The 60,948-nt window shown below is 52.3% G+C and overlaps 1 protein-coding gene and 1 long non-coding RNA gene across 2 annotated transcripts; both read right to left on the bottom strand.

Annotated features, from left to right (window-relative positions):
- Nucleotides 1–1,812: 1,812 nt before the first annotated feature.
- On the bottom strand, nucleotides 1,813–43,439 carry SEC22A (SEC22 homolog A, vesicle trafficking protein). The gene is made up of 7 exons (XM_040358295.1): nucleotides 43,325–43,439; nucleotides 33,203–33,408; nucleotides 22,049–22,212; nucleotides 16,429–16,608; nucleotides 10,107–10,225; nucleotides 5,071–5,133; nucleotides 1,813–2,606 (listed from the first exon to the last, which is right to left on the bottom strand). Exons 2-7 carry the CDS (start codon nucleotides 33,382–33,384, stop codon nucleotides 2,406–2,408), a joined length of 909 nt encoding a protein of 302 aa, XP_040214229.1. The 5' UTR covers nucleotides 33,385–33,408; nucleotides 43,325–43,439; the 3' UTR covers nucleotides 1,813–2,405.
- A 7,037-nt stretch (nucleotides 43,440–50,476) lies between these two features.
- Nucleotides 50,477–59,111, bottom strand: LOC120944280. Its single transcript, XR_005750381.1, has 3 exons — nucleotides 59,014–59,111; nucleotides 53,835–53,969; nucleotides 50,477–51,690 (listed from the first exon to the last, which is right to left on the bottom strand). It is a non-coding gene; the product is annotated as an uncharacterized LOC120944280 (long non-coding RNA).
- Nucleotides 59,112–60,948: the final 1,837 nt, after the last annotated feature.

The following is a 60,948-nucleotide window of genomic DNA, read 5'->3' as shown; positions in this document are numbered from 1 at the left end:
TGCCAAAGCGAGATAAATCCTCAGCACTTTGGGTGTCGTTCCTCAAATTGTTTGGTGGAGCAATCATTATCACACAGCAAGATTTCTCTGACACTGGATTTCTATGAACTCTATGACTTTCTGTTAGGACTTCATCTGTATTTATTTATTTACTTTGTAGCAGATTTAAGTTATGTTATAAAGATCTATATAGAGGAATCAGGACCTCCTTCCCCCTGATGAAGACCCCTCTAGTGATATAAAGATCTATATAGAAGAATCAGGACCTCCTTCCTCCTGATGAAGACCCCTCTAGTGATATAAAGATCTATATAGAGAAATCAGGACCTCCTTCCTCCTGATGAAGACCCCTCTAGTGATATAAAGATCTATATAGAGAAATCAGGACCTCCTTCCTCCTGATGAAGACCCCTCTAGTAAAATAAAGATCTATATAGAGAAATCAGGACCTCCATCCTCCTGATGAAGACCCCTCTAGTGATATAAAGATCTATATAGAGGAATCAGGACCTCCTTCCTCCTGATGAAGACCCCTCTAGTGATATAAAGATCTATATAGAGGGATCAGGACCTCCTTCCTCCTGCTGGTGACCCCTCTAGTGATATAAAGATCTATATAGAGGAATCAGGACCTCCTTCCTCCTGATGAAGACCCCTCTAGTTCTATAAAGATCTATATAGAGGAATCAGGACCTCCTTCCTCCTGCTGGTGATCCCTCTAGTGATATAAAGATCTATATAGAGGAATCAGGACCTCCTTCCTCCTGCTGGTGATCCCTCTAGTGATATAAAGATCTATATAGAGGAATCAGGACCTCCTTCCTCCCCCTGGTGATCCCTCTAGTGATATAAGGATCTATATAGAGGGATCAGGACCTCCTTCTGGTGACCCCTCTAGTGATATAAAGATCTATATAGAGGAATCAGGACCTCCTTCCTCCTGCTGGTGATCCCTCTAGTGATATAAAGATCTATATAGAGGAATCAGGACCTCCTTCCTCCCCCTGGTGATCCCTCTAGTGATATAAGGATCTATATAGAGGGATCAGGACCTCCTTCTGGTGACCCCTCTAGTGATATAAAGATCTATATAGGGGAAAATCCCAAAATGAGAGTCCACCCAATGGGGGACATTAGTTCTGGTGACTACCAAGGATGTTCCTTGCTTTGGAGTTATTTCATCTCACCTCCTGGACAGGAAGTGAAGGGAAATCTCCCCAATTTGACACAGAAGGGGGAAAAAACCCCCACAGAAGCTATACCCCTCCTATAATCTATCCAAAATAGAAACACAAAAGTTTTGCCATCAGTTCTACTTTACATGTTCCTCTAAACCCGCTGCAGAATATGTTGGTGCCATATACAGTAGAACCTCGGATTGCGGAGGATTAAGGAGCGCTGTATTTTTTAAAATCCTAATTCGGTTTGTGAGTGTTGTCTCGCAAAACGAGCAGGATTCAGGCCAAAGCGGCGTGCAGTACCGCGTTTGGCCTGAGGTGAGGGGGGGCGCCAGAGCCGGAAATGCTTGGAAAGACACGGAAATACACTGTCCCCGAGGTCAGCTGAGCTGTCCTCAGGCCTTTTTGGCTGTTTACGAGGCTCTCTGTCGCCCCCCCCCCCACCTCTGGCCACATGCAGTATTGCATGCCATTGATTTATTTTCGTTTCCATTGACTTCTATGGGGAAACTCGCATTGATATGCGAATACTTTGGATTACGAGCGTTCTCCTGGAACGGATTATCCTCGTAATCCGAGGTTCCAATGTAAATACATTTATCATTTCCCTCAAGAATTCCACAAGAAAACAAGATCTGTACAGAATGGCTTTTATTAGTTAGAAATGCAATAAAACTGCCTTACAAAGGCAATAAAATCAGGGTGCCAACAGAATATAATATACACCATCCCTGCTCCCAATATATCCCCTCTCTGCTGTGTCCAGGACTGTATCCCCTCTCTGCTGTGTCCAGGACTGTATCCCCTCTCTGCTGTGTCCAGGACTGTATCCCCTCTCTGCTGTGTCCAGGACTGTATCCCCTCTCTGCTGTGTCCAGGACTGTATCCCCTCTCTGCTGTGTCCAGGACTGTATCCCCTCTCTGCTGTGTCCAGGACTGTATCCCCTCTCTGCTGTGTCCAGGACTGTATCCCCTCTCTGCTGTGTCCAGGACTGTATCCCCTCTCTGCTGTGTCCAGGACTGTATCCCCTCTCTGCTGTGTCCAGGACTGTATCCCCTCTCTGCTGTGTCCAGGACTGTATCCCCTCTCTGCTGTGTCCAGGACTGTATCCCCTCTCTGCTGTGTCCAGGACTCGGCTGTCACCGGGAGAGGCCAAGGAGGAAAAAAAAAAAACATAAAAACAGGCAAAACGGAACCAAATCCAGGAATGGGCGTTGTTGGAAGAATCAGACGTTGTAGTCGGGGGACTTGCTCTGCGGCTGCCTCAGTCGGATCTGGAGGGTGGTGACGGCCCCGACCGTCACGTGGAAGAAAAGCTGCCACACATTGCGCAGTTCATGCAGATACAAATTACACAGACAGATCAGTCCAAACGCCAAAAAAGATTTCATGTTGCGCCAACTTGTGCCGTATACAAAGAGGTAACACTGGAAGACAGAATACAGAGAGGGAGGGGTGAGGGGGGTCCGTATCAACAAAAATACAGCGAAAATTTTGAAAAAAATTTAATATTTTTTACTTTTTGCTATAATAAATATCCCCTAAAAAAAGATATAAAATTTTTTTTTTTTCCTCAGTTTAGTCCGATACGTATTCTACATATTTTACGTAAAAAAGTAAATAAAAATAAATCGCAATAAGCGTTTACTGATTGGTTTTGCGCCAAATTTCTAGCGTCTACCAAATAGGGGATAGTTTTATTGCATTTTTATTAATATTTTTTGTTTTTCTAGTAATGGAGGTGATCTGTGATTTTTATCGTGACTGCGACATTACGGAGGACACATCGGACACCTTTGACGCTATTTTGGGACCGTTGTCATTTTTACAGCGATCAGTGCTATAAAAATGCACTGATTACTGTAAACATTACACTGGCAGTAAAGGGGCTAACCAGGAGGGGGCGCTGTAAGGGTTAAGTGTGCCCTAAGGTAGTGTTCTGACTGTGGGGGGGGGGGGGGGGCGTGGCTGGACGTGTGACATCACTGATCGTCGTCAGTAACACAGGGAACAGACGATCAGTGACAGCCACACTAGGAAGCACAGGGAGAGGTTTGTTTTCACTTGCCTCTCCCTGTTCTTCAGCTCTGTGACCCGATCGCGGGACACCGGTGGCGATCGGGTGCGCTGCTCCCTCGGGGACGGTCACTGAGAAGAGGACCGGGTCGAGAGCGCGCCGCGCTGCGTGACCCACGGCTGGGCTCTTAAAGGGGACGTGTGATTTGAATAAAGTTCCTTCCTTTTTCTGTTGGAGACTGCAGCGTCGATTGTGCACTTAACCACTTGAGGACCGCCGCACACAGATATACGTCTGCAGAATAGCACGGCTGGGCACAAGAACGTACAGGTACTGTAATAGACTCAATTCCAGGAGACATGTTCTATTCTGCCGCTGAGCCAAATTCATGATGATGTGAACATGCAAGCAGAAGCATCATGAATTCGGCTCAGCGGCAGAATAGAACATGTATCCTGGAATTGAGTCTATTACAGTACCTGCACGCCCTTGTGCTCAGCCGTACCATTCTGCAGACGTATATCTGCGTGTGGCGGTCCTCAAGTGGTTAAGTGCACAATCGATCAGTGTGTGTGTGAAAAGCCTCTTCATGCCCACGGGGGGCTTGTTCAGACTGTGGAGAGTCAGGTGCAGCTCGGCAAGGACTAGTTCTCTCTCCATCAATCAGCGTTTCCACAGTAGAGAGCGATTGGCAGGAAGCCAAACCTTCAGGTTCCTAAGATGCAGGAGAAGAAAAATCCTCTCCTCTCTTCACTACAAAATCAATGTCCTTCATTCTTTTCCTCCATAATATCCTCCGGTAACGGAGGCTCCGCCTCTGAGCCCTGGACGGGATCAGGGGGGAGAGACAATGTGTAGAGTTTCTGGCCTCTGGAAGCCGAAGGTTCTAGAAGTGCAGAATTTCTGGAAGAATTCAGACACAGGGGCCAAGGCTGTGTGGTGCATTCCTGAGAGGGGCCCGGAGTGAGATGAGAGGGTGCAGTGTCAGGACAGGACACACGGGAAGAGCAATCCCCCCGAGCGGAGTTCTGAGTCACCAGGAGGCCGCCTGTAGAACGCATGCTATCTGCGCATTATCTCCCAGGCACGTGATCCGCCAAGTGAGGGGGTCCCCAGTGGGGTACTCAGGGAAGAGAGTTCAGAATGGATGGGGGGGTTTGTGTGTCCAAATACAAGAGCCCTATAAGCAAGGCGCTGACCGTGTTCCTGGGGCAGCAATACTGTAGAACAGGGGACTCCAAACTGCAGCCTGTGGGCCGAATGTGGCCCTTTGCTTGCCTTTATCTGGCCCTTGGGGCTCTATTCCTTCCACTGACACCAACAATAAGGTACTATTCCTCCCACTGACCCCAGAGATAGGGAACTGATTCTCCCACTGACACCAATTATGGGGCACTACTCCACCCATTGACACCAGAGATGGGGCACTATTCCTCCCATTGACACGAGAGATGGGGCACTACTTCTCCCACTGACACCAATTATGGGGCACTACTCCACCCATTGACACCAAAGATGGGGCACTACTTCTCCCACTGATACCAATGATGGGACACTATTCCAACCACTGACACCAATTATGGGGCACTATTCCTCCCACTGACACCAATTATGGGGCACTACTCCACCCATTGACACCATTGGCAACATGTCAGCTCCCTCGGCGTGGGCCAGGTGAGATACCGACGCCTCGTTCTAAGGCAAGTATTTCATAATGAGCATGCATACTAGCTCATTATGCCTTTTGCCTTAAAGGTGTATAAAAAAAAAATTTTTGGGGGGGGGATGTTAAACAACCGCTTTAAGAAGTAAAAGAGTCCATCTTCATAAATACACCTCATTGTTGGACTGAGGTGGAGGCGGCAATCACTTACCTGGTAGAGGCAGGCGACAGTTCCCAGGAAGAAGGCGATAATACAACTGACATCATCATCGCTCTGGAATACATAAAATCAATGTTATTGACAGCGGTCTGTAAAACGGTTATTGATCATTGGTCGCCCGTCACCGACCAGGGGTCGCCTTTGTCGACCTGGGCTCGCCTGTCACGTCACTGACCAGGGGTCGCCCGTCACATTACCAACCTGGGGGTCGCCCGTCACATTACCAACCTGGGGGTCGCCCGTCGTGCTACCAATCAGGGGTCACATTAATGACCAGGAGTTTCCCATCACGCTACCAATCAGAGGTAACATTACCGACCTGGGGTCACCCGTCACGCTACCGATCAGGGGTCACATTACTGACCAGGAGTCGCCTGTCACGCTACCGACCGGGGTCGCCCGTCACGTTACCGACCAGGGGTCGCCCATTACGTTACCGACCAGGGGTCGCCCATTACGTTACCGACCAGGGGTCGCCCATCATCGACCAGGGCTTGCCCGTCACGTCACTGACCAGGGCTCGCCTGTCATGTCACTGACCAGGGGTCGCCCGCCATGCTACCGATCAGGGGTCACATTACCAACCAGGGGTCACCCGTCATGCTACCAATCGGGGGTCACATTGCCGACCAGGGGTCGCCCGTCACGCTACCAACCGGGGTCGCCCGTCACATTAGCGACCAGGGGTTGGCTGTCCTGTTCACATTTTAAACATGTTTCTTTTTAGCGCATCATTTCTTTATCTCGGCCCTAACACCACCTGTCTGACCTCAATCCCCAACTTACGCGTTTTCTTACTTTTCAATTTTGCGGCGCACGAAACAACAAATATAGGAAATGGAATGGGATAGATGACAGTGTCAGCGTTTGTCCAGGAGGGGGAGCTCTGGCACCGTCGCAAGATAATCTGTCTTCTTCAGACTTCCATATAAAGAGGGTGAGGCGGCGTGCGCTCCGGTGTATAATCACACATACATCAGCGTGGGACTGAGCGTGTCCTGCTGGCTAATGACCGTGTAGCGCCGCTCATTACCGCACGCAACTGCCTGCGCTTGTCACCATATTTAATTGGTTCATTAGAGGCACAATGAACTGGCAGGTGTGCGCAGCGCTCAGTGTGAGAACCGCGTGCGCTGATTTCCAGAAAACCTTGGCGTAACGTTAACCTCTGCTCAGCCAGGATGTATAATCTGTATCATGGAAGGACACGGGAGCCAATGTATGAAGACAGATCCTGCGGGATTACACAAGGACACATTTCATTGGCTGTAGGCTGCAAATTCACTGTAAAGGAGCCACATGTGGCCCCGCTGGAACCTGCAGCTCCTCAGTCTATACCTGACAGGTGTACTCAGGACTCAGGAATAATGGGGCCCCTTACACAGCTTCAGGCATGGGCCCCCTGGAGCAGAGAACCGGGGGGGGGGGGGGGGGTGCCGCCTGAAATCCTGAACTGAGAAGCGGGGGGGGCCTTAACAATAAAAAAAGAAGAAATAAAGAAAAATCTAAAAAAGGGGGGTAGCCATCCGGGGCCCTGGGGACCTCTGGGCCCTTTAATAAAAATAAATAAAAAATATATAATTTTTTTTTTTTAAAAGGGGGGTTGCCATCTGGGGCCCTGGGGACCTCTGGGCCCTTTAATATATATTTTTTTTTTTTATGAAAAGAAATTACAAAAAAAGGGGGGTTGCCATCCGGGACCTCTGGCCCCTTTAATAAAAATTAAAAAAAGAAACCTCTGGGCCCTTTAATAAAAAAAATATATATAAAAAAAAAAAAAAAAAAAAAAAAACATTTATATAAAAAAATATATAATCAAAAATAAAAAAATAAACATTTATAAAAAAAAAAGGGGGGGGGGTTGTCAACAGGGAACCTGGGGACCTCCAGACCTCTAAAAAAATAAAATAAAAATTGGCCCTTTAATAAAAATATATTTAAAAAAATATATTTTTTTTATAAAAAATAAATAAAAAAAAGGGGGGGGGGGGTTGCCATCTGGGGCCCTGTGGGCCTCCGGAACCCTAAAAAAATATATATATATATATTTTTTAAAGGAGGTTGCCATCCGGGCCCCTTACAGGTGTAACTGCCTGTACCCCCCTGATGGCGGCCCTGGGTGTACTAATCATGCTTCAAGTGAGCGACCCCTTTCATTAAATTCCCAGAATAGCGAGCTTGGCGTTTCTAGAGCCTCGGCCCCCAATGGAGTTTCCCCCAATGGTAATCAATACAGATTTACCCTCCTTTGTGGCGGGAACACCCTCCACTCTTCTGAGGCTTTCCATTCGATTTTGGAGGGTGTCTGTGGGAATTTGCGCCCATTTGTGAGGTCAGGTACTGATGTTGGATGAGAAGACCTGGCTCACGTGTTGGGCCTCACGTTGGGCACCAACAAAAAAAGACCAGGCTCACCATCAGCGTTCCAATTCACCCCAGAGGTGTTCAGTAGGGATGTGATCCGGGCTTTGTACGGGACACTCGAGTCCCTCCACACCAAACTTTTCATCCCTGTCTCTATGGAGCTGGCTTTGTACACAGGAGGGACAGTCATGGTGGAACAGAGAAAGGTCTTCACCAAACTGTTACCACCAGGTTGGAAGAGCACAATTGTCTACAATGTCTTTGTATGATGGAGGATCACCGGGACCCTTCACTGGAGACATCTGAAGTCATTGGAGGTTCATGAACCTTTGGCCATATAGTGCCAGGTGTAATGGTCAGATCTGTCCCTCCCTTATACCCTTCATAGGGTCTGTCCCTCCCTTATACCCTTCATAGTGTCTGTCCCTCCCTTATACCATTCATAGGGTCTGTCCCTCCCTTACACCCTTCATAGGGTCTGTCCCTCCCTTACACCCTTCATAGGGTCTGTAGCTCCCTTACACCCTTCATAGTGTCTGTAGCTCCCTTACACCCTTCATAGGGTCTGTAGCTCCCTTACACCCTTCATAGGGTCTGTAGCTCCCTTACACCCTTCATAGGGTCTGTAGCTCCCTTACACCCTTCATAGTGTCTATCCCTCCCTTACACCCTTCATAGTGTCTGTAGCTCCCTTATACCCTTCATAGGGTCTGTAGCTCCCTTACACCCTTCATAGTGTCTGTAGCTCCCTTATACCCTTCATAGGGTCTGTAGCTCCCTTATACCCTTCATAGTGTCTGTAGCTCCCTTACACCCTTCATAGTGTCTGTAGCTCCCTTATACCCTTCATAGTGTCTGTAGCTCCCTTATACCCTTCATAGTGTCTGTAGCTCCCTTATGCCCTTCATAGTGTCTGTAGCTCCCTTATGCCCTTCATAGTGTCTGTAGCTCCCTTATGCCCTTCATAGTGTCTGTAGCTCCCTTACACCCTTCATAGTGTCTGTCACTCCCTTATACCCTCCATAGTGTCTGTAGCTCCTTTATACCCTTCATAGTGTCTATCGATCCCTTATATCAGGGGCGTCCAAACTTTTTTCAAAGAGGGCCAGATTTGATGAAGTGAACATGCATGAGGGCCGACCATTTTGCCTGACATTCTTTAAACCATTAAAATTCTGTCTGTGTTCGTCTGAGCAACTAATACACGGCCCAACAAGAATTCTCCCGCCTTTGTGGCTGTGTGTGGTGACGATGAGCTTGGGCGTGTTATTTGGATATATATCTTTTGTGGCCCCAACGAATCCCTGAGCCCCGGTCAGGACTGAGGATGAGCTTGGGCATGTTATTTATATATCAAATTTATCAACAACCATGAATGCAGCCTAATCAGTGCCCATCTGCAGCCTCACCATTGCCATGAAAGCGGCCTCACCATTGCCATGAATTCAGCCTCTCCATTGCCATCAGTACAGCCTGATCGATGCCCATCTGCAGCCTCACCATTGCCATGAAAGCAGCCTCACCATTGCCATGAATTCAGCCTCTCCATTGCCATGAATTCAGCCTCTCCATTGCCATGAATTCAGCCTCACCATTGCCATGAATGCAGCCTCACCATTGCCATGAATTCAGCCTCACCATTGCCATCAGTACAGCCTGATCGATGCCCATCTGCAGCCTCGGAGGGGACGAACGCCAACAGATTACATACAGGAGAATCTCCTGTTTACTCGGCGGCCTCTTTAATACAAAGTCCCGCCTCCTATGATAGACAGAACAGTCCTCCAATGGCAGCCCCAAAGAAGGGACTTCCTTTTAAAGAGGCCGCCGAGTAAACAGGAGATTCTCCTGTATGTAATCTGACGGCACTCGTCCCGCCCCATCCCTGTTCCCACCGAGGCAGCGCTGGGGGTCACCAGTCATCTCTATGATCGTCGGCGGCCCGGGCGCGATGTTATGACGTCACGCCTGGGTACCGGAATGTAAACAAAGCCGCAATCGCGGCAGAAAGCATGAGATCCGTGATTTTTTTTCCACGATCTCAAGCTTTCCAGCCTGGAGGAGAGATGTGGGGGGGGGAGGGGGAGGTCTTATTGACCCCGCCTCTCTCCATAAAGAGTACCTGTCACAAACCATTCCTATTACAAGGGATGTTTACATTCCTTGTAATAGGAATAAAAGTGATCAAAAAAAAAAAATAGTGAAAAAATAAAATAAATTAAGTAAAATAAACGCCCCTATCCCCAGTAGCTCGCGCCCAGAAGCGAACACACACTTAAGTCCCGCCCACATATGTAAACGGCGTTCAAACCACACATGTGAGGTATCGCCGTGTGCGTTAGACTGCCAATTCTCGCACTAGACCTCCTCTGTAACTCTAAACTGGTAACCTGTAATAAAAAATTAAGCGACGCCTATGGAGATTTTTAAGTACTGAAGTTTGGCGCCATTCCAAAATGGTCGGCCCTCGCCATGTTCACTTCATCAAATCTGGCCCTCTTTGAAAAAAGTTTGGACACCCCTGGTTTAATGCAACGGACACTTATAAAAGTATTTTTTTTTTTGGGTGGGAGATGGTACAGCACACATCTGCCCGTGGTTGCCTTTGCTCCAGAATGATTCGAATCCCACAACACAGGACACACGAGGGACATGTACTGTACCTGCAGCAGGCTCTCCAGTGCATGGAAGCCACGGATGAGATTGAGACCGGCGCACAGCAGGCTGAGCAGGCAGGAGATGATCCCCGTCATTGTGACCGGCTCCAGGCGTTGGTGAGGAACTGGGGGGGGGGGGGGGGGAACAGAGACAAGTCAGGTGACGTGTATGACAAAAAGAAAGAAAGAGTCCTTTTTATTATAAATTAATCACATTTGTAGTAATCAAAACAAACAAGGAGGGGGCGCCAGCTAATTGTAGCAAAAATGAAAGAAAAAACAAAACAAATAGCAACTCAATGGAGATCACTCGAATGGAAGATTCCACTGCAGATAGGGGGGGGGGAAGCACTCCTGGGCTCAGGGCCACTACTATAGCGGCCAAGTCATAGAGAGGCGCTGGAGACGGGAACAGGAAGCGCTGGAAATCACCCTGGAATGCACAAGGGGCGTGGCTACATGTTTCAGAGCATCACGCTCCTTTCTCAAGCAGTGATTGGCTGGGGAGGAATGTGAGAGTCATGCTGCCAGGGACCCGTGGGACTACAAGGTCTGGCTGGGCAGCTGCCAGTGATCTATTGGGCTACAAGATCTCCACCTCCAGGGTGGTTGCCAGCACTTCCTGTTCCAGTCACCAGGAGGCGTGCCTACGCGTTTCAGAGCATCATGCTCCTTTCTCAAGCAGTGATCGGATAGGGGGGAACATGAGATTCGTGCTGCCAGGGATCTATTGGGCTACAAGATCTCCGCTGGCCAGGGTGGTTGCCAGCGCTTCCTGTTACAGTATCCAGGAGGCGTGCCTACGCGTTTCGGAGCATTGCGCTCCTTTCTCAAGCAGTGATTGGATGGGGAGGAATGCGAGATTCATGCTGCCAGGGACCCATGGGACTACAAGATCTGGCTGGGCAGCTGCCATGGATTGATGGGACTACAAGATCTCCACCAGCCAGGGTGGTTGCCAGTACTTCCTGTTCCAGCCGCCAGGAGGCATGCCTACGCATTTCAGAGCAACACGCTCCTTTCTCAAGCAGTGATCGGATGGAGAGGAACGTGAGATTCATGCAGCCAGGGACCCGTGGGACTAAATGATCTGCCAGGGATCTATTGGGCTACAAGATCTCCACCGGCCAGCGTGTTTTCGAGAGCTTCCTGTTCCAGTCTGCAGGAGGCGTGCCTACGCGTTTCAGAGCATCACGCTCCTTTCTCAAGCAGTGATCGGATGGGGAGGGACATGAGATTCATGCTACCAGGGACCTGTCAGACTACATGGTCTGGCTGGGTAGCTGCCAGGGATCTATTGGGCTACAAGGTTTCCGCTGGCCAGGGCGTTTGCCAGCACTTCCTGTTTCAGTCTCCAGGAGGCGTGCCTACGCGTTTCAGAGCATCACGCTCCTTTCTCAAGCAGTGATCGGATGGGGAGGAACGTGAGATTCATGCTGCCAGGGACCTGTGGGACTACAAGGTTGGCCAGCTGCCAGGGATCTACTGGGCTACAAGATCTCTGACCTGGCCAGGGTGGGATCCCAAGGCGGATTATCCTACATTCGAGTGATCTTATGGTTACTCCACAGTGAGTTGCTATTCGTTTGCCTTTTACTCTCTTCACTACACTTGACACGCCGGCTCCTTGTTTGTTTTTATTTCTGGTGTGGCGCCCTCGCTGAGGTTATTCTCGGAGGCGATTGGTTGTCGGGTGACACAGATCCGTTGGAGTCACAGGCGTGGAAATCAATGATAATGAAGAGAAAGGAAAAGAATGGCAGACAGCGCATGTTGTCACCGTCGCCTCCGTGAGGGCGAGGAAGCCAAGCGGAAGAAAACTCTTTGTCTAAATCACTGGGGTGGAAAGATTGGAACAATGGAGGTAATGAGGTGTAGATACAGGCCGGGGGGGGGGGGGGGGCCTGCGCAGCCAGGAGCAACAACACGAGACGGGCCCCCGCGTCACGCCAACCACTGCTCACTTCAACAGCTAGAGGACAATGTTTATAATAAGGACGATGTTTATAATAAGGACATTACTCGGGGAAAACAGTTTTGTAACAAGCAATGAGGAACAAAGAAGAAAGGGATCCCTGCAGAGCACGGGAGCTGAATGACGTCAGATCCTTAGGGGGGGGGGGGGGGACATCGCTTCCCTGGCGAACTCTGCGTAGGTTCCACAGCCGCTTCCATGTGCTGCTCTGCAATACCTTACCGCTTCCCTGGCAAACTCTGCAAAGGTTCTACAGCCGCTGCTCTGCAATACCTGGCCGCTTCCCTAGCAAACTCTGCATAGGTTCCACAGCCGCTTCCACGTGCTGCTCTGCAATACCTGGCCCAGTGGCGGAACTACCGCCATAGCGACCCACGCAGGCGCTATGGGGCCCGCAGCCGAGTGGGGCCCGCCGATGGGGAGGCAGATCGGTGCGCTGTGACAGTTACAGAACCGATGCTGTGTTTCTCTCCCTCCTGTCGGCAATATTTCTGTCACAGCGCACTGATCTGCCTCCCTGTTCTAGCCACATGTGATCCTCTATGTCCTATAGGTGCCTGGTCTCCCCCCAGCGCTGCCTGCTTTCCTCTCCCTGAAAGCTGGGGGATTCGTCAGGACACTGTGAGAGCGGGGGAGGGCTTGCCTGCCTTAATGCACAGGCACCTCTGTGAACTGCCCAGGGGTCCTAGGTGCATGGGGGGCCTTTGAAGTTTCCTCCCAGCAGGTTCGGGCAGCAGTGGTAAGCGGTCTCCTCACGTTGGCTCTCTTCTGCTACAGTGTACAGGTCAGTTCTGTTATCTGGCTGTGTCTGCAATGCTCTCTCTCCCTGGCATCTTCCTCCCCTCCTCAGACACTATCTGGCCGTCCTGCTCCCTGTCGTCCTCACACAGATCCATTCATCTTTGCCTGTCACACTGCTCCTCTCCGATGCTTGTTATCTCTCCCCCTCCCCTCCCTGACTTTTCCCTGCAGACACTTTACCTTCACAGGTGTGTGTGTGTGTCCCCCAGGATCTACAAACATTACAAATGTCTGGAACCCCCCCCCCCCCACCTTGCACACCCCCAACACTGTTTCTTTACTAGGCAATGGAGATCACTCCATCTCCCCTTCCTGCCAGACAGCCGATTTACTTTTTATACTATGGCTATTTATTACCAGCTGAGAGTATGCCCCATGCCCATCTCTGATTATCCCTCTCCAGTCTCCTTGACAGCGATCTATCTGCCCCATCTCATACCCACCCCCACTTTTACCCCCCCCTTTTTCTCCCCTACCCCATGGTTCTCATTCCCACCCCATTTTTTTTTTAGGGCTTAAGGAAGAACCCCGAGGTGGAGCATCTTACTACTGCTGCTTGTGTGGGTGAGATGTGTACTGTGTACTGCGCCAATCCCTGCTGACCCTCTTCTCCTATTCATCCCATGTGATTGGCGCAGTACACATCCCACCCGCACAAGCAGCAGTAGTAAGATGCCCCACCTCGGGATCCTTCTTTAACCCCTGCAAAGCACCAGAAGAGAGACAGAAACTCTGATGGGGAAGGAAGAGGGGAATTGTCTTTCCTGTTGTATATTTAGCCCAGTTCCCCTGTAAGTTTATACGTTTTTTTTGTGCTTGTGTATGTTAAAAATGATTTTTGTGGTGTATTGTTAGCAAAAATATTTGTTTTGATATTTTTTTAGGGGGGCCCTGTCAGGTAGGCTGTACGGGGCCCCGTGATTTCTAACAGCAGCCCTGGGCGCTGCGGCAACACAGGGGTGAAAAAATCCTCTCTACTGTCGCTTGTCAATACAGAAGCGCTGCTGTATTTACAAGTGACAGCGCTCTCCTCCCGACAGCCGTTTAGAACCCTCTCTGCTCTACAAAACACAGTGTCTATCTATCTCTATGTGAAAGCAGAGAGGGGAGGGGTGGGGGGTGTACACAGGCAGGAGCTGCTCCACTAGGGTGACCACATTTCCAAACTACCATTCAGGGACACCCCCCTCCCAAAAATCAGGCGGGATTTATGATTTCTCCAATCACAAGAAGGGGGCGGGGACTGTGCTCCTCCAGGCATCCCCGGCCAGGGCAAGTACCGTCAGTGAGTAAAGCGGTGATGTGGCGGCTTTTTTTGGGGTCATCAGATTGGCCCGAAGGACGGCTGTGTCAGTTTCATTGCGGGACACTGTATTGTCCTGGAAAGAAGGTGCCCGGGACAGACCTGCAAAATGCGGGACTGTCCCGGGCAATCCGACACATGGTCACCCTATGCCCCATGGACATGCAGTGAGTTACAGCTTCTCTTCTGCAGCCCATCTCTGATGTTAGTTGGGTGACCGGAATGCTCACTACTGAAAGGGGGAAGAAGGGGGGTTGATGCCTGAGGAATGTGTATTGATGGAGGGTGGGCTCCAAACTAATCTGGGCAGAGGAGAGCTCTGTACTTGGGAAGGAGGGTACTTGCATGTGCACAGATCACCCCTAAATCCTGCACACCGTACACAGATCACCCCTAAATTCCCCCATACACAGCTCACCCCTCAATCCTTATCCATTTTATATGTAGGTCCACCCGTATGATTTTTCCGTGCGCTTTCAGGGTTGGGGGACTTTTCGTTTTTTTTGGGTGGGGGGGGGGGGGGGGCGTCATTGAAGGACCCGGCCTTGGGGCGGCAAAGGAAGTAAATCCGGGGGGGGGGGGGGGGGGCCCCATACAACATTTTGCTATGGGGCCCTGTGATTTCTAGTTACGCCCCTGACCTGGCCGCTTCCCTAGCAAACTCTGCACAGGTTCCACAGCCGCTTCCATGTGCTGCTCTGCAATACCTTACAGGTTCCCTGGCAAACTCTGCATAGGTTCTACAGCCGCTGATCTGCAATACCTGGCCGCTTCCCTTGCAAACTCTGCATAGGTTCCACAGCCGCTTCCACGTGCTGCTCTGCAATACCTGGCCACTTCCCTGGCAAGCTCTGCATAGGTTCCACAGCCACTTCCATGCGCTGCTCTGCATTACCTTACAGGTTCCCTAGCGAACTCTGCAAAGGTTCTACAGCCGCTGCTCTGCAATATCTGGCCTCTTCCCTGGCGAACTCTGCAATACCTGTCCGCTTCCCTGGTGCACTCTGCAGATGCCCACAAAACTACCAGAGATTCCTTTTATCTATTTTAATATGTGAGTGCATGTTTAATTTCTACATGTGCTGGTAATAAAGTCTACACTTAGATGGTGGCGCCCCCTGTCTTTTGAATCTATATGCAGTGTACTAAAGTGAGAGGGCTATGCTTGCACAGGTGTACCCCTGCATCCCCAATACAGGCAGTTCCGTTCATTTCAGTTGGGACGCAGCTGGTGCTCCATATCTGACATCCATGCAAGTGCGGGTGCAGGGCCCTGAATGCAGACAATGGGGTAGATTCAGGTAGATTTGCGCAGTTTTTACGGAGGCGCAGGGCACCGTTTTTGCCCTGCGCCCCTGCAAATTATCTGCGCTACCCTTGATTCACGGAGCAGTAGCTCAGTAAATTGCGTGGGCACTCCGGCAAAATACCCGGCGTAATACCCGTAGGGGGCGTGGATCATTTAAATTACTCGCGTTCCCGCGCTGAGCGTAGTGCGCATGCTCCGTCAGGAAACTTTCCCGACGTGCATTGCGGTAAATGACGTCGCAAGGACGTCATTTGCTTCAAAGTGAACGTGAATGGCGTCCAGCGCCATTCACGATTCACTTACGCAAACGACGTAAATTTCAAATTTCGCGGCGCGGGAACGACGGGTATACGCAGCAGGGGCAGCCTTACGCTAAAACCGACGTACGCAAATGACGTAAACTGCGTACGCAGGGCTCGCGTAGTGTTGCGAATCAGCGTAAGTATGCAATTTGCATACTATACGCTGACCACTACAGGAACGCCACCTAGCGGCCTGCGTAAGAATGCAGCCTAAGATATGCGGGCATAAGGAGCCTTATGCTAGTCATAGCTTAGGCTGCAGTCGGCGTAACGAGGTTCCTGAATCAGGAGCATTCGATACGCCGGGGCAAGTAAGCAATTGCGCTGCGTAACTATGGTTACACAGGCGCAATTGCTCTATGAATCTACCCCAATGTGCGTTCGGGGCCCCGCACCCACCAAATTTTTCTGTGTAGTCACTGCGTTCCAATTGACATGAATAGGACTGCCTGCATGGGGATGCCTGGAACACCTGTAAATGCCCCTGGGGGGGGGGGGGGGGCAAACACTGCCCTCTCATGGAAGTTCGCTGTAGTACACCCATCTGAACGAGGACTGTGTATGGCTGGAGGGCCCCGGGCCCCTATGAACACCTCATCCCCCGATATGGGGCGTTACCAGTGAGTGGACGTCCTTACCCATTCCTTTATATTCCAGATCTTTCCGATGGCGGACGCCATTCTCCATGTCCAGCTCCTGCGGTGATACCTGGTAGGGTGGGCGCAGGCGGATCTCCGTCTGCATGTCGGCGAGATTCATCTTGGTGGAGAGCGAGCGCGGGTTATTGAATCGCTGCTTCGTCTTCTGTATGAAATTATCTGTCGAAGGAGATGAAACGCATTAGGAAATGTCCTCTTTCATTAAATTACGCCCACCTTTTTCCGGCTGTGCGCGTCTTATATTATCCGCGCTGCGCCCTGTCGGCGGCGTTCCGATGGGCGCGCTGTTTATCACCCGGTCATCTTCCTGCAGCACAAAGTAATTTACCTTCTTCTAAACGCCTTACTTATCAGCCAGCCGCCTCTATAATTTGCAGCCGCTTGTTACCCGGCTCGCTATTTATTGGACTCACTTCGCAGTTTGTTACCAATAAAAAGGCCGCCGGCGCTCCATCGGGGAAGAGTCATCCGTTTTATGAGGTGTCAGCGCCCGCCCGCTAAATCACGCCACAAACATTTCATCTGAGCAGCAAAATGTCACTAAATAGAGCTCTAAGAATAGAGAGCCGGCTGTGTCTGGGCACAAAGGCGCGTCCGGGACGCCGAGTACCGAAGACGGGGAGCGCCGAGCCACGCACCACCAATCCAAGACGGGGAGCGCCGAGCCACGCACCACCAATCCAAGACAGGGGGCGCCGAGCCACGCACCACCGATCCAAGACCGGGAGCGCCGAGCCACGCACCACCGATCCAAGACGGGGAGCGCCGAGCCGCACACCACCAATCCAAGACCGGGAGCGCCGAGCCGCGCACCACCAATCCAAGACGGGGAGCGCCGAGCCACGCCCCACCAATCCAAGACGGGGAGCGCCGAGCCATGCACCACCAATCCAAGACGGGGAGCGCCGAGCCACGCACCACCAATCCAAGACAGGGAGCGCCGAGCCACGCACCACCAATCCAAGACAGGGAGCGCCGAGCCACGCACCACCAATCCAAGACGGGGAGCGCCGAGCCACGCACCACCAATCAAAGACGGGGAGCGCCGAGCCACGCACCACCAATCCAAGACGGGGAGCGCCGAGCCACGCACCACCAATCCAAGACGGGGAGCGCCGAGCCACGCACCACCAATCCAAGACGGGGAGCGCCGAGCCACGCACCACCAATCCAAGACGGGGAGCGCCGAGCCACGCACCACCAATCCAAGACCGGGAGCGCCGAGCCACGCACCACCAATCCAAGACGGGGGGCGCCGAGCCACGCACCACCAATCCAAGACGGGGAGCGCCGAGCCACGCACCACCAATCCAAGACCGGGAGCGCCGAGCCACGCACCACCAATCCAAGACGGGGAGCGCCGAGCCACGCACCACCAATCCAAGACGGGGAGCGCCGAGCCAAGAACCACCAATCCAAGACGGGGAGCGCTGAGCCACGCACCACCAATCCAAGACGAGGAGTGCCGAGCCACGCACCACCAATCCAAGACGGGGAGCGCCGAGCCAAGAACCACCAATCCAAGACGGGGAGTGCCGAGCCAAGAACCACCAATCCAAGACGGGGAACACCAAGCCACGCACCACAAATCCAAGACGGGGAGCGCCGAGCCACGCACCACCAATCCAAGACGGGGAGTGCCGAGCCAAGAACCACCAATCCAAGACGGGGAGCGCCGAGCCAAGAACCACCAATCCAAGACGAGGAGTGCCGAGCCACGCACCACCAATCCAAGACGGGGAGCGCCGAGCCAAGAACCACCAATCCAAGACAGGGAGCGCAGAGCCGCACACCACCAATCCAAGACGGGGAGCGTTGAGCCACGCACCACCAATCCAAGACAGGGAGCGCAGAGCCACGCACTAATCCTACAAGTGTCACTTAGGAAGGGCACAACAAGCAAAGGGTCATTAGGATTTATTTCCTCCCTCTGGAGATACAAAGTAACATTTTTTTAATAAACATTGTTCAGACAGTAGATCAAGAGATACAAAGTAACATTGTTTATAAACATTGATCAGACAGGACATAGAGAGATCCTGTCTGATCAATGTTTATAAACAATGTTACTTTGTATCTCTCCATCTCCCGCTTGATTAATATTTGAAAAACAATGCTACTATGTATTTCTCTATCTCTGGTCTGAACAATGTTTATAAACAAAGTAACGCAGTTTATAAACATTGGTCAAACGGGAAAATGAGAGATACAAAGTAACATTGTTTATAAACATTGATCAGACCGGAGACAATGTCACTTTGTATCTCTCTATCTCCTGTCTGAACGATGTTTATAAACAATGTTACTCTGTATCTCTCAATCTCCCGAACTCCTGACCAGTGTGGCAGAAGGACGAGGTGCACCACACATGCTTTGTGTGCCTCTATTTACCTTTTTTACATTTATTCAATAAACCAAAAGAGAAGGGAAGAGAAGGGAAGGGAAGACGGGTGGGGGAGAGATGGGAAGGGGAGGGAAAGAAAGGGAAGGGAAAGGGAGGGGAAGAGAAATGGAGGGAAGGGAAAGGGAGGAAAGGGAAGAGAAGGGAAGGTGAGCATTGGGGAGGGAAGAGAAAGGGAGGGGAGGGAAAGGAAAAGAAGGGAAAGGGAGGGGAAGAGAAAGGGAGGGGAGGGAAAGGGAGGGAGGGGGAGAGATGGGGAGGGAGGGGGAGAGATGGGAAGGGGAGGGAAAGGGAGGGCAAGAGAAAGGGAGGGAAGGGAAAGGGAGGGGAAGAGAAAGGGATGGAAGGGAAGAGACAGGAAGGGGAGGGAAGAGAAAGGGAGGGAAAGGAAGGGAAGGGAAGAAAAGAGAAGGGAAGAAAAGAGAAGGGAAGAGGGGGGAGGGGAGGGAAAGGAAGGGGGGGGGAATAGAACAGGGGGGGGGAGGAGGGAAGGGGCTAAGGCTGTCAATCAGTTGGAGGTCCCTCCCCTGTCACCATTTTTCTTTTAGTTGTCAGGAAATGATAAATAGATAAAAGATCAGTGAGAAATCTTCAGGCTGCCAGTGACTGATCAGAACCCATCCCCCCCCCCAGTAGTTGGTGTGTCTGTACTATGAAGAGGAAGCGGAGGAGAGAACTCACCGAATTCGATGAAGGAGTAGGGGCGGATGGCGCTGTGTCTGTACTATGAGGAGGAGGAGAGAACTCACCGAATTCGATGAAGGAGTAGGGGCGGATGGCGCTGTGTCTGTACTATGAGGAGGAGGAGGGAACTCACCAAACTCGATGAAGGAGTAGGGGCGGATGGCGCTGTGTCTGTACTATGAGGAGGGAACTCACCAAACTCGATGAAGGAGTAGGGGCGGATGGCGCTGTGTCTGTAGGAGGAGGAGGAGGGAACTCACCGAATTTGATGAAGGAGTAGGGGCGGATGGCGCTGTGTCTGTACTATGAGGAGGAGGAGGAGGAGGGAACTCACCGAATTCGATGAAGGAGTAGGGGCGGATGGCGCTGTGTCTGTACTATGAGGAGGAGGAGGGAACTCACCGAATTCGATGAAGGAGTAGGGGCGGATGGCGCTGTGTCTGTACTATGAGGAGGAGGAGGGAACTCACCGAATTCGATGAAGGAGTAGGGGCGGATGGCGCTGTGTCTGTACTATGAGGAGGAGGAGGAGGAGAGAACTCACCGAATTCGATGAAGGAGTAGGGGCGGATGGCGCTGTGTCTGTACTATGGGGAGGAGGAGGAGGGAACTCACCAAACTCGATGAAGGAGTAGGGGCGGATGGCGCTGTGTTTGTACTATGAGGAGGAGGAGGAGGAGGGAACTCACCAAACTCGATGAAGGAGTAGGGGCGGATGGCGCTGTGTCTGTACTATGAGGAGGAGGAGGAGGGAACTCACCAAACTCGATGAAGGAGTAGGGGCGGATGGCGCTGTGTCTGTACTATGAGGAGGAGGAGGAGGAGGGAACTCACCAAACTCGATGAAGGAGTAGGGGCGGATGGCGCTGTGTCTGTACTATGAGGAGGAGGAGGGAACTCACCAAACTCGATGAAGGAGTAGGGGCGGATGGCGCTGTGTCTGTACTATGAGGAGGAGGGAACTCACCAAACTCGATGGAGTAGGGGCGGATGGCGCTGTGTCTGTACTATGAGGAGGAGGAGGAGGGAACTCACCAAACTCGATGAAGGAGTAGGGGCGGATGGCGCTGTGTCTGTACTATGAGGAGGAGGAGGGAACTCACCAAACTCGATGAAGGAGTAGGGGCGGATGGCGCTGTGTCTGTACTATGAGGAGGAGGAGGAGGGAACTCACCGAATTCGATGAAGGAGTAGGGGCGGATGGCGCTGTGTCTGTACTATGAGGAGGAGGAGGGAACTCACCAAACTCGATGAAGGAGTAGGGGCGGATGGCGCTGTGTCTGTACTATGAGGAGGAGGGAACTCACCAAACTCGATGAAGGAGTAGGGGCGGATGGCGCTGTGTCTGTACTATGAGGAGGAGGAGGAGGGAACTCACCAAACTCGATGAAGGAGTAGGGGCGGATGGCGCTGTGTCTGTACTATGAGGAGGAGGAGGGAACTCACCAAACTCGATGAAGGAGTAGGGGCGGATGGCGCTGTGTCTGTACTATGAGGAGGAGGAGGAGGAGGGAACTCACCAAACTCGATGAAGGAGTAGGGGCGGATGGCGCTGTGTCTGTACTATGAAGAGGAGGAGGGAACTCACCAAACTCGATGAAGGAGTAGGGGCGGATGGCGCTGTGTCTGTACTATGAGGAGGAGGAGGGAACTCACCAAACTCGATGAAGGAGTAGGGGCGGATGGCGCTGTGTCTGTACTATGAGGAGGAGGAGGAGGGAACTCACCAAACTCGATGAAGGAGTAGGGGCGGATGGCGCTGTGTCTGTACTATGAGGAGGAGGAGGGAACTCACCAAACTCGATGAAGGAGTAGGGGCGGATGGCGCTGTGTCTGTACTATGAGGAGGAGGAGGAGGGAACTCACCAAACTCGATGAAGGAGTAGGGGCGGATGGCGCTGTGTCTGTACTATGAGGAGGAGGAGGAGGGAACTCACCAAACTCGATGAAGGAGTAGGGGCGGATGGCGCTGTGTCTGTACTATGAGGAGGAGGAGGAGGAGGAGAGAACTCACCAAACTCGATGAAGGAGTAGGGGCGGATGGCGCTGTGTCTGTACTATGAGGAGGAGGAGGAGGAGGGAACTCACCAAACTCGATGAAGGAGTAGGGGCAGATGGCGCTGTGTCTGTACTATGAGGAGGAGGAGGAGGGAACTCACCAAACTCGATGAAGGAGTAGGGGCGGATGGCGCTGTGTCTGTACTATGAGGAGGAGGAGGAAACTCACCAAACTCGATGAAGGAGTAGGGGCGGATGGCGCTGTGTCTGTACTATGAGGAAGAGGAGGAGGAGGGAACTCACCAAACTCGATGAAGGAGTAGGGGCGGATGGCGCTGTGTCTGTACTATGAGGAGGAGGAGGAGGAGAGAACTCACCAAACTCGATGAAGGAGTAGGGGCGGATGGCGCTGTGTCTGTACTATGAGGAGGAGGAGGGAACTCACCAAACTCGATGAAGGAGTAGGGGCGGATGGCGCTGTGTCTGTACTATGAGGAGGAGGAGGAGGGAACTCACCAAACTCGATGAAGGAGTAGGGGCGGATGGCGCTGTTGATGTGAATCATCTCGTAGGTTGTGATGAATTCTTTCTGCAGCTCGTCCAGGAAGCAGAAGGCGAGGACTCCGGGGTAGGCGTCGGAGCAAAGCGTCATGTAACTCACCCCCAAAGAGGTGATGAAGCTGCAAACAGACAAGACAGAGAATCTGAATCCCGAGGCCGCCGCCCCCTACAAGACTTACCTTTATAAATGGCGTGGTAGGCACGTGTTTAACCCACTTCACCCCCCCCCCGGAAGGTTTTACCCCCCCCCTTCATGACCAGGCCATTGTTTGCTGTTCAGCACTCCACTACTTTAACCACTTAAGGACCGGCTCCTGTATATTTACGTCGGCAGAATGCCGCGGACAGGCAAATCCACGTAAATATACGTCAGTTTAAAACGCCGGTTGGCTCCCCACTGATATAAACATTCTTAGCTGGATTCAGGTAGCCAGGCGCATCTTTCCGGCGGCGTAACGTATCCTATTTACGCTACGTCGCCGTAAGCGAGGCAAGGCCAGTATTCACAAAGCACTTGCCTCCTAAGTTACGGCGGCGTAGCGTAAATGGGGCCGGCGTATGCGCGCCTAATTCAAATGAGGATGGGGGGGGCGTGTTTAATGTAAATTACTCGTGACCCGACGGGATTGACGCTTTAATTACGAACGGCGCATGCGCCGTCCGTGTACATATCCCAGTGTGCATTGCTCCAAAGTACGCCGCAACGACGTATTGGTTTTGGCGTGAATGTAAATGACGTCCAGCCCCATTCACGGACGACTTACGCAAACGACGTAAAAATTTTAAATTTCGCCGCGGAAACGACGGCCATACTTAACATTGACTAGGCCACCTAGGGGGCAGCTTTATCTTTACGCGGTGTAACTCTTACGGAAACGGCGTATCTTTACTGCGACGGGCGCACGTACGTTCGTGAATCGGCGTATGTAGTAATCACACCCTTGTGACGGTCTGGACTGATCCTCCCTATGAGGTGGAGTTCCCCTTTAAGGAATGCAGAGAGGTCATCTCTATAGGATGTGCATTAATATTGTACAATGTATCGATCGCAACTTCCAACATGAGCTTCCATTTCACTGTAAAGCACAAAAAATGCTTCGCTCAGCATCTGTGTGTGCGGCGGTACGATCGTATGACGTCTAGAGAGGAGAGTTTATTATTCCATCTAATCCGGCCAGCTTCTGACGCCATGCTGACGCGCTCACCTGACAGCCCTCAGGGACTAATGTCAAGGTACAAGTGCACAAAAAAAGAAAGATGACCCACCCTCCTTGCTGTACTGACCAAAAGGGGTATCCCAGGGGACTCACCACCCTGACAAGAAAAACTGCACAGCGCTGCGGTCCGCTCTCCTTTACACTTTGTGTGTCTGAGTCTCTCTGAGGTAAAACTGCGCTGTTTGCGCCGTTCAGAAAGTCCGTCCCCCCCAGCACTAGAGGCCAAAACCTGTAGAAAACCACAGAAAGATCTCCGCCTCAGGAAAAAGAGCGCAAGCTTCTAGAAAATGGCCGCTCGCTGTAACTGCCTGCGTCACAGTGCGGCTACAACAAAATGGCCGCCAGCCGCAATTCAATAGCCACAAGAAAATGGCGCAGTTTTAAAGAAAAAACAGCGCAGAGGACACTGAGGTGGACGAGAAGGCCGGAAAAAAATAGCTGCCCCCGAGCTGAGGGCCCCCCTTGGCAGACCACCCACACAGAGAGCAGGCCCTGAACACCCCGCAGCCCCCAGCCAGGATAGGAAAAACAACCCCTCAGGTACATCCCAGGCCAGTCACAGAAGAGGGAAGGGACGGGACGAGAGGCGAGGAAAGGGGGGAGGACACGAGACCCCCTAATCGACCCCCCCCTAGGAAAGCCCAGCTGTTCCATCCTGCCAAGACAGGAGGAAAAGAACTTACCCGTCCCTGCGAGGACTGCTGGTGTGTTCCTGACAGACCCACTTCTGAGCAGTACGGAGTAGCTGTCGGCCACGGCCCACTGTGACACAGACAGCTAGCAGCCTGGTCATATGTGAGCCCTGGAGCAAAAAGCCCACCTCTGGAGCAATGGCCGACCCAGCGCGTAGCTAAGGCTGGCCGGACTACAAGGATCTATATTATCCAGCCTGTGTCACCAAGCCGGCAGTTGATAGAAGATCTCAGGATCAAAAAAAATAAAATAAACTGAAATCTTTAAAAATTCAAAAAGTTCCTCATGACCAAGGGGAGCCAGGTCCTTCTCCTTTACTAGGCAGAAAAAAAGGTAGTGTGAGGGGTTATGGCCAGAGGGACCGCCCCCTGGGCGGGGCTGTTTCAGCTTTGCTAAAGTTTACGGGCCAGATCCACGTAGATCGGCGTAATTCTAAGCGGGCGTAGCATATTGTAGTTGCGCTACGTCGCCGCAACTTAGAGAGGCAAGTGCTGTTTTCACAAAACACTTGCGTCTAAAGTTACGGCGGCGTAGCGTAAATGTGCCGGCGTAAGCGCGCCTAAATCAAATGAGGAACAGGGGGGCGTGTTTTATGTAAACTAAGCATGACCCGACGTAAATTACGCTTTTTTCGAACGGCGCATGCGCGCGCATGCTCAGCATCACGTCGAATTTTCTAATTAAATTACGCCCGCTCAATGCCTAGACGACGTGAACGACGCAAAGCCCTATTCGCGAACGTTTTACGCAAACAACGGAAAATTCGACGCTGTCCCGACGTCCATACTTAACATTGCGTACGCCTCATGAGGCAGGGGTAACGTTACGCTGAAAAAAAGTCTTACGTAAACGACGTAAAAAAATGTGCTGGGCGGATGTACGTTCTGAGAATCGGCGTATCTAGCTAATTTGCATACTCTACGCGGAAATCACCGGAAGCGCCACCTAGCGGCCAGCGTAAATATGCACCGAAGATCCGACGGCGTACTAAGACGTACGTCAGTCGGATCTAGCTCACATTCAGGCGTATCTTGTTTTGTGGATACAAAACAAAGATACGCCGGCGCATCCTAGAAGTGACGCGGCGTATCAATAGATACGCCGACGTAACTTCTTTGTGGATCTGGGACTACATGTTTTAACCATTAACATGTCTGCCTAGTCCTCTCCTAATAGACGAAACATAACCCTACAGTCAAGAGTATAAGGAGGCTGTGTCCGTCCGCGGACCAAAGAGAAATATTACCCGTTTCCAAAATTTTATAACAAACTAGGATTTTGTTTTATTTTTCAAACGTCTTGTTCTTTTTAGGCTTGTTGAGCAAAAAATAAACCCCCCCGGTGTTGAATACCACCAAAAGAAAGTTCTATTTGTGTGAAAAAAATAATAAAAATCCATATGTGTTCAGTGTTGCATGACGGCGCCATTGTCATTCAAAGTGTGAAAGCGCTGAAAGCTTAAAATTGGCCTGGGCAGGAATGGGGTAAAATTGACCCCCGGTATTGAAGGGGTGTGTGTTTTTAGTATCACTTTAATCAGAGGTTTGAGTTGCACCAGAGGTCTCCGGACCCCCCCCCCCGCCTTAATTTTGGTCTCCTGACCCCCCCCCCCCACTTTAATACCCCGATAGATCGCGTGCCGCAGCAGAGCTCAGCGCAGACCGGATTGCGATGTCCTTGTACCCGACAAAGGACAGAAATGACGCCACTCAGCGATGAGCGATCGGAAAACTTCAACATTTTCTTTATTTTTAATTAAGCCGAATTTTATTTCATTTCCACTGCGATCATTAAATGGAGACAGAACTCGGCAATTGTTCATAATGGAGAAATATCCAATTAAAGGGATGGAAACTAATCCAATTATTTACAATCAACAATCCTCCTTCTTCTTATGAGATCAATAATAATAAAAAAAGCTTTTCCTCCAAAAATACAAACTCAGGCCAACCAGGATCCAGAGAGCGATTATCTCCGCGGAGCGCGGTGTACCGGGGGAGTCAATCAGAAGGACGCGATCTTCTAATGTGACACGGTGACAAACGTTCGCCCCGTAATAACCGTCTGCGGATTGAAGTCTCCAGCTGGTCTCTCCATAGTGACCTCAGAGGAGCGGTAATGCTGGATAATTATATTTCATAGCATTCTCTGCGTCCGATCGATGAACTTTCTCTGCGTCCGATCGATGAACTTTCTCTGCGTCCGATCGATGAACTTTCTCTGCGTCCGATCGATGAACTTTCTCTGCGTCCGATCGATGAACTTTCTCTGCGTCCGATCGATGAACTTTCTCTGCGTCCGATCGATGAACTTTCTCTGCGTCCGATCGATGAACTTTCTCTGCGTCCGATCGATGAACTTTCTCTGCGTCCGATCGATGAACTTTCTCTGCGTCCGATCGATGAACTTTCTCTGCGTCCGATCGATGAACTTTCTCTGCGTCCGATCGATGAACTTTCTCTGCGTCCGATCGATGAACTTTCTCTGCGTCCGATCGATGAACTTTCTCTGCGTCCGATCGATGAACTTTGGCCCCCATACCAACACAAGGTTCATGGGAGGCACACAATGATTGTCATATAGTAAAACAGAGAAATAGTAGAGAACATGAAGAGCCCATTCACACCAGTGCGCTGCGACAACGGGCGTTCCATGCGTTGGTACAACATACTGAATGGGTCCCTAACACACAGGGACCCATACCGTTGTAGAGGAAGGAGGTGACCCCTGGAAGCCGCACATTTATGGCGTCTTACAGAGATGAATGAATGAATGAATGAAAAACTTATAAAGCGCGGCACATGCGAACTGAATCGCTTCTGGGCGCTAGTTGTTTGTGACTCATGACCTCAAAAGAGCAGAGTTTTGATCCGTCTTCTGAAAGTCAGGTGGTTTTCCTCCAACCGAACGCTGGTTGGTAAAGCGTTCCATAGTCTCGGACCCTGAAAAGCAAACCTTCTTTCTCCTTTGGACTTGTATTTGGTTTTTGGTACCCTGACCAGATTTTGGTCGGTGGATCGCAGAACGCGATTCGAATTGTGAGGTTCTATCTTGTCGCAAAGATATTGCGGAGCCTTCCCATGGATGCACTTATGTGTCAGGCAGAGTGCTTTAAATGCAATTCTGTCTTTTACTGGCAACCAGTGAAGGGATCTCAGTGAAGGTGAGATTGATTCCCATGTTTTTTTCCCAGTCACCAGTCTGGCGGCCGTATTCTGAACGACTTGCAGACGAGAGATTTGGTACTTGGGGAGCCCGAGGTAAAGGGCATTTGCATAGTCCAGTCTGGAGTTCACAATTGTTCCCACCACGACTGCTACGTCTTCTTTGGGGATAAATGGAATAAGTCTGCGTAGTATGCGCAACAAATGGTGCGCTCCGCTGACTACTGACCCTATTTGTGCGTCCATTGTCATGAAGGTGTCGAAGATGACCCCGAGACTTTTGACTTTGGAGCTAGGGGTGATGATTTGGCCCAGAATGGGCGGCGGTGTCCAGGTAGTTGCCAGTTGACTCTTTCGGCTGGCGTGAAACATAAGAAGTTCTGTTTTTGAACTGTTGAGTTTAAGATAACTCTTTGTCATCCAGTTTTCTATTGAAGAGAGACATTTCTCTAAACTGAGATGATGGTCCTTTTTGTTGCCGATGCGAAAATACAGTTGCGTATCGTCTGCATAAGAGTGATAGAGTAGTTCTTGGCTACTGATAATATCAAAGAGAGGGCGAAGATAGATGTTGAAAAGCACCGGTGACAGGGGGGGATCCTTGGGGGACTCCACATGACACTGTGCGTTTTTCCGACGTGAAACAACCCAGTGTCACCTCCACACTAGTCCCAGTTTCACCAGACTAGCCAGTCACAGTGGCCGTGGTCACCTCCACAACAGTCCCAGTGTCACCAGACCAGTCAGTCATAGTGTCCATGGTCACCTCCTCACCAGTCCCAGTGTCAACAGACCAGCCAGGTCACCTCCACACCAGTCCCAGTGTCACCAGACAGGTCACCTCCACACCAGTCCCAGTGCCACCTGAACAGCCAGTAACAGTGTCCGTGGTCACCTTCACACCAGTCCCAGTGTCACCAGACCAGCCAGTGTCCATGGTCACTTCCACATCATTCCCAGTGTCACCAGACCAGCCAGTGTCCATGGTCACTTCCACATCATTCCCAGTGTCACCAGACCAGCCAGTGTCCATGGTCACTTCCACATCATTCCCAGTGTCACCAGACCAGCCAGTCACAGTGTCCGTGGTCACCTCCACACCAGTGCTGTGTCAGTTTCTGCTCCATTGTGGTGCATTAGGAATCCTATTCCAATGATGCGTGTCAATCCAGGCGTGTTCCTCACACCTCAGCAGCACAGGTAAGGGTGCTTGGGCTTTAACTACCCGCTGCCTGGCCACGGCATTAAAACAGCTGGGTGCCTGCTCTGTGAGGGCGTGAGGACACATTAAAACATCCTCCTGCTCTCCGCGCTCGAGTGCTCCCTCTAGGGAGCGCAGTGGCATGCACTGTAATCACTGTGTTCTTCAGACACGGCAGATCACAGATCAATGAAGTTGGCCCTGTACCAAGTGATCCCTGCAACCAATCACATTTGCTGGGTTTCCAACAATGATCGAAAACATTCAATAAATGTAAAAAAAAAAAAATGTAATCACAGTCACTGGAGCAGTACACTGTCACTATGCTGACACTGAGACTGGTTGGGCTAGTGATCAGGAACACTGGCTAGCTGCTCCGATGACACTGTATGCCAGTGCAGCCAGCCAGTGTCTCTGATCACCAGCCACGCCATTCCCAGTGTCACTTCTGCTCTCCGCGCTCGAGTCCTCCCTCTAGGGAGTGCAGTGGCACGCACTGTAATAACTGTGTTCTTCAGACATGACATAGATCACAGATCAATGAAGTTGGTCCTGTACCATGTGATCCCTGCAACCAATCACATTTGCTGGGTTTCCAACAGTGATCATTAACATTTAACAAATGGTGTCCATGGTCACCTCCACACCAGTACAGAGACAGTTATTGCTCCATTGTGGTACGTTAGAAATCCTATATAAATGATGCATATTAATGCAGGCCTGTTCATCACTCCACAGCAGCACAGGCTGGGGTGTTTGGGCTTTATCTACCTGCTGCCTGGCCGCTGCACTAAAACAGCTGGGCGGCTGCTTCCTGAAGGCGGGAAGGCATATGAAAACATAGTGGATCTTAGATTAGGGTACAGAACCAATAAAGTTGGCTCTGTACCACGTGATCACTGTGATTGGCCACCAATCACACTTGTAAACAAAGGCTGCATGATTCTCGGTACTGTAGGCAAAAAAAAAAAAAAAAAATGACAGTCGCTGGAGCAGTACACGGTCACTATGCTGACACAGACTGGTGGGGCCGGTGATCAGAAACAGTCTGACAGAGATGGAGGTGGGGGAACTGCCCCCCCACGCGAGGCTTTTTCTGTTTTTCAAAATAAAATAATTGATTTTAGGCGATCGTAAATGTATGTAGAGTGCCGCGCTGTCATTAAATGTGAAAGTCGTCTATTACAAATAAAATATTACCCAAGTCAACCGCAAACAATAACAGCGCCAATAAATCACACCAACAAAAGTAATACAGAACCCATATGATAAATTGTAACATAAACCGAATAAATGATACAAAGGCCCAGATTCACAAAGCACTTACACCGATGTATAACAAGTTACGCCGACGTAAGTGTAAATGTGCGCCGTCGTATCTGTGCGCCAGACCCACAAACCAAGATGCGCATAAAAACAGGCTACGTATCTTGCTTACGCCGGCGTAGGGTGGGCGCACATTTAGGCTGGGAGCATGGTGCCGCTCCCATTGATTAGCCATTCAAACATGCAAATGAGGGAAATACGGCAATTCACTAACCTGCGTGCACCCGACGCAGGCTACGCGAGATGTGCGTAAGTTGTACGTCCGGCGTGAAGTTATTCCCCATTATGGAGGTGTAACCCGGCAACAGACATGCAAAGGTCTGCGCCAGGGAACACAAGCCAGCGTATTTTATGTTGGACGTGTGTCTGGCTGGGCGTAGGTTACGTTTACGGCGTACACAGTGATCCGGCGTAGTTTAGGCAGTTGTTCCGACGTGGTTGTGAGCAGGGGGGATGCGTCCACGTCACGGCGCAGTTCGCGATACGTATCTGTCTGGTGCTCGGCCCATCATTTGCATGGGGTCACGCCTCATTTGCATGGGTCACGCCCACTTCCACCTACGCCGGCCTGCGCCCTCGAAACCATCACCGCATCACAATCCATTCATGTGAACCGCCGCAGATGGCAATGTTAGGTTACCGGCACCCCAAAAACAGAACAGGCTGGCTGCACTGGCATACAGTGTCATCGGAGCAGCCAGCCTGTTCTGTTTTTGGGGTGTCGGTAACCTAACATTGCCATCTGCGGTGGTTCACATGAATGGATTGTGATGCGGTGATGGTCTCCGTATCAGTACGAATCCCACGCCAGTATGGAATCAATACGAATCCCACGCTGTATCGGTGTGAACTGCATCTCAATGTGGCCTAAATCTTACACGGTGGTCTTCTTCTGGTGGGTCGGTGTGGTGCAGCGCTGGTTGTGGGATCACCTGTACCGAGATTGGATATTGGTTCAGAAGGAGCGGAGGACACAATGGGCCAGATTCAGGTAACACTTACGCCAACGTATGTGTAGATACGCCGCGTAAGTGTAAAGATGCGCCGTCGTATCTATGCGAGTCTTAATGCAAGATACGCCTGAAATCTGGCTTCATCCGACCGACGTAAGTCTCCTACGCCGTCGTATCTTGGGCGCATATTTACGCTGGTCGCAAGGGGCGCTTCCATTGATTTACGCGTCGAATATGCAAATGACCGAGATACACCGATTCACGAACGTACTTGCGCCCGTCGCATGAGTTTACGCTGTTTACGTAAGGCGTACGTCCGGCGTAAAGTTAAAACACCTATAGGGAGGCGCAACCCATGCAAAGGTATGGACGTCGAAACAGCCGTCGGATTTTACGTTGTTTACGTAGTAGTATGTGAATGGGGCTGGGCGTAGGTTACGTTCACGTCGTAGGCATTGAGCCGTCGTATCTTAGGGTGTATATGCGACGTGATTCTGAGCATGCGCGCGCATTCGCCGTTCTTTCGGCACATCATTTGCATGGGGTCACGCTTCATTTAAATGGATCATGCCCACTTCCTTCCTACTTTGAATTAGGCGAGCTTACGCCGGCCAATTTACGTTACGCTGGCGCAACGTAGGGAGCGAGTGCTTTGTGAATACTGCTCTTGCCTCTCAGAGTTACGTCGGCGTAGCGAATATGAGATGCGCTACGCTGCCACAAAGATGCGCCGCTCTACGTGAATCTGGGCCCATGTATCATTTATTCGGCTTGTGTTACAATTTATCATTTGCGTTCTGTAATACTTCTGTTGTTGTGATTTATTGGCGCTGTTATTGTTTGCGCTTGACTTGGGTAATATTTTATTTGTAATAGACGACTTTCACATGTAATGACAGCGCGGCGCGATACGTACATTTACCATCGCCTAAAATCAACTATTTTATTTTGAAAAACAGAAGAAGCCTCCCAGAGGAGGGGGGGGGGGGGCTAATTAGGCGATGCGACTCCCCCACCTCCATCTCTGTCAGACTGATCCACCAAGGAGATCAATAATATTTCTGATGTACTTCTCTTCCCGCCTGGAAACTGAACAGAGCAATGGAGAGGAGACCCCCGAGCAGAACAAGGGAGAGGGGACCCCCGAGCAGAACAAGGGAGAGGAGACCCCCGAGCAGAACAAGGGAGAGGAGACCCCCGAGCAGAACAAGGGAGAGGAGACCCCCCGAGCAGAACAATGGTGAGGAGACCCCCGAGCAGAACAAGGGAGAGGAGACCCCCGAGCAGAACAAGGGAGAGGGGACCCCCGAGCAGAACAAGGGAGAGGGGACCCCCGAGGAGAACAATGGAGAGGGGACCCCCGAGGAGAACAATGGAGAGGGGACCCCCGAGGAGAACAATGGAGAGGAGACCTTGTACTGTACTAGGGATGAGCTCAGGAGTGATCGGATCCTAGTCCAAACCTGCCCGAGGTACCACAACAAAACAATGTGACTGCACCCGGCCAATAATTCCCCACCCTACAGCCACATGTCTACAAAACCCAAGCAAAGTAATGGAGAGGAGTCCCCGATTTATGCATAAAACCCCAAAACAGAGGAATGAAGAAGAGACCCTAATGCAGCACACATACAAACCCAAGTAGAAAAATGGAGAAGAGACCTGCATTGCTCTGCTCATGGGTTCCATGTGTGGATCAAGGCCTCCTCTCCATTGTTCTGCTTGGTGGGGGTGTATTGGTGGATTTGGGGGTCTCTTCTCCATTGTTCTTCTCAGGGGATGAATGTGTGGATCAGGGTCTCTACTCCATTACTCTGCTTGGGGGGGGGGTATATGTGTGGATTGGGGTCTCCATTGTTCTTCCCAGGGGATGAATGTGTGGATTGAGGTCTCTTCTCCATTGCTGTGCTGGGGGGGGTAATGTGTGGATCAAGGTCTCTTCCCCATTGCTCTGTTCATGGGTTGTGATGTGTGGGTCGAGAAGAGACCTCTGATCTGCACATTCATCCCCCAAAACCAAGCAATGGAGAAGAGACCCCAATTCACAAATGCACCCCCCCCCCCCCCCAAGCAGAACAATGGAGAAGAGACCCTGTTCCACAAGTCTGTTCAAACCCTGAGAAGAACAATGGAAAAGAGACCCCAATCTGTATATACAACCTCAGAGCAAAACAATGGAAAAGAGACGCCAATCCATACATACAACATCTCAGAAATACAAAAGAGAGGAGAGCCCGATCCACAAATACACCCTCCAATCAGAATACATGAAGAAGAGACGAAGAGACCCTGATCAACACATAAAACACCCCAGGCAGAACAATAGAAAAGAGACCCTGATCAACAAATACCCCCCCCTTAAGCAGAACATGAAGACAAAGACCCCAACCACACATACAACCCCAAAACAGAGCAACGGAGAAGAGACCCTGATCCACAAATACAACCCCCCCCCCCCCCCCAAGCAGAACAATGAAGAAAAGACCTCAGAGCAAAACAATTGAGAAGAGACCCCCCTCCCCCCCGGCACACAGAACCCTTATGAATTGACTCACTTTATGGTGTGCGGCCCCCTTCTCATGGTGCACCGGTCCGGGAGTTGCTCCAGCTTTCTAGAGACCACCTTCAGGTACTTCTTTGTCTCCTGGACGGACATGTTTTGTTCGTGGTCTGTGGAGGCCGACAGCGGGAGCCCATCTCTGGAGCGGACCACCGAGGCGAACAGAATGACAGACATTTCCGGCAACGTTCACTCTGGAGGCTGCAAAAAGCACAAGACAAGGAGAACCATCAATAAAATATTGCACGGGAAATCGCTGGATCAAACCAATTCTGAAGAAAAAGGGGTCAGCCCACCCAAAACATGGAGGATGCTCCTCGTCACCTTCTGGCTTTATCTATCCAGAAGATCAGAAAACCTCTCTACCATAGTCCATGCTTCCAACCTGGGTGATCGGCTGGTGAAGGATGGTGCAATCAAGACAGCTGAAGACTGGCAGAAGAAGATGCCAGTGCCAGCGAGGGTCGCTGGATTGTTGGAAGGTATTTTTGCTTTTAGTTCTGCTTTAAAGGGTAAGAAAAAATATGAGGGATGAAAGGGGGGCATCTGGCTGTGAGAGTCCCTAGAATGAGCATTGTGCTAGAATAAGGTTCTCCATCCCCTCTACTCTCGGTAAGGCTTGTCATCTATTTATCATGCACTGAAGGACTGTGGGAGATCGGGCAGAGCATGGCACAGTGTTCTCCTTCATGGTGAGCAACCTCTGACTCTAGCTGGAGAACACCACCCACCACGACTCTACCTGGAGAACACCACCCACCACGACTCTACCTGGAGATCACCACCCACCACATCTCTACCTGGAGAACACCACCCACCACATCTCTACCTGGAGAACACCACCCACCACATCTCTACCTGGAGAACACCACCCACCACGACTCTACCTGGAGAACACCACCCACCACGAATCTACCTGGAGAACACCACCCACCACGACTCTACCTGGAGAACACCACCCACCACGACTCTACCTGGAGAACACCACCCACCACGACTCTACCTGGAGAACACCACCCACCACGACTCTACCTGGAGAACACCACCCACCACGACTCTACCTGGAGAACACCACCCACCACGACTCTACCTGGAGAACACCACCCACCACATCTCTACCTGAAGAGCACCACCCACCACATCTCTACCTGGAGAACACCACCCACCACAACTCTACCTGGAGAACACCACCCAACCACGACTCTACCTGGAGAACACCACCCACCACGACTCTACCTGGAGAACACCACCCACCACGACTCTACCTGGAGAACACCACCCACCACGACTCTACCTGGAGATCACCACCCACCACAACTCTACCTGGAGATCACCACCCACCACAACTCTACCTGGAGAACACCACCCACCACGACTCTACCTGGAGAACACAACCACCACGAATCTACCTGGAGAACACAACCACCACGAATCTACCTGGAGAACGCCACCCACCACGACTCTACCTGGAGATCACCACCCACCACGACTCTACCTGGAGAACACCACCCACCACGACTCTACCTGGAGAACACCACCCACCAAAGCTCTACCTGGAGAACGCCACCCACCAAAGCTCTACCTGGAGAACACCACCCACCAAAGCTCTACCTGGAGAGCACCACCCACCACATCTCTACCTGGAGATCACCACCCACCACATCTCTACCTGGAGATCACCACCCACCACATCTCTACCTGGAGATCACCACCCACCACATCTCTACCTGGAGAACGCCACCCACCAAAGCTCTACCTGGAGAACACCAAAACTCTACCTAGAGAGCATCACCAACCAAAGCTCAACCCGGAGAACACCACCCACCACCACTCTACCTGGAGAACACCACCCACCACATCTCTACCTGGAGATCACCACCCACTACGACTCTACCTGGAGAACACCACCCACCACATCTCTACCTGGAGATCACCACCCACCTCATATCTACCTGGAGAACTCCACCCACCAAAGCTCTACCTGGAGACCACCACCCACCACATCTCTACCTGGAGATCACCACCCACCTCATATCTACCTGGAGAGCACCACCCACCACATCTCTACCTGGAGATCACCACCCACCACATCTCTACCTGGAGAACGCCACCCACCAAAGCTCTACCTGGAGAACACCACCCACCAAAGCTCTACCTGGAGAGCACCACCCACCACATCTCTACCTGGAGATCACCACCCACCACATCTCTACCTGGAGATCACCACCCACCACATCTCTACCTGGAGATCACCACCCACCACATCTCTACCTGGAGAACGCCACCCACCAAAGCTCTACCTGGAGAACACCAAAACTCTACCTAGAGAGCATCACCAACCAAAGCTCAACCCGGAGAACACCACCCACCACCACTCTACCTGGAGAACACCACCCACCACATCTCTACCTGGAGATCACCACCCACTACGACTCTACCTGGAGAACACCACCCACCACATCTCTACCTGGAGATCACCACCCACCTCATATCTACCTGGAGAACTCCACCCACCAAAGCTCTACCTGGAGACCACCACCCACCACATCTCTACCTGGAGATCACCACCCACCTCATATCTACCTGGAGAGCACCACCCACCACATCTCTACCTGGAGATCACCACCCACCACATCTCTACCTGGAGAACGCCACCCACCAAAGCTCTACCTGGAGAACACCACCCACCAACGCTGTACTAGGATAACACAACCCACCAAAGCTCTACCTGGGGAATGCCACCCACCAAAGCTCTACCTGGAGAACACCACAAATCTACCTAGAGAGCATCACCCACCAAAGCTCTACCTGGAGAGCATCACCCACCACCACTCTACCTGGAGAACACCAGGTGGTGATCATGTGGTCACAGAAGCACCTAAGATGTCAATATCTGGAAGAAGGTATATAGAGGAGGTGAGACAACTATACCCCGGAGACTTCACAAAGCTGGGCTGAGAAATGCATACTAAAACCCCTGTGGAAGATCGGGAAGGCTCAACGGAGACATGGAGAAGACATATAGGAAAAAATCTGCCAGTCTGATGAGACCAAAACTGAACTTTACCAGGAGATGCCGTGTGGCCAGTTTTCTATAGCCCTGGGCTCCCTGGAGGAACTGGAGGGCCCGGGAACCGCTGAGGGCAGTGGTCAGTATTGTAAGAGCTGTAGAGCCGCCCAAATCACTTTCACTGAACAGCCGATAGCTTCCATCACAGCTGCAACCACGGGCTGTAAACACTTGAAGTCCCGGTGGTTACGGACAGTTTCAAAGCCCATAAACCAAATGGTCCCCCTTCATAAATCAAATATCCTGATCAAAACACCTATCCGAAAAGGACTAGTAAAAATCTACGCCCGGCTTACGGCCCACTTACAGATCCTCTCTATATGTCAGGAGGGATCTCAGCTGGGTTATTATTGCACAATAAAAATGAAATACGTCTCGGAATAAATGGTTCTTTTACACTCCGTGGTGTTGGCTGAGGATATAAACTCTGAGATTTTATCTGGATAAAATATACCACCGGCCTGTCGTCGCTTCCATTAACAAGCACATTAATAACTCAAACGGCTCAATATAACACAATTTAATGAACTGCTGAAACTGAGGAAAAACTAACACAGGTTTGCTGAAATCCAACATAGAATAAATGACGACATCCGAGAGGTGCGGGGGAGGCGGCTGCCGGGCGAGGGTGATTGACAGGACAAGCCGCCGGCAGATGTTCAGAGATCGCCTGAAGGGGGGAGGCAAAAGGTGAGAAGAACGCACAAGTAAACAAAGAAACGTTCTGCCGAGCTGCAATCTCTCCAAAGGAGCGCTTTCCGGAACTTTCCAACTCACTCAAACTATACACACCGGCACCGCTCAAGAATCCAATCCCACCCGAGGCGGAGAGGATTACCAAAACCTAGGAGAGCAACTTGTGGTGGTGGCCAAAGCCACAAAGTGGAAAGGAGGAATTGGCTGGATGCTTGTTTAGACCCACTGGGAGCAAGGCTGGAAATTGACTGGGAGCAAAGACGAAACTGAGCTGGGACACACTGGGAGCAAAGCCGGAAGTGAGCTGGGACACACTGGGAGCAAGGCTGGAAATGGACTGGGACACACTGGGAGCAAAGACGAAACTGAGCTGGGACACACTGGGAGCAAGGCTGGAAATGGACTGGGAGCAAAGACGAAACTGAGCTGGGACACACTGGGAGCAAGGCTGGAAATGGCACATGAACGAAAAAAACTCTGGATAGCCGCACTCCAAGATAACTTAAAATAAAGTTGGTCTTTTTATTTTCAAATGCACATGCAGACACCGCAAACAACAGGTACAGAAATGGCCGACGCGTTTCACGCTGCAATTCAGCGCTTAGTCATGGCTTGGAAATGGAAATGGACTGGGAGCAAAGACGAAACTGAGCTGGGACACACTGGGAGCAAAGACGAAACTGAGCTGGGACACACTGGGAGCAAGGCTGGAAATGGACTGGGACACACTGGGAGCAAGGCTGGAAATGGACTGGGACATACTGGGAGCAAGGCTGGAAATGGACTGGGACACACTGGGAGCAAAGACGGAACTGAGCTGGGACACACTTGGAGCAAGGCTGGAAATGGACTGGGACACACTGGGAGCAAAGACGAAACTGAGCTGGGACACACTGGGAGCAAGGCTGGAACTGAGCTGGGACACACTGGGAGCAAAGCCGGAACTGAGCTGGGACACACTGGGAGCAAGGCTGGAAATGGACTGGGACATACTGGGAGCAAGGCTGGAAATGGACTGGGACATACTGGGAGCAAGGCTGGAAATGGACTGGGACACACTGGGAGCAAGGCTGGAACTGAGCTGGGACACACCGGGAGCAAGGCTGGAACACACCGGGAGCAAAGCAGGAACTGACCTGGGATACACTGGGAGCAAGGCTGGAAATGAACTGGGAAACACCGGGCGCAAAGCTCTACCTGAAGATCACCACCCACCACATCTCTACCTGGAGAAAGCCAATAACCACATATCTACCCGGTGAACTCCACCCACCACATCTCTACCTGAATAACACCACCCACCACATTTCTACTTGGGGAACACAACTTCACCTGAAGACCACTAACCACCACAACTCCACCTTGAGATCACCACCCACCACGACTCTACCTGGAGATCACCACCCACCACATCTCTACCTGGAGAACACCACCCACCACATCTCTACCTGGAGAACACCACCCACCACATCTCTACCTGGAGAACACCACCCACCACATCTCTACCTGGAGAACACCACCCACCACATCTCTACCTGGAGAACACCACCCACCACATCTCTACCTGGAGAACACCACCTACCACATCTCTACCTGGAGAACACCACCCACCACATCTCTACCCGGAGAACACCACCCACCAAATCTCTACCTGGAGAACGCCACCCACCACATCTCTACCTGGAGAACACCACCCACCACATCTCTACCCAGAGATCACCACCCACCACATGTCTACCTGGAGAACACCACCCACCACATCTCTACCTGGAGAACACCACCCACCACATCTCTACCCGGAGATCACCACCCACCACATGTCTACCTGGAGAACACCACCCACCACATGTCTACCTGGAGAACACCACCCATCAAATCTCTACCTGGAGAACGCCACCCACCACATCTCTACCTGGAGAACACCACCCACCAAATCTCTACCTGGAGAACGCCACCCACCACATCTCTACCCGGAGATCACCACCCACCACATGTCTACCTGGAGAACACCACCCACCACATGTCTACCTGGAGAACACCACCCACCACATGTCTACCTGGAGAACACCACCCACCACATGTCTACCTGGAGAACACCACCCACCACATTTCTACCTGGGACAACTCTACCTGAAGATCACCACATCTGTACCTGGAAAACAGCACCAACCACATCTCTACCTGGAGAAAGCCAATAATCACATATCTACCCGGTGAACTCCACCCACCACATCTCTACCTGAATAACACCACCCACCACATTTCTACCTGGGGAACACAACTCCACCTGAAGACCACTAACCACCACAACTCCACCTTGAGATCACCACCCACCACAACTCTACCTGGAGAACACCACCCACCACATCTCTACCTGGAGAACACCACCCACCACATCTCTACCTGGAGAACACCACCCACCACAACTCCACCTGGAGAACGCCACATCTCTACCTGAAAAAAAAAAAAACACCCACCACAACTCCACCTGGAGAACACCGCCCACAACATCTCTACCTGGAGAACGCCACCCACCACATCTCTACCTGGAGAACGCCACCCACCACATCTCTACCTGGAGAACACCACTCACCGCATCTCTACCTGGAGAACACCACCCACCATATTTCTATCTGGAAAACACCACCCACCATATCTCTATCTGGAAAACGCCACCCACCACATCTCTACCTGGAGAACGCCACCCACCACATCTCTACCTGGAGAACGCCACCCACCACATCTCTACCTGGAGAACGCCACCCACCACATCTCTACCTGGAGAACACCACCCACCACATCTCCACCTAAAGAACACCACCCACCACATCTCTATCTGGAGAACGACACCCACCACATCTCAATATGGAGAACGACACCCACCACATCTCTATCTGGAGAACGACACCCACCACATCTCTATCTGGAGAACGACACCCACCACATCTCTACCTGGAGAAAACCACCCCCACGTTTCTACCTGAAAAACACCACCCACCACATCTCTACCCGGAGAACACCACCCACCACATTTCTACCTGGAGACCACCTAACAAGACTCTACCTGGAGAAAACCACCCACCAGAAGTCAACCTGGAGAACACCATCAAAACTTTACCTGGAGAAAAGCTGGTGGTGACCATGTAGTCACAGAGCACCTAAGAGGCCAATAGCTGGAAGAATGTATATACTGTAGATGAGTTGGGACATCTATACCACAGAGACACAAAGCTGGGCTGAGAAATGAATACCAAATCCCCTGTGAAGGTTCTGGAAGACTCAGAAAAAAGAATCTGCCAGTCCGAGACCAAAACGGAACTTTAGCAGGAGATGCTGTGCGGCAGAAAGCCAACACAGCTCGTCAGTGTGTGAACACCACCATCCTTACTGTGAATCATGGTGGTGGTGCGTGTTATGGAATCCTTTTATTGGCAGTAATGTCGAATTGTCAGGGTTGAGGGGGAAATGGACAAAGCCAAACACAAGCCTAGAGGAAAACCTATAATTCTGGCCGGGGCAGAAGTCCACCTTCAACCACGACAGCTGGAGAGACTGAAGGGTCTTATAGATGAACACCAGGATCCTGATAATCTATCATTTCTAGACCCCTCCCCCCTGCTGCTAAATGTTTACAGTTTGAGGAAAAGATGAATTTTAAAGAATTCCAGAATTGGATATTGTTACATTGTTCTCGCTGGGTCCAATGTAACCCTGTATATAACATGATCTGTGAGATCCCTCTTGAAGTTGGAAATCTTTGTAGTAGGCAGCGCTACTTTACTACTAGCTGACTGCGGGAACCAATCACAAAATGGCTGAGGGGCGGGGCAAGATGCGTCATTGAGGGCTGGGCTACTCTGACCCCAGAAGAGGCAGCTAGCTGAGGTGGACCACAATGGCGGCACAGGATTCAGGCTGTCAACCTGAACAGCGGATTGCTGCAGGAAACCACTGGATCCGAGAGTTTGGATCCTAGTCCACACCCACCTGAGTGATCCCACCAAGAAGAACTGGGCCAATCATAATCAGCCGCAATATTTTCCACCCCGGAGCTAAATGTACACGTCTCCTTGTATATGTGTGGCTTTGGGGCGGGAAAGCCTTGGTCGCTTATAATTGGCGCAGTACGGGTGACCAATTCCTGGTGGGAGGTGCTCTAGTCCGGTCACATGATCGCCCAAATGGCACACGTCAGTTAAAGGAGAGAGTGCCGTTAGGGCTCCTTTGACCTGTGTCCCATGCCGCCATCTTGGTCCACCCTTCCTGCTGCTGCACATGCATTAGGGCTCCTTTGACCTGTGCCGCCATCTTGGTCCACCCCCCCCCCCCACCCTGCTGTCGCACATGCATTAGGGCTCGTTCACCTGTGTCCTGTGCCACCATCTTGGTCCACCCTCCCTGCTGCCGCACATGCATTAGGGCTCGTTCACCTGTGTACCATGCCGTCATCTTGGTCCACCCTCCCTGCTGCCGCAAATGCATTAGGGCTCCTTTGACCTGTGCCGCCATCTTGGTCCACCCTCCACCCTGCTGCCGCACATGCATTAGGGCTCGTTCACCTGTGTACCATGCCGTCATCTTGGTCCACCCTCCATGCTGCTGCACATGCATTAGGACTCCTTTGACCTGTGCCGCCATCTTGGTCCACCCTCCCTGCTGCTGCACATGCATTAGGACTCCTTTGACCTGTGCCGCACATGCATTAGGACTCCTTTGACCTGTGCCGCCATCTTGGTCCACCCTCCCTGCTGCTGCACATGCATTAGGACTCCTTTGACCTGTGCCGCACATGCATTAGGACTCCTTTGACCTGTGCCGCCATCTTGGTCCACCCTCCCTGCTGCTGCACATGCATTAGGTCTCGTTCACCTGTGTGTCAGGGACTGTCGCTCCTCCTCACAACTCCTTATGATTGGCTCAGTACAGGTGACAACTTCCTGGTGGGATGGCTCAGGTGGGTGTGGACTAGGAACAGGACTGAGCTCATCCCTACTCATAGATTCAGTGTTCCCTACTGCCACACATGCATTAGGGCTCATTAACCTGTGTCCCGTGCCGCCATCTTGGTCCGCCCTCCCTGCTGCCACACATGCATTAGGGCACATTAACCTGTGTCCTGTGCCGCCATCTTGGTCCACCCTCCCTGCTGCACATGCATTAGCGCTCGTTCACCTGTGTCTCGTGCCACCATCTTGGTCCACCCTCCCTGCTGCTGAACATGCATTAGGGTTCATTCACTGGGTCTCATGCCACCATCTTTGTCCACCCTCCCTGCTGCCGCACATGCATAAGGGCTCCTTCGACCTGTGTCCTGTGCCACCATCTTGGTCCACCCTCTCTGCTGCCGCACATGCATAAGGGCTCCTTCGACCTGTGTCCTGTGCCACCATCTTGGTCCACCCTCTCTGCTGCTGCACAGGCATTAGCGCTCGTTCACCTGTGTTCTGTGCCGCCATCTTGGTCCACCCTCCCTGCTGCCGCACATGCATTAGCGCTCGTTCACCTGTGTCCTGTGCCGCCATCTTGGTCCACCCTCCCTGCTGCCGCACATGCATTAGCGCTCGTTCACCTGTGTCCTGTGCCGCCATCTTGGTCCACCCTCCCTGCTGCCGCACATGCATTAGGGCTCCTTTGACCTGTGTCCTCTGAAAGGTGATCCATGCCTTACGGGAACTCCTCACTGCCTGATCTAACCCCATAATTGTCGCACCACCGGGGGCCCCAATCCTGTGCACTGTACACGGTTGCGGAACGACCCCCCAGAGAACTGCATTGGCTGCGTTCGGCGGTGGAAACGCCCTTTGAAAGCGACACCATGTTTCTGTTTTGCTGCGACACGTGCAGAGCCATAAAAGGCGGTAAGTTAGCATTTAGGTGATCGGTAAAACTGCGTCCCAACCTCCTGGTTTGAATGCCCCCTCCCCCCCCTCCATGGAGCCTTAGACGGGCAGCGCGAGATTAGATTAGAAGATTGGCGCACGTGACGTTATTTTGGGACATTTTTAGGAAAGGTCGCGCAGTTTTGACATAACCTGACGCAGGGAGAAGATAATTTGGCGCACAGAATCTTCATACCACAGAACTGACGCGTTTCTCCGCATTGTGTGACGCGCCCGGCGCCGGAGAGGAAGGAAAGAGCGCCATATGCCTCCCCTCCCCCATATACTGGCCTGACTGGGTCCTGAACTCTGCCTGCAGTGCCCCCCCCCCATAGTGATGATGATGGGGGGAAGACAGATGTCATGATAATATTAATAATAATGAGGGGGGAGGGGAGGCCTGTACACAGATGGCGGGAGCTGTGATAAGAATAGAAGGAGGAGACCTCCCCCCTCTCCCCGGTATACACACCCCTCTCCGCTCCGCACCGGCTCCGGTTCTCCAGGCCGCGGCCCGATCCGTGACGTGTCCCGTTCCGCCGCGCTGCATGCCGGGAGCGGAGACCTCCGTCACCATGGAAACCGCAGCATCCGGGCGGTGCGCTGCTCTGGGACTCGGGTCACGTGACCAATCACCGCTCACCTGACCGGCCTGGACCCCGCCCACTCCACCTCGCTGAAGCCGCTCTGTGTGCAGATGTGTCCGCGTGCGACTCCGCCCACTCCTCCACAGCTGTAAAAGGAGTACAAAGATGGCGGCTGTGGCTGGAACGCGGGGATAATGGAAGACTCTGGTGGGCTCTAGAAGGTTCCTAGAATAGGGGAGGGGGAGGGGGAAACCACCTATATCTACACTGCAGTGCAGCCAATCAGCTGTGACATTTCCTAAGCTGTGTGGGTGAATTAAAGGATAGAAGCTGATTAGCTGCTATGGGCCTGGAGCGTGCAGAGCGCCGCACAGGGGGTCAGGAGCGTGCAGAGCGCCGCACAGGGGGTCAGGAGCGTGCAGAGCGCCGCACAGGGGGTCAGGAGCGTGCAGAGCGCCGCACAGGGGGTCAGGAGCGTGCAGAGCGCCGCACAGGGGGTCAGGAGCGTGCAACGTACAGAGCCCGGGGGGGGTCAGGGGTACATAACAGCGCGGGGTCAGGAGTGTGCAATGCACGGGGGGGGGGGGTCAGGAGCGTGTAGCACGCAAGGGTCAAGAGTGCATAACACAGCGCAGGGATCAGAAGCGTGCAACGCTGAGAGCGGGGGGTTGAAACATGAAACACACAAAGCGCGGGGGTAAGGCGCTTGTAACGCACCAAGCCTGTGGGGTGGGGGTCAGGGGCATGCCACACACCGAGCGCAGGTGGCCAAGGGTGTGTAGTGCGCAAGGGTCAGGAGTGCATAACACAGCACAGGGGTCAGGAGTGTGCAACGCAAAGCACGTGGGTGGTCAGGAGCGTGTAGCGCACAGAGCGTGGGGGGGTCAGGAGAGAGCAGGGGTCAGGAGCGTGTAGCGCACAGAGCGTGGGGGTGGGAGGTCAGGAGCTTACAAACACACACAGTGCGGAGGGTCAGGAGCGTGCCATGCACCGAGCGCAGGTGGCCAAGGGTGTGTAGTGCACAGGCGTCAGGAGTGCATAACACAGCACAGGGGTCAGGAGCGAGTAGCGCACAGAGCGGGAGGGGGGGGGTCAGGAGCTTGTAGCGCACAGAGCGTGGGGGGGGGGGGGGGGGGGGGGGGGGTCAGGAGCGTGTAGTGCACAGAGCGTGGGGGGGGCAGAAGCTTACCAACGCACACAGAGTGCGGAGGGTCAGGAGCGCACCATGCCCCAAGCATTGGGGGGGGGGTCAGGACCGTGCGACGCGCAGGGGTAACAAAGTAAGCAGTGCAGTGGTCAGGAGTGCGGAACACAGTGCAGGGGTCAGGAGGTGTAAGTAATGCACAGAGCCCCTCCCCCAATGACTCAATCATCATCCCATAATGTTGGAATACAGAATAAACCTGATGATCGATCCGCACATCCTCCCAGAATCAGAGAACAATTTCTTCCTGTATTTGCGAAGAAATGACCTTCTCCTGAGTCTCCCCTCCCCCCCCCCCGTGTGTCCCTTGGCAGTGGTATCCATGGTAATAGGGCCCATTCTTAGGGTTGTGCCACCGAGGGGAGGCGCCATGTATCGCTCTTCGAGATCGATCAGGCATGCATAACTTCGCCCCCTTCTGAAGATAAAAATAATGCAACTTGGCCGTCCGCACAGCAAAATGCCCGCCGGGCCGGGGACAGACTCCTGGAAAAACAACAAGGACGTCTGGTGGGACTGAAGTTTCCCTGTAAAAGCCAAAAGGAGTGCCTCTGGGGGGGGGCGCCAGCTGGCTGTCAGCAGCCCCCCAACCCTGCCACTCAGGTCACACTCAGCACCTCACATTTCTACACTCCCAATCACCTGGATCCCCCCCAGTGTCCAATCACCTGGATCCCCCCCAGTGTCCAATCACCTGGATCCCCCCCAGTGTCCAATCACCTGGATCCCCCCCAGTGTCCAATCACCCGGATCCCCCCCAGTGTCCAATCACCCGGATCCCCCCCAGTGTCCAACCACCCGGATCACCCCAGTGTCCAACCACCCGGAACACTCCAGTGTCCAACCTCCCGGATCACCCCAGTGTCCAACCACCTGGATCCTCCCCAGTGTCCAACCACCCGGAACACCCCAGTGTCCAACCCCCCGGAACACCCCAGGGTCCAACCACCCGGAACACTCCAGTGTCCAACCTCCCGGATCACCCCAGTGTCCAACCACCTGGATCCTCCCCAGTGTCCAACCCCCCGGAACACCCCAGTGTCCAACCACCCGGAACACTCCAGTGTCCAACCTCCCGGATCACCCCAGTGTCCAACCACCTGGATCCTCCCCAGTGTCCAACCACCCGGAACACCCCAGTGTCCAACCACCCGGATCTCCCCAGGGTCCAACCCCCCGGATCTCCCCAGGGTCCAACCACCCGGATCTCCCCAGTGTCCAACCACCCGGATCACTCCAGGGTCCAACCACCCAGATCTTCCCAGGGTCCAACCACCTGGATCCTCCCCAGTGTCCAGTCCCTTGAACCCTAAGTTTACAAGCATCTGGATCCCCTCAGTGAACAATCCCTGGAACTCAGTTTCCAACCACCCAGATCCCCCCCCAGTGTCCAACCACCCGGAACACCCCAGGGTCCAACCACCCGGAACACCCCAGGGTCCAACCACCCGGATCCCCCCCAGTGTCCAACCACCCGAAACACCCCAGGGTCCAACCACCCGGAACACCCCAGGGTCCAACCACCCGGAACACCCCAGGGTCCAACCACCCGGATCCCCCCCAGTGTCCAACCACCCGGAACACCCGTGTCCAACCTCCCGGAACACTCCAGTGTCCAACCACCCGGATCACCCCAGTGTCCAACCCCCCGGATCACCCCAGTGTCCAACCCCCCGGATCACCCCAGTGTCCAACCCCCCGGATCACCCCAGTGTCCAACCACCTGGATCCCCTCAGTGTTCAACCATCCAAAACCCAGAGTGTAAAACACCACCCAGTTCACCCCCCCCATGTCCAACCACCCGGATCTCCCCAGGGTCCAACCACCCGGATCTCCCCAGGGTCCAACCACCCAGATCTCCCCAGGGTCCAACCACCCGGATCTCCCCAGGGTCCAACCACCCGGATCTCCCCAGGGTCCAACCACCCGGATCTCCCCAGGGTCCAACCACCCGGATCTCCCCAGGGTCCAACCACCCGGATCTCCCCAGGGTCCAACCACCCGGATCCCCTCAGTGTCCAACCATCCAAAACCCAGAGTGTAAAACACCACCCAGTTCACCCCCCCCCCATGTCCAACCACCCGGATCTCACCCCCATGTCCAACCACCTGGATCTCACCAGTGTCCAACCACCTGGATCTCACCAGTGTCCAACCACCCGGATCACCCCAGTGTCCAACCACCCGGATCACCCCCAGTGTCCAACCACCCCGATACCCACCCAGTGTCCAACCACCAAGATATCCCCAGTGTCCAATCACCTGGTTCAACTCAGTGTCCAGCCATCCAGAACCCAGAGTGTAAAACATCACCCGGTTCACCCCAGTGTCCAATCAGCCGGATCCCCCCTCCCCCCAGTGTCCAATCACCCGTATCCCCTTAGTGACCAATCCCTGGAACCCCTCTAATGTATAAGCACCTGGATCCCTCCAGGAACCCCAAATTTAGAAATCACCCGGCTCACCTCCAGTGTCCAACCACGCCGATACCCCCCCCCCCCCAGTGTTCAATCACCCCAGTGTCCAATCACCCCGATATCCCCCCCCCCCCCCCCCAAGTGTTCAATCACCCCAGTGTCCAATTACTTGGCTCCCCCAATATTTGACATTCCATCACACACACAGCCTCTGGCATTGTTATCTGTAAAATAGTTTTTATTCTGAGATGACATAAATCACAAAATGGAATAACAATTTTTTTAGAACAAAAACTCAATCAAACACCTGAAACCTGAAATGGCAAAAAACAAACAGAAAGAAAAGAAACAAAGAATTTTTTCGGGGAAATGAGAAACAATGTCACACGATTCTTACAGGCGAAACAATGTAAACAAAATCCCATTCTTTACTTTTATACTCTGCATATCAAAAATACGGACTATCTCCCCTCCGGACTGCGTTCAGCGCGACATTGTGACTTGCAGCTAAATGAAAGCCCCCCCCTCCCCTCCCCCCACCGCTCCCCAGTGATTGGCTTAGAGAAAACAAAAAGAGAAAAGATTACATTTTTGGCTTGTTCACCCGCCGGGGTACAGTCCAGACGTTCTCCGAAAACGGCGTAAACCATCAAGATAATACAAATCGCTGCATTGGAATAATTCACCAGAAATGAAGCGTGTGTGTGTGTGTGTGTGTGTGTGTAGAGTCCCTGAGTGAAGCGATGCTGGCCCAGCTCCCAGACCCGTCCTCTTTATATAGGAATCTCCGCATACAGGCGGGTTCTAGGCTCCAGCAAACAACAGCAATTATCTTCCATGCAAAAGAACATTTCAGAAAATTCAAAGAAAATGTGTAACCCTTGGATCTGCTCACAGTATAAAAACGCAAAGGAATTGCCATGTCAGCGCACACGCCCCATACACAGATCAATGGGGATCAATATGCTGATCGATAGGGAATATGCTGATCAATAGGGAACCCCCCCCCCCCTCTCCAGATTTGGGCGGCCTTTTTATTTATTTATTTTTTAAGACAGGTTTCTGTAACCTTATGCCCCCTCCCCCGAAGCTTATGCCCCTCCCCCCAAGCTTATGCCCCCCCCCCAATGGAAGAGATCAATCTCAACATAAAATTCTAAAGCCTCAGTTTTTTTTATTTTTAAAAATAACAAACATGTTAGGCCCCTTTCACATTGGGGCGTTTTTCATGCGGTACAGCGCTAAAAATAGCGCTGCTATACTGCATGAAAAATCATGCACTGTAGTGTTCAATGTGAAAGCCCGAAGGCTTTCACATTGAAGCGGTGCGCTAGCAGGAGCGCTCCAAAAGTCCTGCTAGCCGCATCTTTACCGCGGTATAGGAGCGATGTGTTCACCGCTCCTATACCGCGCCTTCCCATTGAAATCAATGGGAAAGCGTGGTAATACTGCCCGCAACGCGGGGGGTATTAACCCTTTTTTGGCCGCTAGCGGGGGTTAAAACCTCACCGCTAGCGCCCGAATATCACGGTAAACACGATGGTATAGCCGCTCTACAAATAGCGCGGCTATACCGTCACCGCGGCTCGACGTTGCAATGTGAAAGCAGCCTTATACTTACCTGCTCTGTGTAATGCTTTTGCACAGAGCAGCCCGGATCCTCCTCCTCATGTCGGCGATCCTGGCTCCTCCCCCCACTCTCTGGGGGCACGTGTGCACGCTCGCTACCAATTAGAGTCTCAGGCTCTTCTGTGCTTAAGAAAAAAAGACCCTCATAGAAATTCATGCGTGGAGCTTAGGGGGGGGGCAGCGCCCCCCGTGGCCCCCTATAGAGCGGCCGCTGCTGCAATATACTTTCCTAAATTTTTTGATTCCGGTTGTCTCTCCCCCCCCCCCCCTCTGGTGAGGTTCGCCCTATTTCTCTTGATCACCGGGAGTAGAAATGATGGGAAAAATTCACAAAAAGTTGTGTCGTCACCGAAAACGGGAGTAGCGAAGAAATCTTCCAATGGGAGGACAACTTAACAGATCTCCACTATTGGACATCCACCTTTAACCACTTAAGACCCGGACCTTTAGGCAGCTAAAAGGACCCGGCCAGATTTTGCGATTCGGCACTGCGTCGCTTTAACTGACAATTACGCAACGTGGCTCCCAAACAAAATTGGCGTCCTTTTTTCCCCACAAATAGAGATTTCTTTTGGTGGTATTTGATCACCTCTGCGGTTTTTAGTTTTTGCGCTATAAACAAAAATAGAGCGACAGTTTTGAAGAAAAAAAATGCAATATTTTTTACTCTTTGCTACAATAAATATCCCCCAAAAATATATATTAAAAAAAAAATTTTTTCATCAGTTTAGGCCGATACGTATTCTTCTACATATTTTTGGTAAAAAAATATCGCAATAAGCGTTTATCGATTGGTTTGCGCAAAATTTATAGCGTTTACAAAATAGGAGATAGTTTTATTGCATTTTTATTAATATATTTTTATTTTTTTACTACTAATGGTGGCGATCAGCGTTTTTTTCGTGACCGCGACATTATGGCGGACACATCGGAAAATGTTTACACATTTTTGGGACCATTGTCATTTTCACAGCAAAAAGTGCTATAAAAATGCACTAATTACAGTGGAAATGACAATTGCAGTTTGGGAGTTAACCACAAGGGGGCGCTGTAGGGGTTAAGTGTGACCTCATCTGTGTTTCTAACTGTAGGGGGGTGTGGCTGTAGGTGTGACGTCATTGATTGTGTTTCTCTATATTAGGGAACACACGATCGATGACGGCGCCACAGTGAAGAACGGGGAAGTTGTGTTTACACTCAGCTCTCCCCGTTCTTCAGCTCCGGGGGAAAAAAAATCGCAGGACTTCAGCGGCAATCAGGTCCACGGGTTCCCACGGCCGCAGAGCTTCGGACCGGGTCGCGGGCACGCGCCTGCGAACCATGGCTGGGCATTTAACAATCACGTACAGGTACGTGATTGTGCACAGCCGTGCCATCCTGCCGATGTATATCGGCGTTGGGCGGTCCTTAAGCGGTTAAACAGGTTCCTAAAAAAAAAAAAAAAAAAAAAAAAACACAACTCTGATTTCGAGCATAATACGTTCCAGGAGAATGCTCGTAATCCAAAGCACTCGCATATCAAAGCGAGTTTCCCCATTGAAGTCAATGGAAACGAAAATAATTAGTTCCGCATTGACTTCAATGGTATGCAATACGGCATACGGCCAGAGGGGGGTGGGGGAGGCGACGCAGAGCCTTGGAAACAGCCGTAGTATCTCTAAATCTTTCTGAATGGCGCCCCCCCCCACCTCAGGCCAAAATGCGGTACTGCACACACCGCTTTGGCCTGAATCGTGCTGGTTTTGCGAGACAACGCCGAGTTCGAATCCCCCCCCCCCCCCCCCAAAAAAAACAAACAGCGCTCGTATTGCGAAACACTCGTTAAACCGCGTTACTCGCAATCCGAGGTTCCACTGTACAGCAGAAGCGGCCATAAAGGGTCTCTGATTCTCAGGCTACAAACTTTGATACAAACATGGCTACTATGCTGGACTCCGCGCCCCGTCCCCTGGGAGGGGGGGGGGGGGGGCCTGAGACGAGAGTGAAGGTTTGTGACAGGTCCTCTTTAAAATACATACTGCAGGCAACCATTTTTTTTATTTTATGGATTGGATCCAAAATGGCGGCTACGAGGACAAAAACGGGTTGCACGTTACGGTTTGTTTTTTTGTAGCAAAAATCTTTTTTTGGCAAAAAAAATAAAAACACAAATCAAACCACAGTATCCCGACCCGCTAATCTCTATAGGACAAAGCAGAACCTTAAAAACGGACAAGAAGCCTCCGGCGCTGGTGATGAACGACTTCACCGCAAGAGCAGCCTGTGAACCTCAGAAGCCGGAGCGGGGGCCGATGGCGGCCCTTCATCGCGCACAAGAAAAAGACAGGGTGGGTGGAGGGGGAGGGGTGTTCGTTCATCCTTTGCCTTTTTTTCTGTAAAAGGTGAACTATCCCTTTAAATACACCCGCCCTCTCGTCCCGTTCTTCTACTCGACGCATTTCACCAGGAAAAAAAAGTGCCGGCTTCCTGGTGAGCCGATCGTCGTCCCGTGACTTTGTCCCGTGAATTCAGTAACTGCGTACGATGAACTGCATACAAATAAACGATTAAATATAAAAAGGAAAAAATACAAAACAAACAAAAAAAAAGTGGTTTCTATCTCCTTCAAATAATCAAACTTGCATCTGTGAATGGAAGCCTCAGCGAGACCCCCCCATTCGGGACCCACGGGGGGGCCACCCCTGCCCTACTACATGGACAGGACCGCCCCCGTAATGGGGGAGCGATACAATGGATATACGGTGCATGGATTGGGCCCGCTGAGAGTCTTGGAGCGCTGAAAGTTTACGGCGGGGGGGGGCAGGAAAGTTGGGGGTAGTCTGTAGTGCCCCGCCATAGATCTGTTGGGGGATGGGGGGGGGTCCTTGGTCCTGGATTTGGGGCAATGTTTCTGTAGCGCACACGCCGCCGGCTCCACCATTAAAGCTCTTCCTTCTTCTTGCCCAGCTTGCCGTGATCCTTCTCACGCAGAGATCGCATGAAGCCGACAAAGCCGGATTCCTGAGAACGCACAAAACAGAGGGGGGGGGGGGGACATGTTAAAGGGGTACACAAGCCAAAAAAATACAAATACAGATGTCATGCAGCTACAATATCTGAGATTTTCAGTGCCACACCCACCAGTGTGTATGGGCAAATTAATGCCATTTCCCTGGAACTCTCTCCCCCTCATCAAGATACTTTTTTTTAGACCAGGGGTCTCAACCTTTGGTCAGAAGTTGGACTACAAGTCCCAGGAGGCATTGCAAGCATCACTCCCTTAGGCAGAGCATATGGGACTTGTAGTTCCGCAACAGCAGGGGGGCCGCCAGTTTGAGTCCCCCCCCCCCCATTTTAAGACCCTGTGCAGTCGTTACTGGCCAATACCACAAAGTAGCTGTCCGGACCTGGTTCACCTGTTGGTGGCACTGGGGTTCCCAGAGAGAAAAGTTGTAGTTCCAGTGTCCACCAGCAGGGGTCTCCAACCAGTGCCTGATGCTGGCTGCTGGGAGGGTACTTAACCACTTTAAGGACCTGTTTTTCAGACTCAGTGTTTACAAGTTTTTGCTAGAAAATTAATTAGAACCCCCAAACATTATAATTTTCTTCTAACACCCTAGAGAATAAAATGGCGGTCATTGCAATACTTTATGTCACACCGTATTAGCGCAGCGGTCTTACAAGCGCACTTTTTAAATGAAAAAAAAAATGCACTTTTTTTAAAAAAAAAAATGAGTTAACCCAATTTTTTGTTATATTGTGAAAGATAGTTACGCCGAGTAAACTGATACCCAACATGTCACGCTTCAAAATTGCGCCAGCTCGTGGAATGGCGTCAAAATTTTACCCTTTAAAAATCTCCATAGGCGACGTTTAAAAAAAAAAAAATCTACAGGTTGCATGTTTTGAGTTACAGAAGAGGTTTAGGGCTAGAATTATTGCTCTAACGATCGCGGCGATACCTCACGTGTGGTTTGAACACCGTTTTCATATACGGGCGCTGCTCACGTATGCTTTCGCGTGCGAGCTCGTCGGGATGGGGCACTTTTTTTTTTCCTCATTTATTTTACTTGATGTTATTGATTTTAAAAAGTGTTTTTTTTTTTTAATTAGGTCACTTTTATTCCCATTACAAGGAATGTAAAAAAAAACAACATTATGGTAGCTGCCCACAGTTAAAATGGCTGCAGTCAGACTCAGTGGAGGGAGATTTCTGCAGGATATTTGGCAAGTACAGAATCCCAGTATATATATATAAAATACCGTATTTATCGGCGTATACCGCACACTTTTTTCCCCCTTCAAATCAGGGGAAAATCATGGGTGCGGGATATACGCCGATTCCCGCTGTCTCTCCTAGAGCTGAGCGTACTGCGCACTCGGGCTAGGCTCGTCCACGCTCGGCTTCGCCCGCAGCCACGCGAGAGGAGCCGAACACACAGGAAATCCAGCTCCTCTCGGCTCGCGCCAAATCCAAAAACGAACACGCTGGACGGAGATGGACACCTGGATGGAGGCCGCAGACGGACACCTCCAAACGCGCAGACAGACCCCGCGCAAGGAAGCCGCAGACGGACACCTCCAAAGGCGCAGACAGACCCCGCGCAAGGAAGCCGCAGACGGACACCCACAAGGCTGGACGGACCCCGCGCAAGGAAGCCGCAGACAGATGCCGGACAAGGCCGCCGATGGACGCAGGGCAAAAATTTAAGTTTTCTATTTTTTCCTTTTTTACCTTTCTAAGCTTGGGGTGCGCATTATACGCCGGCGCGCGTTATACCCCGATAAATACGGCAATATGCGAAGTGGTCGCCAGGACCTGTTTCACCAGCTGGTGGCACTGTGACTCCCAGAGAGGAAACGTTGCAGTTCCAGTGTCCACCACCAGGTGTCTCCCAGAAGGATCTGATGCTGGCTGCTGGGAGGGTACTTAAAAGCAGCGTTCCACCAAAAAATTATTAGTAGCGGACCCGGGGCTCCCGCTGAGACAGGTATGCAGATATGCGGCCCCACAGGAAAAAAAAAATCCAATCCAGTGAGGCGGCATATCTGCGTATTGTCGGCGTGAAGAAGGGGTCAAGCCCCAGATTTACCCCCAAACAAACATAAGGCAAGAAAACGACTATAAAGGCGGCTCGGGGCAGAGAGTTGTCGGGCGCACTCACCGCACGCTCTCCGTTGTATTTCTCGCTGAATTTGCCGTAGTTGTAGTAGTTGAAGGTGGGGAAGCCCTCCACTCCCTCCTGCTTACACAGCTCCTGGTTCTTCTCTTTGGTACAGTCCACCGCGCCGTAGGCAATCTGTAACACAAGAAGGTATCAAGACTCAAGGTGGAGGTCACGTGACCGCGATGATGGAAGCGCTACGTCAGGTGATGATTAAAATGTAAACAAAGGATAAAATCGAATTCAATATTGTAGAGAATAAAAATTGGCGCGGGATTGGAAACCTCTCATTCGCGGTGTCATGTGGGATTTCTGGGCTATAGAAGTCCAATGATTGGGGGAGGCAAATTAAACTTTGGGTGGTCGATGGTCACATCCTTCGGGTGGTTGCCCGTTCTTAACAAACACCACAAAGTTTCTAATTTACTCGCTCTGCCAACTTTTGCAACTGCCTCATCATTGGCCAACCTTTACACAGACTCCTCCCTCCAGTTCATCACGACTGCCGCTGCTCAATGTCCTCCAACCCTCTCTGCCCATCCCTCTACTGCCCTCCACCTCTCTCTGCCAATCTCTCTCCTGCCCTCTGTCCCTCTCTGCCCATACCTCCACTGGCCTTCATTTAGTGCCCTCCACCCCCCTCTCTGCCAATTCCTCCATTGACCTCTGTTTGGTGTCCTCCCACCCCCTCTGCAAATTCCTCTACTACCCTCTGCCCGTTTCTACTGCTCAATGTCCTCCACCCCCCCTCTGCCCATCCCTCTACTGCCCTCCACCTCTCTCTGCCAATCTCTCTCCTGCCCTCTGTCCCTCTCTGCCCATACCTCCACTGGCCTTCATTCAGTGCCCTCCACCCCTCTCTGCCAATCCCCCTCCATTGGCTTCTGCTCAGTGTCCTCCACCCCTCTCTGCCAATTCCTCCACTGATCTCTGTTTGGTGTCCTCCCACCCCCTCTGCCCGTTTCTGCCAATTCCGCTGCTCAATGTCCTCCACCCATCTCTAACAATCCATCCACTGGCCTCCATTCAGTTTATTCCCCTCTCTGCCAATCACTCTACCGCTCTCCGCTCAGTGAACTCTACCCTTTACCAATCCCCTCCATTGGCCTCTGCTCAGTGTCCCCCGCCCTCTCTGCCAATCCCTCTACTGCAATCTGATCAGTGACCTCTACCCCTCTCTACAAATTCTTCTATTGGCCTTCATTCAGTGTCCTCCATTCCTCTCTGCCAATTTCTCTACTGACCTCTGTCCCTCTCTGCCAATCCCGCCACTGGCCTCCATTCGGTGCCCTCCACCCCTCTCTGCCTATCACTGCACTGGCCTCCATCCCTCTTTTTGCCAATCACTCTACTGGTCTACATTCAGTGCTCTCCACCCCTCTCTGGCAATCCCTCCACTGGCCTCCATTCAGTGCCCTCCACCTCTCTCTGCCAATCCCTCCACTGCCCTCCGCTCAGTGAACTCTACCCCTTCTCTGCCAATCCCTCCACTGGCCTCCGCTCAGTGAACTCTACCCCTTCTCTACCAATCCCTCCATTGGCCTCCGCCTGGTGTCCCCATTCCTCTCTGCCAATCCCTCTAATGCACTCTGATCAGTGAGCTCCGCCCCTTTCTGCTATTCCTGCCACTGGCTTGCAAAGATCCAACAAATACAACATTTTAAATAAAACATACAAAGTCACCAAATATCACAAATTTTGTCGCAAAAAATAACCCAAAAAATGGGGTCAAGGGGTGACACAGGATGCTCAGGGTGTTGTGGAGAAACTGGGGTCATGGGGTGACACAAGATGCTCAGGGGGGGTGACACAAGATGCTCAGGGGGCTGGGGGGGGGGGGGTGACACAAGATGCTCAGGGGGCTCTGGGGGGGGGGAGGGGGTGACATAAGATGCTCAGGGGGCTCTGGGGGGGGGGGGGGGGACACAAGATGCTCAGGGGGCTCTGGGGGGGGGGGGGGACACAAGATGCTCAGGGGGCTCTGGGGGGGGGGGGGGGTGACACAAGATGCTCAGCAGGCTCTGGGGGGGGGGTGACACAAGATGCTCTGGGGGGATGACACAAGATGCTCAGGGGGCTCTGGGGGGTGACACAAGATGCTCAGGAGGCTCTGGGGGGGTGACACAAGATGCTCAGGGGGCTCTGGGGGGGTGACACGAGATGCTCAGGGGGCTCTGGGGGGTGACACGAGATGCTCAGGGGGCTCTGGGGGGGGGGGGTGACACAAGATGCTCAGGGGGCTCTGGGGGGGTGACACAAGATGCTCAGGGGGCTCTGGGGGGGGGGGGTGACACAAGATGCTCAGGAGGGTCTGGGGGGGTGACACAAGATGCTCTAGGGGGTGAGACAAGATGCTCAGGGGGCTCGGGGGGGGGGGTGACACAAGATGCTCAGGGGGCTCTGGGGGGGGGGGGTGACACAAGATGCTCAGGGGGCTCTGGGGGGGGGGGGGGTGACAAGATGCTCAGGGGGCTCTGGGGGGGGGGGGGTGACACAAGATGCTCAGCAGGCTCTGGGGGGGGGGGGGTGACACAAGATGCTCTGGGGGGATGACACAAGATGCTCAGGGGGCTCTGGGGGGTGACACAAGATGCTCAGGAGGCTCTGGGGGGGTGACACAAGATGCTCAGGGGGCTCTGGGGGGGTGACACAAGATGCTCAGGGGGCTCTGGGGGGGTGACACAAGATGCTCAGGGGGCTCTGGGGGGTGACACAAGATGCTCAGGGGGCTCTGGGGGGGGGGGTGACACAAGATGCTCAGGGGGCTCTGGGGGGGTGACACAAGATGCTCAGGGGGCTCTGGGGGGGGGTGACACAAGATGCTCAGGAGGCTCTGGGGGGGTGACACAAGATGCTCTGGGGGGTGACACAAGATGCTCAGGAGGCTCTGGGGGGGTGACACAAGATGCTCAGGGGGCTCTGGGGGGGTGACACAAGATGCTCAGGGGGCTCTGGGGGGGTGACACGAGATGCTCAGGGGGCTCTGGGGGGGGGGGGGTGACACAAGATGCTCAGGGGGCTCTGGGGGGGTGACACAAGATGCTCAGGGGGCTCTGGGGGGGGGGGGGTGACACAAGATGCTCAGGAGGCTCTGGGGGGGTGACACAAGATGCTCTGGGGGGTGACACAAGATGCTCAGGGGGCTCTGGGGGGTGACACAAGATGCTCAGGGGGCTCTGGGGGGTGACACAAGATGCTCAGGGGGCTCTGGGGGGTGACACAAGACAGTCACCGTTTTAGTTTCGCAAGTTAAACTTTGCTACATTTTTACTTTACAGGTCGAATGTAAGCCAATGATAACCCTCTGACGTGTCAGTCCTCTGAGCTCATAAAGAATTCCTCCGCCGCACTAAATCTTTTTTAAATTACAATCTGAGAACGCGACACAGAGAGAGAGAGAGAGAGAGAGAGAAGAGCGACTCTTCAAACTGATAACCGCTAAATTGAAAACACAAGAGGAAGGAAGACAATTAATGGCGGCAGTAAGAGGATCACTCTCTGTAATCTAATTAAGTCGCTGATAATTCAGACGCAAATGCTATTTACCGTCTGAAATTAATTCCGTGAACAGAAGGATTTCAACTCCCAGATTACAGAACAAACAAATGATTTTCCGGATGGAAAAGGCGTGTTTGTGAATTATTCTATTCACTTCTTTCAGCGCCGAAATCAAGAGGGGGAGGAGTCTGTGTGCAAAAATCAGTTCTGTTAAAGGGTCAGTCCACCCGAAAGAGATTTTTAGTTGCAAGTGAAGTCTTCTTCACTCAGCACAGGGATGGTGGGAACCCCTCATAATGGGGCACAGCGGGTGTACAGACCCGGGAACTCAGCGCAGGGATGGTGGGAACCCCTCATAATGGGGCACAGCGGGTGTACAGACCCAGGAACTCAGCACAGGGATGGTGGGAACCCCTCATAATGGGGCACAGCGGGTGTACAGACCCGGGAACTCAGCGCAGGGATGGTGGGAACCCCTCATAATGGGCACAGCGGGTGTACAGACCCGGGAACTCAGCACAGGGATGGTGGGAACCTCTCATAATGGGCACAGCGGGTGTACAGACCCGGGAACTCAGCACAGGGATGGTGGGAACCCCTCATAATGGGCACAGCGGGGGGTACAGACCCGGGAACTCAGCACAGGGATGGTGGGAACCCCTCATAATGGGCACAGCGGGTGTACAGACCCGGGAACTCAGCACAGGGATGGTGGGAACCCCTCATAATGGGCACAGCGGGTGTACAGACCCGGGAACTCAGCACAGGGATGGTGAGAACCCCTCATAATGGGCACAGCGGGTGTACAGACCCGAAAACTCAGCACAGGGATGGTGAGAACCCCTCATAATGGGCACAGCGGGTGTACAGACCCGGGAACTCAGCACAGGGATGGTGGGAACCCCTCATAATGGGCACAGCGGGTGTACAGACCCGGGAACTCAGCACAGGGATGGTGGGAACCCCTCATAATGGGCACAGCGGGTGTACAGACCCGGGAACTCAGCACAGGGATGGTGAGAACCCCTCATAATGGGCACAGCGGGTGTACAGACCCGGGAACTCAGCACAGGGATGGTGAGAACCCCTCATAATGGGCACAGCGGGTGTACAGACCCGGGAACTCAGCACAGGGATGGTGGGAACCCCTCATAATGGGCACAGCGGGTGTACAGACCCGGGAACTCAGCACAGGGATGGTGGGAACCCCTCATAATGGGGCACAGCGGGTGTACAGACCCGGGAGCTCAGCACAGGGATGGTGGGAACCCCTCATAATGGGGCACAGCGGGTGTACAGACCCGGGAACTCAGCACAGGGATGGTGGGAACCCCTCATAATGGGCACAGCGGGTGTACAGACCCAGGAACTCAGCACAGGCATGGTGGGAACCCCTCATAATGGGCACAGCGGGTGTACAGACTCGAGAACTCAGCACAGGGATGGTGGGAACCTCTCATAATGGGCACAGCGGGTGTACAGACCCGGGAACTCAGCACAGGGATCGCTTTCCTTTGAAACAATAACGTCTTATCCTGTCATCTCTGCAGTCTATCAGCAAGGATGCAAACTGTTTGACTGACATACAGAGAGCCACTAGGGGGAGAATGAAAGGAAACAAATGATTGGCTGGCCCGAGCTGTGATATCATGACCCCGCCTCTGGTGTAATCTCTACCCACCTTGCGGTCATCTTTGAACTCTTCAGCTGCGGATGTGAAGTCGGGGACGGAGCTCTTACAATGTGGACACCCTGGAGAGGACAGAGAACACAGTCAGTACAGAAATAATGGACAATAAAAAAAAATATATATATATACAGTTGGGTCCATATATATTTGAACAACGGCACAATTTTTTTTTTCCCGGTATTCACCAAAACGTAGTCAAGCTCAAGCTATATAATGGATATGAACTGAAAGTTCACACTCCTAAATTTAATGTGAGGGTATGTACATCCAAATCGGGGAAAGGGTTTAGGAATTTCATCTCTAAAAAATAGCCACACCCCCCCCCCCTTCTTTTTCAAGGGAACAAAAGTATTTGGACAATTAAATCAAAAAAGCAGTTTCATTGCCAGGTGTGGGCTACTCCTTCCTTATTTCTTCATCAATTACGCAGGTGAAAGGTCTGAAGTTGATTCTAAGTGTGGTATTTGCATTTGGAATCCGTTGCTGTCCATGCAAGCGAGACAGGCCCATTCTAAGGCTTCAAAAATAAAACAAATCCACCAGAGAGATAGCAGCAACATTAGGAGTGGCCAACTCAGGCCATTGTATCGTTTCAAAAATGAAACAACTCCATCAGAGAAATAGCAGCAACATTAGGAGTGGCCAAATCAGGAGTTTGGTACATTTTGAGGAAAGAAAAACGCGCTAGCAACATAAAAAGGCTGAGGTGGAGACAAGTGAAGGACACGCTCTCCAGGGAGGAGGTGGAGACAAGTGAAGGACACGCTCTCCAGGGAGGAGGTGGAGACAAGTGAAGGACACGCTCTCCAGGGAGGAGGTGGAGACAAGTGAAGGACACGCTCTCCAGGGAGGAGGTGGAGACAAGTGAAGGACACGCTCTCCAGGGAGGAGGTGGAGACAAGTGAAGGACACGCTCTCCAGGGAGGAGGTGGAGACAAGTGAAGGACACGCTCTCCAGGGAGGAGGTGGAGAGACAAGTGAAGGACACGCTCTCCAGGGAGGAGGTGGAGAGACAAGTGAAGGACATGCTCTCCAGGGAGGAGGTGGAGAGACAAGTGAAGGACATGCTCTCCAGGGAGGAGGTGGAGAGACAAGTGAAGGACACGCTCTCCAGGGAGGAGGTGGAGAGACAAGTGAAGGACACGCTCTCCAGGGAGGAGGTGGAGACAAGTGAAGGACACGCTCTCCAGGGAGGAGGTGGAGACAAGTGAAGGACACGCTCTCCAGGGAGGAGGTGGAGACAAGTGAAGGACACGCTCTCCAGGGAGGAGGTGGAGACAAGTGAAGGACACGCTCTCCAGGGAGGAGGTGGAGACAAGTGAAGGACACGCTCTCCAGGGAGGAGGTGGAGACAAGTGAAGGCCTGAGGAGGTGGAGACAAGTGAAGGACACGCTCTCCAGGGAGGAGGAGACAAGTGAAGGACACGCTCTCCAGGGAGGTGGAGACAAGTGAAGGACACGCTCTCCAGGGAGGAGGTGGAGACAAGTGAAGGACACGCTCTCCAGCGAGGAGGTGGAGACAAGTGAAGGACACGCTCTCCAGCGAGGAGGTGGAGACAAGTGAAGGACACGCTCACCAGGGAGGAGGTGGAGACAAGTGAAGGACACGCTCACCAGGGAGGAGGTGGAGACAAGTGAAGGACACGCTCTCCAGGGAGGAGGTGGAGACAAGTGAAGGACACGCTCTCCAGGGAGGAGGTGGAGACAAGTGAAGGACACGCTCTCCAGGGAGGAGGTGGAGACAAGTGAAGGACACGCTCTCCGGGGAGGAGGTGGAGACAAGTGAAGGACACGCTCTCCGGGGAGGAGGTGGAGACAAGTGAAGGACACGCTCTCCGGGGAGGAGGTGGAGACAAGTGAAGGACACGCTCTCCAGGGAGGAGGTGGAGACAAGTGAAGGACACGCTCTCCAGGGAGGTGGAGACA

This window comes from Rana temporaria, chromosome 6 (assembly GCF_905171775.1).
Source record: "Rana temporaria chromosome 6, aRanTem1.1, whole genome shotgun sequence".
In the NCBI taxonomy this organism is placed as follows: Eukaryota; Metazoa; Chordata; class Amphibia; order Anura; family Ranidae; genus Rana; species Rana temporaria.
Note: the sequence above shows the minus strand (reverse complement) of the source record. Positions and strands in the feature narration are given on the sequence as shown.

Bases quoted from the DNA above. Each gene is read 5' to 3' on its own strand.
- SEC22A (XM_040358295.1), bottom strand. From the start codon at position 33,384: ATGTCTGTCATTCTGTTCGCCTCGGTGGTCCGCTCCAGAGATGGGCTC. The intron at 16,609-22,048 runs GTGAGTTCCCTC...CTCCTTCGACAG, and splicing joins CTACTCCTTCATCGAGTTTG to ATAATTTCATACAGAAGACG. The intron at 5,134-10,106 runs GTACAGTACATG...TATGTATTCCAG, and splicing joins CACTGGAGAGCCTGCTGCAG to AGCGATGATGATGTCAGTTG.